The following is a 60,948-nucleotide window of genomic DNA, read 5'->3' as shown; positions in this document are numbered from 1 at the left end:
CCCCTTATCTCCCTACCTCATTATCATTTATGCTGAGGGTCTTAGCCTATGTTAGCTCAGGAGGAATCTAGGGGAAGAATCCATGGAGCGGTAGTTTGTAGAGGCGCTCGGTCTATTAACCATCTTTTCTTCGCTGACGATTATTTCCTCTTCTTTCGAGCCTTAGTGGATAAAATGAATGTTGTCAAGAATGTCATGGTTGAGTATGAACAGTTGTCGGGCCAAAAAGTAAATGTTCAGAAATCAAACATTACTTTTAGTCCTAATGTGAGTTGGAGGACAAAGTGACATCATTTTGGTCATGGGAGTGGAGGAGGTTAGCAACAGTGGGAAGTATTTAGGCCTTCCTTCCTTGGTAGGAAGAAATAAATCGGCGATTTTGGGTTCACCAAAGAGAGAGTGTGGAATAAGGTGAGCGGTTGGAACTCAAAAAATTTATATCTAGAGGGGGGAAAGGAAGTTCTGATCAAAACGGTAGCACAATCAATGCCCAATTACGTTATGAACGTCTTTTTAATTCCTTTACGGCTTTGTGAGGAATTAGAGAGGATGCTTAACTCGTTTTAGTTGGATAGAGATCAAGAAAAAAAAAGGTATTTGTTGGGCGAGATGAGATAGACTTTGCTTGCCTAAGAAATTCGGAGGAATGGGGTTTAAGAAAATTCGAGAGTTCAATATTACCATGTTAGCTCGTCAAGCTTAGCGTCTTACTAATGTTGAAGAAAATTTGATGGTTTGATGCTTAAAGTGGTTAAAGATAAATACTTTCCCAATACAAGTTTTCTTGAAGCTAAATTGGATTCTAACCCAAGCTATGTTTGGCAGAGCATATTTGAAACTCAGGCGTGATGATTAAAGGCTCTTGAGTGAGGATCAGAAATGGCAATAAAACTACTGTTTGGGGTAGTCCTTGGGTTATTGGAGAAGAGAGCGGACTCGTTACTACGCTTATGCCAGAGAGTCTTCAAAGAGCAAAAGTGAGCAGCCTGATGGTGACTGATGGGCGAGAATGAGATGTGGGGCTTGTGAATGATGTGTTTAATAACAGGGACGCTGAAAATATTTTAGGTATTCCAATCAGTAGTAGAGGCGTCGATGACGGTTGGCTATGGAAGTATGAACCTAAAGGGGTGTTTTCAGTCAAGAGTTATTATAGAGTAGCTTGTGGAGAAGAAAGCTACCAGCTTGATATTATTTAGAACAAAATCTAGGAACTATCCATCCCACTTCACGTCGGAAACTTTATGCGGCGACTTTGCAAAGGTTTTTTTTCCAACAACGGAAACATTCGCTAGTCGGAATGTCTTTGTGCTCGACCAATGCTCAGTTTGCGCATCAGTTATTGATAATGCTAATCACCTGTTGTATTTCTGCCCTTTGGCAGCTGCTTGTTAGAACATGGTTGTAATAACCTAAATTTTTGAGGTATTACGTGAAGTGCCAAGAGGCATAATCATAGAGATTAAGAACGAGAATATCAGATTAAGATTGGATAATAAGGACTTAGACTGAAGCGGGTCTATTGGAATTATCGTAAAATAATAATTTTAATTGAAAATTATTATTCGAGCAATTGGATTTAATCGGGACTAAAGGGAATAAAATAAAATAAGTTGGAAAGTCCGAGCTAATAATTTTCACGCCAAGATCTGTGAAATATGTTTTAGAAATTATGGAAAACGTTTCATAACTTTCGGACATTGTTTAGTTAAGCATGTCAGTTAATAGAGAAGTTGAGTTAAAATGCAAATTAGCCACTTTAAGGACTAAAGTGGACTTTTAAGACTAAAGTGGACTTTTAACCATAAACTTCTGAAGGAAGTTTTGTTTTAATCTATTTTCTTAAGGTAAGAAAATAATATCAATAAAGTGGCTATCGATAGTCATTGAAATGAAATATTGGACGAAAAAGTGCAAGTTAGCTCAAAATGGAAATTTGAGCATTTTTGGCCAAAATTGCTAAAATAAATTATTGGAGAGTGAAATAATAAGATATTGGTCTAATATTATTTATTTTTAAATAAATAATATGAAATTAATCGGACCTAAGAGATTTAGTATTCGACGGACTAAATTGGACGAAAGAAAAGTTAGTAATCGAAGTGTAAGGAGGTGGCAAAGTTAAGGATTAAAAGTGGACTTTTTACCCAATTATTATTATCTTTTATGAATGAATAATCATTCGTTTAAAGATAATTTGCATCTAAGGAAAGAGCAAACTCGTAACCCCTTTCTCCCAAATCCTCCAAACTTCAAATCTTCATATCTTTTTCGTTTCTCAACGAAATTGAGCGATTCTTACGGACACAAAACGAAGAAACGATTATCTACAAATATATGACTTCAATTTGAGGTAATAAAATCAAAATATGGTCGAGGCTTAAGCTGTGAATTTCGGGATTTTTAGGTTTAATGAAGTTCGTGTTTAATTGATGTTGTTAGGTGTTTATAAGCTTGAATTGGAGCAAATTGATGGTGAATTTTGAAAGCTAAACTTTGGTGATGTAAGATACCAATCAAGGTGAGCATGCTCTGTTTTTGGATTGATTTTTAATTGATACTATTGAATAGGTTTTGTTGAGTGAATTGGATAAGAAATGAACTTAGGATTTGATTGCTTGATGTTGATGATATGTTGTTATTGATGATTAATGAATGAAATTTGAAAGTAAAGTGTATTAGGGTTTTGACCATGAAGCTAAGATAGGGATAGGTGATCCAAATGATGATTAAAGACTTGGTTTTGAGTTATTAGAACTGAATTGTAATTGAAATTGATTGATGGAATTTATTTGGAAAATGCATAAATCATTCGGTCTAGGTGTGAGTTTCATGAATAAGTGAATTTGATAATGTTGAAGTCTTGAATTATATATGATTAGGATGTGTTTAGGGGCTGGATTATGTTGATTTTGAAGTATGATGTCGATAGGTTAGTCCCGACGCGTAATAGTTTCAAACCGAAAACGTAAACGAAGTTGACAATATTGTAGAATATTGTGCTGTAAAACAGCGATATTGCAAGGGCAATATCTCGAGCTGTATAAGTCCAAATCAAGTTCCGTTTGTTGATACGGAAACTTTAGGATGTTAACTATAATTTTCTAAGTTTAAGCTTTTCTGAATTGGACTCTAAGATGGTCATCTGTGGCAGAACATTTTTGTGTGTAGTCTGAACTGTTGTTCTGGACAGCTCGAGGTATTAACTTCCGAGCTTGTTTTCGACACCTTCGGGTGCGTTTCATGGTCCGATACCTAAATGAAAGTTGTAGGCGGCGTTCTAAACTTTAAGAATGTCGATTTCGTTTAGGGATCGGACTATTTTAGATAAGCATTTTTAATGACCGAAGTAGGTTGATCGAACTAATTTTAGATGCGTAATCGTAATTAGATTTGTTGTTAATTCGTAGCGTTATCGAATTTGCGTAGACTCGAAAAAGCGACTATCGATAAGACTCGAGGCAAACGGATCGAGATTTCTTCGTATTTATTTGAAAAATTTGGATAGCAAGTGGTGAGTACACTTTAATTACTCGTCAATATTCATAAAACCACGTATTTTTAGTACGAAAGGCTCTATGAATATTTTTATATTTGAATATATTATATGTATGTTTGAAAGTCTGGTATGTTATTTGCTTTGCAAACGATTATCTTTCGTATTGTGTTATTTGATAATAACATAAGAAAATGGAAATAATATATATACTTAAATACCGGGGGAAGGGTAAAGCAATATAATATAAATCGAATATTGAATAATATACAAGTATCGGATCAATAAGGAAATATAATACATTTTGATATGTACTATCAAACATAATAAATACCCATACGTTCATGTGTTATAGATGTACGCTTGTAGATTGTAACGTCCATGCCATGGTCCATAAAGGATCAATACAACAGAACGAAAAATACAAAATCAACTAATAAACGTAAAATGAGAATTGTACTATTGTACACCCAATAATAAGAACTGATATACAAGGTTGAACTCGGTAGAATTATCTCGGAACCTGTATCTCATCCATTCTCGATGATAGTCCTTAGGACTCGTACGAAATAAAAAGTAAGTATAATACATCGAGAATCAATACGAAAAAAGATCGAGACACAATATGAACAAACTTTCCTATTAGACGACAATAGGAATTATATGAATCGACAGTTAAGTTCAAAAGACCTGCAGGATGCAGAGTCCGAATACAGACACGAGGTTAAACTCGGTTGAATTATCTCGGGACCCGTGTCTAAGGAGTTAACTCGGTTGAATTATCTCGGGACTCCTATCAAACGATCGTTTGGGATTGAGAAATGGTACTAGTTAACTCGGTTGAATTATCTCCGGACTGTACCATATGGTTGTGGTTAACTCAGACGAACTATCTCGGGACCTAACCATAAGGATCAAGTCGCAAGAGACTTGTCAATGATTTTACTCAACTTAGAATCATGAAGATATAAACTAAGATTTCAGATTCGGTCGGAAACTAATGCAACAAAATGAGAAAAAAAAAATCAAAACTATAATAAGAAATCAAAAATGTCAATACGTTTAAACTATAGGTTTATGAAATAAACAAAGAGTTATGAAGGAAAGTAAAGAAGGTATGCAATATGATATTAAAAGAGTATTTTCTATATATAAAATGGCTTTTCAACGGTTTTAACCTTTTATGTGATATTGCGTGTAATTTGGTGAACTCACTCAGTTTTATACTGACCCCGTTGCTCCTCCCATTTTTCAGGGATAGCATGATATGATTGGAGAGTCAAGCTTCCGAAGTTTTAATTCTCGGAAGTCATTTGCATAAGAAGTGAAAGAAGGTTTTCATTCTAGCGGTCCGCAGTAGTGTAGATGTTTTTGTCTATGTATATGTATAACACATTTTCACTATGATGTTTTTGTAAAATGGGGTCACATGTATTTTGATATATGAAATATGATTTGATTTGCGAAAAATTTACACAGGTTTTTAGTCTTGCTATGAGTTTTCGGAGCTACCACTCCCATTCCCTAGCGTCGGTCACGACTCATAAATTTGGGTCGTGACAATGGTGAAGGTCCCGCAGCTTGAGGTAGATGGAACGATGAAAGACTGGACTTCAAGGTGGTTGGCTTCGTCGGGGGATGATGATAAGAGTTTGATTGCCCTTATCTGTTGGAATTTGTGGCAGAACATGAACAATGTGGTTTGGGAGAAAAAGCTGGGTACTGTAGATAGTATTTTGTTTGGAACCAATTTGCAATTATCAGTTTGGAAAATAGCTCATTCTCCGGTGGCCCAGATGCGTCAGGTTGGTCAGCTGGATGGTGATGGTAGAATCAGATGGGCTCCTCCGAGAAATGGTTGGTTAAAAGCTAATGTAGATGCAGCAATTTTTCCCGGAGGGGATGGGTATTGCATTGGCATTATTGTGAGGGATGAGATGGGCTCAATAGTTCAGGCAAGAAATGTCAGGTTTCATGGTAATATTTCGCCTCGATTGGCGGAGGCAATAGGCATCAGACGAGTGTTGAGTTAGTTGAAGGATTGCCACCATCTCATGATCAAGTCGAATGCAAAGAAAATCGTATTGAAGATTAGGAATCCAAATTTTTCGGATATGGATCCTATTGTTGGCAATTGTGTGGAGCTAGCAAAGCAGTCTAGTAACGTTATTTTTTTGTTCGTAATGCGATCTGTGAATCAGACAGTTCATGTTCTTGCGCAAAATGTCCGCCATTTCAGGTCATTAAGAGTGGTTATGTCACTTCCCTAAATTTCTCACAAATATAACTGCTTTGCAATTTAAATAAAGTTCATATTTAATCTTCAAAAAAAGAAGTACCAATGGCAGAGCCACTTATGATCGGGTCTGCCCGTCAGCCAAGATCGGAGTCGGTCGAAGACGTAAATTTAAGGAATTTTTTTCGATTTTGAATTCCACTATGTTTGGTATATATGAAGAAACGGCCGATTAGAGTTTTCTCTGTTATAATTCACTTCTCCTAATAAATTTTCTGGCTACGCCACCGAAAAGTACCAAGTAAAAATAATTAAAAAAACACATCTCAATATAATAATAAATTTATTTTTTATTTATTGTGAATATAATTCATCTTTTTGTTAAAACTATTATGTAAAATTAATGTTTTTTAATTATTGTATCTTTATATATATGTTACATTGATACTTGTTAAAACTAAATAAATTTAAAATAAGTTATTTGATAATAATTATAGAATAAAAGTATTATTTTTAAAGTTAAAATTAAAATTTAAATGAAACTGAATATGAGAGTTAGGAGAGAAATATAAAGTTGAAAAATAAGTAATAGAAATGATAGACGGGGCATGTATTTTTTTTATCAAAGATAATTATGTATAAATATATAATCAAAAGAATGACCATTCTCTGAATGTAATGTCATTTGCACAAAAACCAATATCAGATGTAGATTTAACGACTACTATACGAGCCATCTAACTATATATTTATTTAACAAATTTGAACAAGATAAAAAGAACAATTTTTTTAAACGAACGGTTGTAAATATAATCAATTTAAATTAAAATCAGAAAAGCACATACCGTTGACATCTTCTAAAATATTTTAACCATCACCTGTTCATTTTCTAAAACCAAAAATTTTCTAGTATGACAATGAATGCTGGTGGTAGAGTTGTCCAACCAAATGGTGGGAGAGTTGCTCAATATCCAATTAACCATTTGTTTTTTTGTTTTTTAACATATATTTCTACGACAGGAATCTCTCAAGTACTTTATACTTTTAGCATTTGTTTTATTTATTTCAAAAAAAAAAAAACAAATGGTGAAAATATGGAGTACTTGAGAGATTCCTCTCGTAGAAATATATGTCCAAAAATAAGAAACAAAAACAAAAAAAAAATTAGAAAATGATAATTTTAAATTAAATATTAATTATGACATTTATAATGATTTGTACTCATCCATAATGGGGAAACGAGAATGAAAGATGTTTAGAGAATAATATATAGTAATGAGATAAAATGCATGAAACAAAAAAAAAATCGAAGTTAATCATAAACAAAAACATATGACCTTTATAAGAAAAAAAAAAACAATTACCTTGCTCAATATCCAATTAACTGAAGCTAATTCATCATAATAATTAGGGTTAGTCCCAATAAAATATCAAATTTTTACAGATTTTGTCAGTTATAATCAAACCTTTAAAAATCGTATATTTTAGTAAATTTTTGGAATATTTAAAACCTTTTCTAACCATTCGTGAATAAAACCGAAAAAGTTGTCATTCATGAATGTGATAAAATAACCGATTTTGAATGATATAAGATATTTGAAACCTATTGTAGTGAAATCAATCATAATCGGCTAATTTAACTTATCCACGAATAGGAAATTTTTTGGTTTTATTCATGAATGGCTAGAAAAGGTCTAAAATATCACAAAATTAGCTAAATTAGACGATTTTTAAAGGTTTGGTTATAACTGACAAAATTCGTAAAGGTATTTTATTGAAATTAACCCTAATAATTATGTTTACTATATATTGGTTTGAAAAACAAAAAGATAAACAATTGATAAATTTATAAAATATTTATCTAAAGAAACTTGAAAACTCAAAAGCTAATTATTTGCATGGTTTATGACTGTTTTAAAGGAAAAAACAGCGCAAATTTAAAAGGAAAAATTGAATAAATATACACACCATTTTCTTGTGGTATTTTAAACAAATTTAGAATTTTATTCAAAAAAATTTAGTTGATCAGATATTCAAGAGGCAATAAAATTAGGAAAATAGAATCCTTAAATTGAGAAAACGCATGCATTTTAAAACTAAAATAGTTATGGATCCCATTTTTAAATATATAATCAAAATGTATTATTGAATGCATAAAATATATAGCATTACTAGATATAAATATGATGAAAAATAATTATTTAAAAAACTGAAAAAGCAGGAATCACATAGTGTAAAAGGAAAAAACATCAAAATTGTTACATAAACTCAAGGTATATTTATTAAACATAGAAAAATGAAACTACATGGATCTTTGTTTAACCAAAGAAATTCACTCATTTTATGGTTAAACCAAATGCATATGATCTGAATCACAAAATATAAGATAAAGGAAAAAAAATACCAGCCTTCGCAGTTCCATAGGAGTGGTATCAAGGGAAAATGACCCTAGTCTTTATGGTTTCTACAAATTATCCCATATTTGACAAGACAAATAATTTAAACTTGTAAATTGCCACCTCTTAGTCAATATCATTATGGAGTGCAGATGCAACAAAAATTGGCAGCGGTTTTTGTAATTTTTTAGGAAGAGATGATAGAATGGGGCAATTGACTGAAATCCGCAAACTGATCTGTTTTTCATTGCAACCGGTGCAAAAACCGCTGCGACCACTAACAATCCTCGCTGTAAATACAAACCGATGCCACCACTGATTGTTGAAGACGACATCATCGACAGAGATTGAAGAAAGCAAAATTTTCCGGTGAAAAAACCGTCGCATTCTTTGTTTGAACGTGAATGCCTTTAAGATGCATTTGATCAACTCAAAATGAGAAAGTGGAACCATTCTTGACAGGTACTTCATAACTCTAAAATCATGAGACTTAGGGGGTATTTGGTTCAGTTTTTTGGTGAAACTTTTAACTTTTACTCTTTAAAAAGTTCTAATGAAGCGCTTGGTGAGATTTTTTAAGGGTTTTTTTGAAGTTTTTTAAACTTTCAACAGCTGTTGTTGGAAAAGCTCTATTTTGGAGTTTTTTGCCAATAGATGATAACTATTTCAATATTTTAATTATTTAGACAAAATTATCCTTACTAAAATATATCATTTTTTTAATATATAAAATTATTTAAATTATTTTTAAATACTCTAATTATTTTTAAATTGTATAGAATTATTTTATTTATATTAAAATTATATAGAATTATTTTATTTATATTAAAACTATAATTTATTTATTTTTAAAATAAATCATAATTTATAAAAAAACTATGTAAATAAATTTAAATTAAAGTTACTTCTTAAATAAATATATTTATTAAATATTGTAGAATATAATATATTTATAATTTAATAACAATAAAAAATATACCCTTTACGGTCATTTTATATATAAACAAAACCAACCAATCAAATCTCACTAAACACGTGTGATCTATCAACTATCAGCTATCAGCCAACAATTATCAGCTATAAGAAACAGTTGAATCAGACACACACTTAGTTACATTTTGTTGCATTGGATTGAATTAACCAATTGTATTATATATGGACTTAAGTAGCAATTTGTCCCCTTAACTTATAAGCAATGGGCAATTAGCACATAAATTAACTTTGTGGGCATATTAGTCATGAACTTGCTAATTATGAGCAATTTGCCCTATTTTGGCAATTCCCCTCCCCCCCCCCCCCCCCCCCCCTCAACTTGTAAACTAATTATTCTCTAAATTGGCAATTTATCCCCTCAACTTGTAAGCTAATTTGTGAAAATGGGGGTAATTGTTCATAATCAGCAAGTTCATGATTAATTTGTCCACAAAATTAATTTATATGTTAATTGCTCATTACTTATAAATTGAGGGGGCAAAATCTCCACTTAATTCATTATACATGGTACATTAGCCTTTCTTAAAGAATTTGGAGCGAGAACATAAAAGAGTTAGAGCTTGAAAATCCGACCCTAAGAAAAAACCCTAAAGTCTCACTCGCTTTTGCAAAACAGATCTTCCGCTGCCATCGCTTGCTCTCCAACAATTGCATGTTTTCTTCTTGTTCCACATCTTGGTCTCTTTTGACATCTTTTTAAATAATTAATTTAACAATTATGATAGATTAACTTCTTTGTATTATTTGTTAGTTTCTTTTAACAAAACTGTAGTATTTTTTTAAAAATAATTTTTTATTTATATCTTTTCTATGATTAATGCCTTACGTTCTTTTTCTTTATTGTGACGTTTAGAACATACAGTTACATGAGAAAAAATATCAATCAGAAGAAAATATAAATCGGAGCAAAATCTAAAGAAATTTTAAATACTAACACCTTACCAGTTCATATCAATATTCTAGTTCAAGTTTTATACTTGAAATTTTAGAACTTTGCTAAGAATTATGACTTAATTTAATATTATTATAGCTCAACTCTTATATTTAAAATTTCACAGCTTCGTTAAAATTTAAGAATTCTGATTTTAGCTTGATATTGTCTAATTTTAGACAAATTATGCTTTTTGAGCCTTTAACCTTCAAGAGGAAGGTGGAAGCAAGCGTATGGGAAAGGAATTTAGTAGACGATGGCGTAACATTCAGTGAGTTTTGATTGCAAATATATTCTACTTTGTCCATGTTTTTTTCTTTTAGTATATTTGTTTATATGCCATTGTTTGAATTCTATTTTTTATGTTGATTTTTTGATGAAATGCTCAGCCCCTTATCAGATGAAGTACATGTTCGAATGTGCCGAGTCTCGAACAACCTTTGATGAATATGCTCAAAACTTGTACTTGGATGTTGATACTAAGAGGGCTGCTCTAAGAGCTTCTGCATCTGTTGTCAGTATTGTATCTTATTTAGGTAGTTATTTATAATTATTATGTTCGTTTGTCATATCTTTGTTTCATTGATTGTTTACTTGTTTTATTTTTCTGTTTTTAATTTTTCTGTTATGTTCGCCGTTTGATCTTAATCTTAATCGTTTATGTTACTATTATTAATATCAAATTATACTACCTCGTCCCTTAGGTGAGAAGGAATTAAATCAAACTTCTGGAACTATTATTGAAAGTTATGATAACTGTGGTGTTATATTGACCTCTGCCAATTTAGTCAGGTGTCCCACTAATCGGGGTTCTAGAGAAGATAATGTTAAGGTCAGGAGTTTATCTGCAAATACATTCATTGTATCAATGTTTAAATCACATATTTTTAGTGAAGTCATTTCAAATTTGTTTCGTGAATTACAAGTTATAAATAATTTTTGTAGGTTATCGTGTACCTTTCTGAGAGTGAATCATTTGAGGGTAAGATAATGGCATGCGATTTCCATTACAATCTAGTTGCTATAAAGATTCAGTCCGACACTCCATTGCGAGCTGCATGTTTGGCAAATTTGGATGATTCTTTTATAACGGATCCGAGTTCACTCCTCGCTCATAAACATAAGTCGTTTGAGCTTCGTCCTCATTCAACTTCATATAATCTTATTCCTGGGGTTGCAGTGATTGCTCTTGGCCGCTTTTTCTCTAAGAGATTTAATCTCATGGCAGCTCCCGGTATATTCAGGTTAACACAATTATTTAGCTTTATTTTTAGCTTGATTCTATTTCGACCAATTACACTTAAATGACACTTGTTTGCTATTAGGTCCTATAGTGTAAAACATACACCTTACTGATAATTTTTATTTTTATGTATGCTCTATTTAAGGCTTGGCGATTGCAAATATGGCTGTGAAGAGCTTTTCAGTACAACTTGCAAAATTACAAGAGTAATTTTCTTTTATCCTTTTTGCGTGCGTTTTCAAATAATTGTTTATTCTAGCAACATCGAAGTATGTTTTTAATTAATGGTGGTCACATTTGTTGGAATATGATATGGCCTTGATAATTCTTGGAAATTACCTAATACATAATGAATGAAATATTGATGCTTTTTTTTAGTGTGGTATTGGTGGCCCACTTATCAACCAGTATGGAGAAGTTATTGGAATCTGTTTCTATGATTGGTCTTATACTCCATTTTTGCCAATCAATATAGCTTCCATATGGTGGGATCATTACAAAAAATATGGGTATGCTCTAAATTTCTCACAAATATATGCTTTTTCATCACATTTTATTGACATCACTACTATTTTGTACTAGAGAATAAGTCGTCTTTAGCAATGAATTTATTATATAGCTTTTATTTGTCATTGACCTACCTCGCATTACTATTTACTTTGATCATTGTTCCTTTTTATTGTTAGTGTATTGTTAAAATTACATTCTCAATTATTCCCAAGACTCGATAACCATCATAATCTTAAAACATTAACCTGTAACTAGGTGTCTTATGAGTATTATTACTCCCTTCGTAAGTTGATAGGCAATATTTCTACTTTTCTTTTTTCACATCATAGGTAGCCATTTGCTATTTAAATGATTAATCGTCATTTTTATCCTCATTATTTATATATCATTACATTGAAGTAAACAAAAAATAGTAGAGGACAAAAAATTAGTACTGCATTAAATGAGAGCAAGTATGTTTTGTTTATTTGTTAGATTAAGCTGGATCTTGGGTTAATAGGCAGACCAAACACAACTAAACTTTTGAATTTTTTAATTTTGGTGTAAACAATTATAAATCCTTAATTGCATAAATAAAATTAATTTTTTTATTTCATTATTGTTATTCTGCATTATTTTTGCTCCAATGTTTGAATGAATAAATTTTCTGTTTCCATTTGAAGTGATGAATAGATAACTTTGGATGGTAGTCATGTCTTTTGCGAACAAAATGATTCATCCTTTGTTATAGGGAACCACGTCGACCTAAGCTTGGCATGAAAGTGGCTAATCTTCACACAACTGATCTTGGTATTTTAGAAAATTTCTGTCAAATGTTCCCAAACATTTTCAGAGGTATTATTGTTGAGAAGGTATGCACTCTATTCTTTTACCATCTTATAGATCATCATGATATTTACTATCATTTGTCTCTTTTCTTTTTTATATATATATATCTTTAAAAGGTGGAAGAAATATTGTTTACATATATACTATTGGTTTTCTTCTTGTATATCAAATTGTTTGTATTATTTAGATTAATGATCTGAATTGTCAAATAGGTTCTACTAGGGTCTTCTGCTCATTCTGCTGGAATACGACCCGAAGATGTTATTGTTCAATTTGATGGAACAAATGTTCAAAGTTTCTTTGAGGTATATTAATGTTCTTGTTACTGCTATAAATAGGGTTGTTCGTCCATTTTGATGGAGGCTTTAAAAAAAAAATGAAAACGACTTAAAAAAAGACGATGCTTGTCATCTTTTCATAATTTTAAATGTTTAGGTACTGTACTGTAGGAGTGAAGCTACTATGAAGATTTGCTCTTATATTATTATCACTTTTAATTCACATTAGTACTGCTAATTAAAAAATTTATTCCACATCAGCACTGTTAAGTGTTTCACCTAAGAATTTTTCTTGTAGAGGTGCTAATTTTTTAAGAGCTGATTGGGTTATATTAGTTGAAATTCATTAGGATCATTTTTCAGATCTTTTTAAATCATTTTAGTTATTAATTTTTTATTAAATTAATTAAGATATTATAAAATACTACTAATCAAGACATTACTATTAGTTACTATTAATTAATAATTATTAATAGTTAAACTCTTATGACAAGTTTTGAATAGTTATGTTAAGTTTTTGTAGTTTTATCTCTTCTGATTTTTGATGTCAAGTTAAGCGGTATATAAAGATTTTTAACCGATGGGCCTACCATATTATCATTTTTAAAAAATGACATGATAAAAACACATGTTTGTTAATTTTTAGCTGGTTCAAACACCAAATTGATATACATATTTGTTCAAACATCAAATTGCCATTTTGAACAAGTTCACACACTAAATTTATAATAATCCTTTTATTCATTGCTATCTTTCTAATAGTTGATTTATTTTGACATTATTAAAATAAAGCATTTGAATCTAATTTAAGTTCAGAATAAATAATAAATGCATTGTAAAGATTGTTTATCTGAAAAGGAGATAGTTATTGTTATGAGTAACATAAATAATTAGGTTTGTTGGTAACTAATCAAATTTTTTTAATTTACAAGTAGCATTTTAGGTTTTTTTTTCCTAAGGAAACAGGTCGTCTAATTTTTATTAATTACAGAATGGTCCCGAAATTTTTCTTCTGAGTTTTTGAGAGTTCTGTTAACTGGGAGATGCCATGTTCTTAAGGTTTTCATGCATACATCAGCTGGTGGACCATTAATTAAATTAGAGTTTGCATTACTTGATGCCAAAATATTGCAATCTATTTTGATTTTAACATGAATGTGTTAAACTTACTTTAATGAAAATGGGCTATCAAGAAAGCACTTTTTGTTTTCTCATTTTTTTGTTAGAATTCTGTTCCTCTTTCTTGTGTTGGGAAATTGTGTTTGGTTTAATACATTGTTTTTTGAAATTGGTATTAGTTATTTGAAAAAATGTGGAGTAAAGTTGGCGACATTGTCGAGGTGGTTGTGATTAGAGCAAACACTGATGATCCTTTGCATCTGATGATGCGCGTGGATGAGGCAACTGAAGTTTACGAGTATATTTTTTGGGCTTAATGGCGTAAAAAATCATAAACTTTAGCGTGTTTTGTAAATTTAACATAAACTTTCAATTTTGGCAAATTAATACACAAACTTTTGACTTTTTGCAATTTTAGCACCGATCAATTTTCCTTCAAAAAAAATAGAGAAAAATGCTGATGCGGACGCCGGAATAGTGGTTATTCCGGTGTACACATCAGCATTTTTTTCACGAAAAATTGATCGGTGCTAAAATTGCCAAAAATCAAAAGTTTATGTATTAAATCGCCAAAATTGAAAGTTTATGTTAAATTTGCAAAACACGCTAAAGTTTGTGATTTTTTACGCAATTAAGCCTATTTTTTGTCACCTCTTTTTGAACATGCTATTGAATATCTATCTAACTAAAAATGTTTAGTATAGTATTTTGTTTTCATCTTTTTTTTCTTCGATAATCTCCTTTCAATCTGCGGCGTTAATATTTTTTGTTTTTTATGATAGTTGGCCACTTTTTGAATCCGAACTATGAATGTCGGAGGAAAGATGCTGATTTTGAAAGTCAACCCATCGAAGGTAAGTGGTCTATATTAGGTGTTCGTTATTGAAATATTTGAATTATGTATGTTGTTCTTTAACATGTTGACATGATTTTGTGATGTTGAAAATTCTGTTTGTTTATTAGGGTTAATTTTACCCATATTTTAATTGTTTAAACTTAGAGAGGATTTGTAAATTTTTTGCTTTTCTTTGACCTTTTTTTTTTAAGAAAAAAAATTGTAGTTATTGCTAGTTTTCTTTAACTTTGTAGGGTACTTTGTTCGATTGCTCTTGCTTCAGCAGATAAATCTGGATTTAGGGGATCATTTTGGTAGAGAACAATTGTGTATAGTTAATTATTTCGATTCTCATGGCTTTTGGTGGCTTTATGTTTTGACTTCATTTTGGTAGAGAACAATTGTGTAATCATGAGCAGTTCTTTAACATAATTATTAAATGTGTTTTAATCTAATTTTATGACATTACTAGAAGACTACCATCTTTTCATTTACACAATCTCAGAAAGCTGTACCATCTTTTCAATTACATTTATATTTTATAGGTATATTAACACTTCTGTTTTATTATAATTTTATTAACATTTAAAACACCCTGACTGTATTTAAATTAGAAAAAAAAATTAATTTATTCTGTGACATTTATTTATTTCATATATATTTGGGGTAGAAATATAATTTTTTTTCCGATTTAATATATAGTTTAATCCTTGAACTTGTGTTTAACCATCTAATCTTTAAATTTAGAATTAAAATTTGACAAGAAAAAGAGTAGGATTAAAATTAAATTCATTTTAACTTGAGAGTGTCAAATTCATAATTTACATTATTTATTGTAAAATGAATGGTGTAGGTTAATTTAATTAAAATAGTTTTTTTTTATCTACATCATTTATTTGATAATGAATGTTGTAGATTCATTGAACTTGATCCCTAAAATTGAAATGAACTTGAGAGAATTCAATCTCTAAATTTAATATTTTACCTATCGAATTTCTGAATTTGTTAAACAATCTAATTTGACCCTTAAATTTGATAAATATGTAAACATTGAACCCTTCTGTGTCCACTTGACACTTGAAACATTTTAGAAGAATTTGTGTACTGAGGGGTCTAATGTTTACGTATTTATCAAATTCAGGGGTCAAATTAAATTAATTAACAAGTTGAGAGATTCAGTAGGTGAGACGTTAACTTTAGGGGTTATATGAGTAAAAGAATACAACTTCAGGGATCAAACTATATATTCAACCATTTTTTTTCTTAACTTTGCATTAGATTAGAAATATAATTCTGTTCTTCTTCAGATCCTTAGACATCACATAAATGAGCAGAATAAATTTCATCATTGACTCTGGAACTCAAATGCATCAGATAAAAAAATTGTTCAAAAATATTCAAATACGGAAATTGCATAAAATTGGAAAACATGATACATTGTTTAGGAGAACAGATCTCCGAATTCTCCAAACACGGGCGAGGTCGTCACTTCTATCGCGTCAAGGAACTACAATGGTCTTGTAGTCGATTAGGTTTTGAATTTTATGCTGGAGAGTGATGCAATGATCTATGTGATGACCTTCGATCTGATGTAGTTTGCAGTATTGTGTTTGCGATAAAACCCATGCTACTCAGGTAAAAACATCAACTTGATAGAAACGTGATGTATTTTTTTTAACTTTTCTGTGTTGATGTAAAATTTATAATTATTTTTTTATTTTAGATAAATATATAAATTTCCCTTTTTTTATATGATTATAATGATATTTTCATTTTATTGTTTTTTTAACCGAATCAGATGGATTTTAAAAAAAAAATCAAGATAAATATATAAATTTCCCTTTTTTATATGATTATAATGATATTTTCATTTTATTTTTCTTCTAACCGAATCAGATGGAATTTTTTTTAAAAAAAAATTGATTTGTGGTTTTTATTTTTTTGTTTGTGGTTTTAAATTTTAAAAATGAAAATTAACTGAATTGACAAATTTTGTTGTTTTAATTTCTTTGTTATATCAGTTTTAAGCGAGTCGCCGAAAATTTCAATAATAATAACAATTGATTTTTGGTTATATTTGATTTTGATTTTATGACCGGTTCGATTTTGATTTGTTTTTTTTTACGATTAGACCAGTTCAATTTTAAATTTTGAAAATCGAAATTAATTGAACCAGCTTAAATTTAAAAAAGGAAAAAAGTTTTCTGTTCGGTTTTTTGGTATGAAAGTAAAAACATAGAGTTGGAAAAAACATGAAGTGTTTCTTTAATTTTTCGATGTTAAGGTAAAAAAATGTAAATATCATTTTTTAAAAATAGCAAATTTTCCTTTATTTCATGTCATCCTTCAGGCTAATAATCATCGACGGTCCTCGACCTTTACCCTTAGTTTCTGTAAACCCTCTAAACTTTCAAAAGCTTCCCTAAACCCCCCAACCTTTGTGGCGGCGCCATTCACGGTCCTTATGGACGATAATATCCCTACAAAAAAATTTGGCGGCTGGCGGCGCAAAAAAAATAAAAAAAAATTGACGGCGCCACATCATCATAGGTCCAAAAATATTCAAAAACCCCAAAACACCCTTAATTTAACCAAATCAAAATCAAACCAAAACACCCTAGTCTAATCTAACCAAACCCAAAACAGCCTAATCAGACCATATGGCCAACAACCGCCGCCGGTCCGGCCACCACCTCCGGCCGCCACCTCGGCCGCCACCTCCGGTCACCACCGTCTGTTCTGATCTGTTCTTAGAACAGATCTGGAAATCATGACTAAGTTTAAACTATCAATTGAATCAAAAAAACTAAATGATCGGTCATAACTTGAAGGTCTGTATATTTTTCTCTTCTTGCATCTTCTTATAATAATTGTTTTTCTTGTCTGAACTGAATCTTCTTTTTGTTGGTTCAAGGAATGGTGTCAAGTTCATCGCCAAAACTTGAGGATTTTTTAGGTGGTGCAACAATGGAAACACATCATTATGGCAGCCATGAAAGAGAGACAATGGCTTTAAGTTTAGACAGTATGTATTATCATCACCAAAACACAGAGCAAGAAGCTTCAAGGCAACATTCTTTTCAACTTCATGATGAACCTTACAGGCACCAAGATCAGCATTTCTCAGTTCAAAACCATCCATATTATGCAGCACTATCATGCCATGGAATGTACCAAACCTCGTTAGATGAGACCACAGCTAAAAATACCCAACTCTCTGACTGTGATTCAGGAATTCCTCAAATGGGCGTTGATGATGGGATTACTGGTTTGAAAAACTGGGTCTCTCGACATTATTCCACACCTCCTACTCATAATGCATTTGAGCAGCAGATTTCTAACAGTATGGCTGATAACAATAATAATGGAGCAGCAGCTTCTGGGTCTACTGGTACTGTAGGTTATGGTGATTTACAGTCACTTAGCTTGTCAATGAGAAGACCGATCTGTTCTTAGAACAGATCTGTAGATCTGTTCTAAGAACAGATCTGTTGATCTGTTCTAAGAACAGATCTGGGTTTTCAGATCTGTTCTTAGAACAGATGGTCGCCGGAGATGACGACCGGCGACTGTACCGGCGGCGGGTGGATGGTGGTTTGGTTAGTTTGGTTCATTTTTTTTGGTTTGGTTGGATCGAATATGATTGAGTTTTGGTTTGATTAGCTTATTTTAGGGGTATTTTGGGGCTTTCATTTTTTTTTTAAAATTTATGACATGTCAGATGACGTGGCGCCGCCAGCCGCCAATTTTTTTTTTTTTTTGTAAGGGTGTTTTCGTCCATAAGGACCGTGAATGGCGCCGCCACAAAGGTTGGGGGGTTTAGGGAAGCTTTTGAAAGTTTAGGGGGTTTACGGAAGCTAAGGGTAAAGGTCGAGGACCGTCGATGATTATTAGCCCATCCTTCATGGAACTCGATCCTTTGATAGAATCTCAGATGTTGAATTAGCCGAAGTTTAGCAAAATCTACTTTGAATCGGATATCCAACGGGCTATTAATTGCTTATCTCAATCGGCGAAAGCGACGGACTACAAATAGTTAGAAGACCTTGGATTGATAGGCCACCAATTTGATGAAGTGAAGTATGGTTATGTCTACCATTCCGGCAATGATTCAGCTCATTGGCTAGCTAAGTGGAGCTTGCAACATTGTACTTATTTTGTTTATAATAGAGTTATCAAAGCTAGTTTCAGTAGTACTCCCACACAGAAATTGATAGAAAAACTGAAATTACCAGTCAGCAGGTTTTCAAAAGTATGGTTACAAGATAAATAATAAAGCCACCAAAAACTGTGGGAATCATGAATTGCAACCCTATGCAAAACTATTTACTACCAAAAATGATTCTCAAAAGTTAAGTTAAATTGCTTTTGTGGGGATTATCGAATTGCAACCCTATACGGACTATTTAACAAAAATGATTCCCAGACTCAAAAATTGCTGGACCATGACAGGCCGAACACAATATCCTACAGAACAAAGTGAAAGAGGTTATAGTACCAAAGCAAACTAATAATTATTAAAAAAAACACAATTTATAAAATGGCAGTAAATTAACTGTCCGATGTAAATATTAGTTTAACGATAGTAACACACATGCAATGCAAGATTAAACCAAATTAGAGAACATATCATGTCCGCAAAAATCATGCGGCGACTCACAGGGATGCATGCTTACCTTTGACAGGCCGACCCCCAAAATTAGCAGTAGTCCATCATTCATTGTGCATCTCGCCAAAGCGGCCAACTAATGTAAAAACCATTTTGTACAAGAATTAAAACATAAATCATCGATGAGAAATAAATAAAACGATGAAACAAATACTATCCTAGAGCTAAACAAACACGGTTCTGATATACATAAACTATCACAGGCTTAATAGAAAAGAGATGGTTCTGATGTACATAAATTATTACCGGCTTAAAGAGATACATACCTATACAATCTATCTGCTGTGACCTCATCCACCTTCATTTTAAGAAGCAAAGGACCATCATTACCTGCTCTAATGACCACCAGCTCCACATGGTCCCCGACCTTGCTCCACATACTTTCAAATAACTGGTACCAATTTTAATAACCAGATATCAAACCAACAGTTAATTCTTTGTTGCATATCATAAATACCAAAATACAAGGTCCAAAAGGGTTTATTTACTTTATGCCGACAATCTACTTAGTGGTATATATTCAAAATGGAAGGATAACTAAATACTTAACTAGCTATATCAGAGAAATAAAAAGAAATGCACAGTAGTTGAGAAAATGTGTCAATAAAATCATTTTCTAGCTTCAACATAAAATGTCTAACAGGGAACATAAAGATCAGTGCTTCAGAAACAAGCACATGCATGCTAGATGTCGAGATATAAAAGCAAATGTTATTTTCCAAGGACAAGAAAGAGGAACATAACAGTAAGAGAAAAGGTAATTCAGCTGTCAGAAAGATAGGATCAGAAAAACATGATGACATGTGCATAAAAGAACATCTACGTTGTGAATCAGTGCAACACTTGTGCCAATTCTTCAAAGAATCACAAGTATGACTGTTCAAAACCTTCAGCGAAATAGAATAGAGATAGAGAACCTTTAGCGTTTTTTTCTTTCCCGCGTATTTAAGATTCTAAGGAATTACTAATTACAGCAACAAGAACGATAATATACCTCCAAAAAACTTTGAACGGTTTTCCCATCAAATTGAACGATAACATCATCTTGTCTTATTCCAACAGAATCAGCAGAAGAGCCTTGTAAAACCTATTTGACGGTTCGGATCACTAATCCAATTACTACAAACATTTTAATTGAAAAGGACAACAAAAATAAATTCCAAAATAGTAGATATAGATGTTACTCGCAATGTATGCAAACAAAATAGAACTGACATTTACTTTATTCACCAATTGACCCGATATCATGGTCAACATGTCTATGCAAAGAGGGCAAGGTGCTCGTGTACATCAATGAGCTTCAAATTAAGAAGCTCGTGAATTAAACACTTGAAGCTACATATACTCATTTTCTCCAAGAACACCAAACGGCTTAATACATCATTTGACCCCTAAACTATACCATTTTATTCTCTGCAACCTCTAAACTAATTTCGTATTATTTTGGACCTCTTAACTCTTTTTTTTGTTCTATTTAACCCCTCATTCGGAATGTGCACACCACACGCGATGACGTGGATAAAATTGCTGACATGGCGTTGCTGAAATGGGGTTAAATAGAATAAAAAAAATAGTTAAGAGGTCCAATGGAACACTATAATAGTTTAGAGATCATAGAAATAAAAGGGTAAGGTTTAGGGGTCAAAAAATATATTAAGCCTAAATATTTTTTTAATTTAAAATAAAAAGTGATGTACTTTACATATTACCTGAAAAAATCATTTAAGGCTTTAAAAATCATGAAATTTAGCGTGTTTTTCAATTTTAACACAAATTTTAAAAATTCAGAATTGATTTAAAAAGTTTGAAATTGCAAAAAATTAAAAGCTGGTGTATTAAAATTTTTAAAATTGGAAATTTGTGAAACACACTAAAAATTATAATTTTTTAAAAAATTTAGTCTTTTTTTAATATTATCACAGTATCATAAATTTATATATTTTATAATATCGTTAAAAACAGACAAACTTCACTAATCATTATTGAAATGTAAACAAATATTTACATGTACGAGAAGTTATATTATGTAACTAGTACGGAACCCTCGCGTTGCTTCGGGTGAAACATTTTTTTTTATTTAAAGACAACTTGGACATTATAATAATTAGTTATGCAGTTTTCGAATAACAAAAACACAAATATTTTTAATAAAACTATTACAATTGCAATTAAAATTTGTAACATTCTGCTGATGCAAATGTTTAACTCGCATTGTTTTCATTACAATATTAAAAAGTACTTCAAACTAAATGCTACTTTCAAAAGAAATTCATCATCAGTAAATTAAAAAGATTGACAGATTCCATAAAATATTGCAAAAAGAAGTCGACTACAATTGAAAAACTGTCAAAGTTACAAAGAAATTGGACTCGTAGTGTATTTCTTACTAATTCTTGAACTTTTAAATAGATGAAATTGCGCCATTATAAAAGCCAAACTCGATTCTCGTTTCTTTCTGTCTCTAAATTTTAAAGAGATAATGTTTTTGTTCTAATCACTTGTAACTCAGCAAATGGTTTAGGCAAATGAAATGAAATTTGTAATAAAAAAAGAAATTAATAAATCTCCTAATTATGTAGTAAAAAAATAAAAATGCGTTATTAATTCTCATATTTATAATCCGTAATTAGTAAATATTGCAAGAGCTAATAAAGGTAGAACCAAAAATACAAAATAACCTAAAAAGAAATAAAATTCTTTTAATGACAGATTAAACATACTAATGAATAATAAAATTATAATTATAATAATTAAAACTAAAATTGATTTCATTTTGAATTTTTTTAAAGACTATAATTTTTTTATAAAAAAAATGAAAAAAATTGTGCAGTGGAAACAAATAATAAAACATATAGCCGTTTTATGATCGTTATATAGCCGTTTATTATTTTAAATTTTGTCAGTTTGTTAGATAAAAAAACAGTGAAGTTAATTGTAGAAAATCAAAATATAAATATTATTTATTTTATTCTAATAAAAAAATTATTAAAAAATGACTTAAATTAATAAGTGAAATAATCAGTAATTTATTATGTGAAAAATACAAAAATTATTTTTTAAAATAATGTCATCTGCCAAGATAATTTTTAGTGTATTATTTTAGTGTAAAATTTACTTCCACCTAATATCTAGTGATGAAAATAATATAGGAGCAAAATATTTTATATAAATCGTTATAAGAGCTTTGATTATTAAACATAATTAAATATTTTAATTTGAATAAAAATATTTAACCAACAATGTAAATTAAACCTAGCAAGAGAACATTTTTAGCAAAAAAATAACAGTCTTTTTCTAACATTTATATGGAAAGGCAATTATGAAAAAACTCAAATTTAATAACTATATTTAAAACCAAATTAGAAAGATTTTGAAAAAAGAAAAAAGAAAATTGAGGCCAATTTTATACAAATCCAAACCTAATAATCAATATTATTTTATAAATATTACGCTCAAAAAATATTTTTTATAATAACCATACACTGTTTAATATTCAAAAGACACACTCAAACATAACTTAAAACATTTATTTTTAAATATATTTAATTTTAATTTTTATCTAGTAATTTATTAGTTCTATTTAATATAAAATTTGATAATATATTGTTCCTGCATCTATATTGATGAGTATTATGTAGTATGATGTTATTTATCATTTTTTTTATTTTCTTTTATGTTATAAGATGAGTTTCTCACCTAACTGACAGTCCATGACGTTTTGAGTGACATTGCTTTACCACAGCGTTAAATTATTGCATGGTGGCAGTTTGTAAAATAGTAATGAAGTAAAAGTCCTTTAAGGACTAAATGACTTGCAAATTAACTTTAAAATCTAATATCTTCCTATTCACAGCAATAAAATAGTGAAGGACTAAAGGGGTACTATAGATCTTAGTGGCTGTTTGGTAAATAGAAAAGCAAAGACAATAATTATATAAAGACAAACTTGTAAAAAATCGTAAATTTATATTGGTTTTTTAGAAATTAAGTATCAAGGAGGTGGGCATTTATATGATAAATAGCTGGAAATTACTAAAAGGCCAACATAAATATAAAGTAAGAAGAGAAATTAAAAGGACTTAAAAGGGAAGTGAAATTACTGTACAATGTACAGTGTTTTTCACTTCTCTTTTATATGTTTTATATAGATTATTTGACTAAATTTCAATATTTTTTTATTTTTCTAGAAGATTAAATGGATAAAAATTGAATAATTGTATTTTCGAAAAAGTTAAATGGGTAAAAATTAAAAGTTTGAAGGTGCAATAGGAAAATAAAATAAGTTCAGAGGTCAAATAGAACAAAATAGTGTAGTTAAGAGGTTTAATAGAACAATTTATGCATTTTAATTATCCTTCACGCGCTTCAAAGCGTTTGAAAACACGCGCTTTTGCCACGTAGGAGGAAAAAGGTCAAATCGGCAAAAAAGTTGCAGTTGACGGGTTAAATAGAACAAAAAATAAAGTTAAGATGTCCAATAAAATATCAAATTAGTTTAAGAGTCTCAGAGAATAAAAGTGTATAGTTTAGAGGTCAAATAATGTATTAAGCCAACACCAAACTGTAAAACTGCAGTTTCTTAGATAAGTGCATGGGAAATTAACTTCCTAATAATGTTCAATTATATGGAAGCTCTCAATAAGGTGAAACAACCTAATAAGGTATTCAACTTAAACTATGATGGGCAAGGTATGATGCAGTTGAGCACTTTGCTGGTTTGAAAACAATCTCGGAATAGTTGAGACGGTACATTTTCAAGTTATTGTAGCTAATTCTAAGTATCCAAATTAGTGATGAGCTATCATTCACATTTAGAGGAAAAAGAGCTAGAAGCAAGATTCACTGCATTAACATAAAAAAGGCATGGAAAAGTGTCAACAGTGAAGCACAAAGTTTTGTTGGCAGTGAATTACTAAGTTTTATGACTCTTTCATTTTTATGTCTTCTCCGGTCTTCTACCTTTTAAGAAACTTATTTAAAACATCCTCAAAAAAAAGAAACTTATTTAAAACTCTAAAAACACGTGGTTCCAATAAGATACTCTTTTTCATGCAATAAATCTATCTTCCAAATTCTAGAGATTTGAGATAAATAAAGGGCAACTAATACCACCGGGAAAACTAATATGCTTAATGGAAAAAGGGAAGAAAACAGAGAGCGTACCTCCTCAACAATAACACCTTTGAAAATATTCGGGAACTTTTTAATGAATTTTTCCAAAAAACCTAGGTCAGCTACATAAAGATTAGCCACTCCCATGCCAAGCCAAGGTCGACGTGGTTCCCTATAACATAAGATGAATCATTATAACCTGAAAACTCTGCAATTATTACCATTCATTATTTCTTAGCTGAATTAGCTACAGAGTACTTAGTCTTCCTTTATCATCTACCCAATTACAAATTACAAGTTGAATAGATTATTATTTTAGATATTTATTAAAGGCCCGCCTAAGAAGCAAGGCGAGCTGCCAGTGCAAGCACCTCTCTCACCAAATAATAGAAATGATTTAGTGTGTAATTTTTGTAAGAAATTTACTAAAAAGAAAGGGCTTGAATTGGAACTACTAGGTATGTGAATATGAACAAGAATCCAAGGCATACAGGGCCTAAATTACAGGACCAACTCAAACTAACAAACCATGTTGTGTTTGCTTGTCATACACAAAATGCCCATTGCTTGGCTTGCACCTGTTCCATCTATTCGAAACCCATGATAATATTATTGCACATTAATTACTACTTAATAGTTCAATTTGTACCTTATTCCAGGACTAGCTTTTGACAATCTAACAAAAGATTGAGAACTTCATTGCAATGACTCGTTGTTGGTATCAGCAAAAATACTCCTAAGTCTCCCGAACTTACAGTAATAAACTGACTTGTCCCAATAACAATTTAAACATAAGAAAGCAAATATTTTACACAAAAAAGGTGGTAAAGATGAGTTACAATTGTATGCAATTGGTTAAGTGTATTTAAGATCAAAAAGGGGAAGGACGCCACTAGACATTTTCAAGACAAATGAACAGCCACAGCATGATTTCAAGACATGATTAACTTCCCATAAAATTTGTTAATTTCAAGTGCATTTACATTAAGAATCCAATATTAGCTCTCTAAAGTCTTAAACCCTATGAATAATATACAATTCATAGTAAGGCACTCAGTTACGAGTTAACATTATAAATTTTGACGACTACCATTTGTAGAAAGTTAGCTAGGAATGCAATTTTGACAATGCGCTGAAAGTGACAGCAAAAAAGAAAATGGTAAAATAATAATGAGATGGAGGCCAATAACAAAAGAAAGTGGAAAATACATTAAATACTATGTTAGTAGGATCTAAAGTATGATGTGAGACAAATAATTCCACCATAACATCAACAAATACACCCACAAAATACTTACATTAGCAAGATTTAGAACATACCCGTATTTTTTGAAATGGTCCCACCATATGGAAGCTATTTTAATTGGCAAAAATGGAGTGTACAACTGGTGATAGAAACAAATTCCAATGACATCTCCATTGATATTGATAACCGGGCCACCAATGCCACACTACACCCATAGAAAAAAATGCTTAATTTATCATTCATTTATTTTCTATCGAGTAGTTCTCATAAAACATCAATGTCACATCATATTAGAGCATACATGATCAGCATTTATCAATAAATAAAATTGATGTTTTTTAATAGAATGAAATCTGCAGGCGAAAGAATCCATAAAGAAAAAGTGACCAACTCAAAAACACCAAAAATGAAGAATAAGCAAACGGGTAGAGAGATAATTACTTTGGAAATTTTGCTGGTTGCCCTTAAAAGCTCTTTACAGTCATATCGGCAGGCATTGAGACTTAAAACAGCAGCAGTTAAATTAAAAAGAAAAGAAGTGAGAAATTATATGTATAATTATTAGCTCGTATACATTATAGAATCTAATAACAAAGTGATGCTTCTAGAAAGTGTAAATGATCAAAATCTGAATTAAGTAAAAGTAAAATGAAGAATTTAGCTAACCTGAATTCACCAGGTGCAGCCATGAGCTTAAAAGGCTTAGCAGAAGAGCGGGCAAGAGCAATTACTGCATTTCCAGGAATAAGATTATATGACTCTATATGCTGAAATGGAGTGCAAAGACAGCTTGGATCAATTGTTAAAGAATCATCCAACAACGCCAAAGATGCAACTTCTAATGGAGTATCACACAATATTTTTAGAGCAGCTAAGTTGTAATGATAATCCCATGCTATTAATTTAGCATCAATTGACGTATGCTCTGATAGGTGCACAACAACCTACAAAAGAATTGTTCAAAGCTCTCAATTTAACAAAACAAACATCAGCTTGAAATAAGTTAAGCTGTATAAATAAGTTACAGACCGTAATCTCATCTACTATAAAATCTTGAATGTTGTGACACTTAACGAGATTGAGAGAGGTCAGTATAATACCACAATTATCATTACATTCAATGATAATTCCAGAGCTATGACATAACTCATTCTCACCTGAGAATGAAATGGAATAATTAAAAAAAGAAAAACCAATTCGAACAATTAGTAAATACTAAATACTCAATGAAGCAAAGTAAGCAAAGAACAAATATACCCAAATAAGATGTAATACTGACAACAGATGCAGAAGCTTTCAAAGCCGCCATCTTTGTATCAATGTCCAAGGCTGAGCATTTTTATCAATAAAACAACATGAAAATAAATTTAGAAAATATATTTAAACAATTACAAAGTACAAAATTCAAAAGAAAACTCACGGTAAAACATGCCATCTCTCTCTACATCCCTTTCCCATTCGGAAGAATCTGTAGCCTTCCTCTTTCGTCCCAAAAACATAATTTACCTACAAAATATCAAGTTAAGAGTGATTTAAAAGTTTTTGTTTTATTTTCTTGTAAAATTTCAAACACAAAATTACACCTGAGAGAAAGAACACAGCACCAAGAAGCAGCTGCCACGGCGGAATATAACAGCGGAGGCGGCAACGGGCGGTTAGGCACAGTACTAGCAGGGACGCGAGGCAGAGGCAGAGGCAGAGGCAGAGGCAGCGGCAGTGGCGGGGAACTGAGTCTATTTTGTTTGTGTTTTCGCTTTTTATTGCAAATAAAAGGACGACGCCACAGAGGTTTTTATTTAAGGTTTATGAAAATTCGACACATTTCAAAATTGATTATTGTTTCTTCAATTAGATTTTTAATTTTAAAAGAGGAAGTTTTGGAGATTAACTTGTTTGATGTTATAAATTTAACGATAACTAATGAATACTTAATTTAACATAATAGTAAAGCAAATATTTGAGAGGATTTTACTACTTATATTTCACTTGTGAATTTTACATGGAATAGAACCAGAGACAGATCCAAGGTAGGGCCAGCCAGTGTCTGGGCCCTACCTCAAATCCTTTTCAACAAAATTACCCTAGGGAAAAATTAAAATATTTATAATAATGTCCTATTTTATAACTTAAAAAATTTAAAAGTTTTAGTATATTAATTTGGCTTAATCACAAAAAATAGTAAATATTTGCAAGTTTTATCAGTTATATTCAGCCTTTAAAAATCGGCCTATTTAGCTTTTAGCATATTTGGTATCTTTTATAGACATTCTTTTGAATCCAACTGATTGTTTTGCCGATATATCGGCCACAACTAACCGAATGAGTGGCATGGCACTTCTCATCCGACTAAACCACATAATAACCAATATTTTGACAAAAGATTAGTTTGATTCAAAAATGGCTACATAAAAGTAATAAATATGCTGAAACTGGCTAAATGGGCCCATTTTAAAGATTTAGATATAACTGACAAAACTCGTAAAAACTTGATACTTTTTGTTAATTAAGTCTTATAGTATAAAATTTTATTTTTTTTCATTATATTGTGCCCAGTCTCAAATTAAGGTCTGGCTTCGTCACTGAATGGAATCTATTTATAGGCAATTTCACCCACTAATTAATGCATTTACATGCATGTCAAATATGGAGGGTTGAAATATTTTCATCTAATTAGATAGGTAACTTTGAATTTGTCATCCATAATATTTCACACACTATTCATAACACTCCCCCTTGGATGACAAAATGTTTATTCTAAATTACGCTATGTCGTACTGCCTCATTAAACACCTCACTAAAGAAAAATCCAATGGGATAAAAACTTTAGTTAGGGAATGCAATGCGTAATTTCTCCCCTCATTGCAACATAGATAATCCTTCATGTATTTCGCAGATGGCGCATTCCAATATTATGAACATGTTTTCTAAATATTGTTGTAGGAACTGCCTTCGTGAAGAGATCAGATGAATTGTTATTTGATTGAACATACTGGAGTCAATTTCTTGATTCTTTATGAGTTCTTGAGTGTATGAAAATAATCTTGGAGGTATATGTTTGGTTCTGTCACTCTTGACGTATCCTTCCTTGATTTGTGCTATACATGCAGCATTATCTTCATATAGAACAGTTGGACTTTTATGGACTGGAAGACCACAAGATTCTTGAATGTGTTGTGTTATTGATCTGAGCCACACACATTCCCTACTTGCTTCATGTAATGCAATAAGTTCAGCATGATTTGAGGAAGTGGCTACAATTGTTTATTTCTGTAACCGCTAAGAAATTGCAGTACCCCCACTTGTAAATACATATCCAGTTTGAGATTTAACCTTATGAGGATCAGACAAATAACCTGCATCTGCATAACCAATCAATTCTAGATTTGGATCGTTAGAATAAAATAAACCAAGATCAGTGCTTCCACGAAGATAACAGAATATATGTTTGATTCCATTCCAATGTCTCTTTGTGGGAGCTGAACTGAATCTTGCTAATAAATTGACAGAAAAGGATATGTCAGGACGAGTGCAATAAGCGAGATACATAAGTGCTCCGATTGCACTGAGATATGGTACTTCATGACCAAGAATATCTTCATCTTCTCCACCAGGACAAAATGGATCAGTTTCAACATTCAGTGATCGATTAACCATAGGAGTACTTAAAGGATTTGCTTAATCCATACCAAAACGTTTTAAGATCTTTTCTATATAATTTGACCGATGCACTAATACGCCATTGTGCATATGTTCAATTTGTAAACCAAGACAATATTTGGTTCCAAGATCTTTCATTTCAAATTTTTCCTTTAAGTACACACTTGCTTCATTGATCTCACTGACTGTTCCAATAATATTTAAATCGTCAATATAGACAGCTATAATCACAAATCCGGATGTTGTTTTCTTAATAAAAAACACATGGGCAAATAAGGTTATTCACATAGCCTTTATTTATCAAATAATCGCTTAAACGATTATACCACATGCGCCCTGAAAATAAAGTCGCTCATGAATCAAAGACACGCCAGGCACTTGGGTTTTCTATTTAATGCTTCAGGCATTTTAAATCCTTCAGGGACCTTAATATAAGTATCGCTATCTAGCGATCCATACAAGTATGATGTTACAACATCCATGAGACGCATTTCTAATTTCTTAGAAACTGCAAGACTGATCAAATAGCGAAATGTAATTGCATCCATGACAGGAGAATATGTTTCATCATAATCAATTCCAGGTCTTTCAGAAAAGCCTTGAGCAACAAGTCTAGCTTTATATCTTGTGATTTCATTTTTCTCATTTCGTTTTCGTATAAAGACCCATTTGTAACCTACCGGGTTCACATCTTTAGGTGTGAGGACAACAGGTCCAAACACACTTCTCTTGTTAAGAGAATCTAATTCACCTTGCATAGCGTCTTTCCATTTATCCCAATCATGTCTATTTTGACATTCAATAACCGATCTCGGCTCGGGATCCTCATTTCCATTTATGATATCATATGCAATAGCATAAGAGAAAATATCATCAATATTTTCCATTGTGACTCGATTCCACACAATCTTTGTATTATTGTAATTAATTGAGATTTCTTCGTTATTCTCATTTGTGTCCTCTTTTGGGGTACTGCCTTGATTAATTACATTCATATCCTCTTCTGGGGCATTGTCTTGGTTAACCTCATTCATTTCCTCTTCTGGAGTATTTTCTTTATCTTGTGTTTCTTCAGGAACACCTTTCTCTTTGCTAGCATGATCAAGATTTTCTGCTCCTTTTCTTTTCCGAGGATTTTTATTTTTTGAACCGATCGGTCTTCCACGCTTCTGGCGTGTCTTTGATTCATGAGCGACTTTATTTTCAGAATTCTCTTTTGGAATCTCAACTCTAACAGGGGCATTAACTGCTGGTATATACGATTTAGTCACTCTTTTTGTATCTGTAAATGCATCAGGTAATTGATTTGCAACAGCTTGCAAATGCACAATCTTTTGAACTTCTGTTTCACATTGTTTTGTGCAAGGATCAAGATGCAATAATGAAGGTTCACACCATGCAATATTTTTATCTGATTGTTTATTTTCTCCCCCTAATGGTGGAAACTCTTCTTCATTAAAATGACAATCGACGAAACGTGCTGTAAAAACATCACCTGTTAAAGGTTCAAGATACCTAATGGATGTGGACACATAACCAACGTATATTCCCAATCTTCTTTGAGGACCCATTTTTGTGCGTTGTGGTGGTGCAATTGGCACGTATACAGCACAACCAAAAATCCTAAGATGGGCAATATTTGGTTCTTGACCAAATGCTAATTGTAATGGGGAGTATTTATGATATGCACTAGGTCTAACACGAATTAATGATGCAACATGTAATATAGCATGTCCTCATATATAGATAGGTAGCTTAGTTCTCATCATTAATGGTCTAGCAATAAGCTGAAGGCGCTTAATTAGAGATTCAGCTAAACCATTTTGTGTATGTACGTGTGCAACAGGATGCTTAACTGTGATTCCAACAGACATGCAATAATCATTGAATGTTTGAGATGTGAATTCACCAGCATTATCAAGTCTTACCCTTTTAATTGTGTAATCAGGGAATTGAACACGCAATTTAATAATTTGAGCAAGAAATCTTGCAAATGCAACATTGCGAGTTGATAATAAACAAACATGTGACCATCTGCTGGATGCGTCAATCAATACCATAAAATATCTGAATGGTCCACATGGTGGATGAATTAGGCCACATATATCACCTTGAAATTCTTTCAAGAAATAAAGGTGATTCATTTTCAATTTTAGCCGGTGAAGATCTCACAATTAATTTTCCTATAGAACAAGTTGTACATGACATATTACTTACTCGGGGAATTTTCTCACCTTTCAGTGGATGTCCTTGTGCACTGTCAATTATTCTCCGCATCATTATTGATCCTGGATGACCCAATCTTTCATGCTATAATTTTAGTATTGAAGCATCGCAATACTTTTTCTTTTCAGCCATATGTGACTCGGCCACATTTATATATGTATAATATAAACCAGAAGAAAATGTGGGTAATTTTTCAATTACATGTTTCTTACCTGAAACATTTGTTGTAATATGAAGATATTCCATATTATCATCATTTTCTGTCTCAATATGAAATTTATTCAGACGAATATCTTTAAAATTTAACAAGTTTCTTTGAGACTTGGGAGAAAATAATGCTTCATTAATGGTAAGTATAGTTCCCCTTTGTAATAGAATAGTAGCTCTTTCGGAGCCTTCAATTAATTTTACCTTACCAGATATTGTACTGACATTTGTCTGACATCTTTTAAGATGTGAAAAATATTTTTGGTGTTTGAGTATAGTGTGGGTTGTCGCACTATCCACAAGACATATGTCTTCATTTCTGAACTTGGACGAAACAACATGCTGAGAATTATCCATATGCTTCTTAATTCAAACAAAGAAAAATTCATCATAAGAAATTATAGAATAACACAACAATACATAAGTAAATAATAAAAACATTACAATACATGATGGATTAGTTTTCATTATTATTATTCTCAAGAAAATCAGAAACATCTAAATGTGTCATGTCTATAAAGTCATTATGCATCAGACTGTGGTCAAAATCATCATCAGAAACAAAATTTGTTTCTATATACTTTCTTTTTTCCTTGAGGGAAGCTTGGTAAAACTCAACAAGATGTTTGGGCGTACGACAGGTACGCGACCAATGTCCAGCCATGCCACATCGATAACATTTACTATCGACATTTTTCACTTGATGTTTGTATTGTCCACTGTTTCTGTTTTCTTGTTTCTCCTCCTTCTTATACCACTTCTGGTGGTGATTCTTATGCTTAAAGGAGTTATTACAACCGACATGGTTGTAATTATTTCCACCTCGACCATAACCATGACCACGACCACGACCACGACCACGAGGAGATCTATATGCGCTCGCATTTACTTCAAGAAATGGAGCAGAACCAGTGGGTCGTGCCGCATGATTTTTCATTAACAGCTCGTTATTCCGCTCAGCCACTAGAAGGCAAGAAATCAGCTCTGAATATTTCTTAAAGCCTTTCTCACACTGCTGCTGGAGTACCACATTAGATGCATGAAAAGTGGAGAATATTTTTTCTAATAAATCTTCATCAGTAATTGTTTCTTCACACAATTTTAGCTTTGAGTTTATTTGGAATATTGCATAATTGTATTCACTAACACTTTTAAAATCCTGCAATCTTAAATGCATCTAGTCATAACGAGCTTTTGGAAGATTTACAGTCTTCTGATGGTCGAAGCGTTCTTTTAAACTATTCCAGAGAACAAGTGGATTATCTTCACTGAGATATTCATTTTTTAATCCTTCATCAAGATGATGGCGAAGGAAGATCACTGCTTTTGCACGATCTTGAGTAGAGGCATTATTCCTCTCTTTAATAGTGTCCTCATGACCAGAGGTTTGCAGATGTATTTTTGCATCTAGTATCCATGACATATAATTTTTTCCAGATACATCATCAAGTGCTGTAAATTCAAATTTTGTAAGGTTTGACATGATTAAACTATCACGTGAAAAATAAATATAATTAGAACTAATATTTATTTATGCGATAAAAGCATAGAAATAATAATCATTTATTTTCAAGATTAAGCACATAAATACAACCATCATATTTTTGGCTTATAAATATGCATAATCAACAATTATTGTAGCAACTAATAAAGGTAGAACAATAAATACAAAAATACCTAAATATAAATAAATTCTTCCCACGGAAGATTAAATATACCAATGAGTAATAAACTAAGTAACATAATAATAAAAATCCAAAATAGCTTCATTTTTGAATTTTTGAAGATTAAGAGATGAAAAATTGTGTAGTGAAAATAAATAGTAAAGTGAGTATATATAGAGAGAAATATAGCCGTTTTATTATCGTTATATAGCCGTTTGTTACCGTTATGTAGCCGTTAGATTATTTTATATTTTATTAAAATTATTTAGATGAAGACAACAATGAATTAAATTAATTATGGTATAAAAATATTTATATTTGTATTAATAGTGTCAACTAAATAAAATCGTTTATAGCAGGGGGATTACCACTCAAGCATCAACGATTAAAATTAAATTACCAAAGAGTTATTTATAGGAGGCTTAGCCTTCCATATAAAAATTAATAACATAAACATAAACATTTAATATTAAGTAAATTAAATTTATAGGAGGCTTAGCCTTCCATATAAAAATTAATAACATAAATATAAACATATTAATTTAATATTAAGTAAATGAAATTTGTAGGAGGTATCACCTTCCATTACTTAAATAATTAGATAAGCATTAAGTTTAGAGATTTACCTTTGAGATACTTTATCGAATCTTTTTGGATAAGGGAATCGTAAACTAATAGAACGATCGTGCTGATAACGTGTTATAAATTTAACGATAATAATTAGTAACTAATGAATACTTAGAATAACACAATAATAGAGCAAATATTTGAGAGGATTTTACTACTTTTGTAAGTATATTTCACTTGTGAATTTTACATGGAATGGAACCTATTTATAGGAAATTTCACCCACCATATATTTACATGCATGTCAAATATGGAGGGTTGAAATAGTTTCACCTAATTAGATAGCTAACTTTGAATTTGTCATCCATAATATTTCACACACTATTCATAACATTTGAAACTTTATTACCTTGTAATAGTTTTTGGATTTTATGATATACCGCTTTTTTTTCTAGGTACCGCCCCTTTAATTACCTTTTTACTCTTTTAACCAAAACATAAAAACTTGTTCTCTCAACCTTATTCGAATTCTGAAACTGTAATAACGGATAACGCTTTCAATTCGTCGGAAAACGGGTACCAAGAATCCAAAACGAGTATCATAGCGTTTTCCGAGGTAATTTTGTTTATCATTTTTTCGTTAATTTTTTAATTTTTTTTGAAAAAAAATTGGACCAACGGGATCCGGAGGCATTGGTCCAGTAGGGGGACAGTTCCTGGAAACGTCCCTCCAATGGGGAGACGCTTTCCGGAAACATCTCCCCACTGGCGGCGACAGTGACCGAAAACGTCGCTGCCCATAATTTTTTTTAATTAATTATTTCATATTTATTGTTTAATTACTTATTAATATTAATACAAATGTTAATATTAGTTATTTACATGAGAGATCGGACTATAGCATTACCAACTGTGACATATTATATTGAGCGGACATAATTGGTACATAAAGAGAAGTTTATTTCATGCTGGACGCACAAATTACTACATTTTGTAAACACCACTACATGTAGAGTGGAGAGTGCACATGCTCGGATAAAGTAGGGGCTCAACTCATGCACCGGTGTACTTGATACAGTTTGGACGAAGGTGGACAAGATTATAGAGTCACAGATGACTGATATTCGGTAAATTATTGTTATCATTAATAATACTAATAATAAAAATAATATTGTTATTATCATTAATATAAATGTTATGTACATTGGCAGGTACACACTTAAACAGTCAAGACGGAATATAGACGTCCAACGTCAAAGTTTATTATTCAACTACGTGTCGTGCAAAGTGTCTCATTACTGTCTGAATTTAATCTGGGAGGAAATGCTACTGCGTATGAAAGATTTGAGTACCGATGTTCATGATCGGTGTGGTTGTGTGCTAAGAACAACACATCATATTCCGTGTGCATGTGAGCTGGAGAGAAATGATAGATTCAGGTACCACGCAACATATTTTGTATACTAATCATAAATATTAATGTTGTTATTAAAATTTAATATAATTGTGATGTATTATTGTAAGGTACCCCGATCAGTCTGAAAGTTCCACTCATTTTGGAAAACACTTGTTATTAGTTATGGGTGGACATATCCAAACAGGCCGATTCTTCTGTTGAGTCAAATGATCACTAATATTTTCAAGGGATTGTTGGGGAGGTGATGACTCAGGATCGCTGTGGTGCGCAATATATCTCTTATGATCCGCGATCGACTGCATATAACTGAGCTAACGCAAAATCATGCCAGGCATGTATGGCTCTAAGATGTCCTTATACTGTATCCAACTCATGTATGCAGTCTTTTGAACGGTGATAGCAGGATCGACACCACAAGGCAGCCACAACACATGTTCAAAATACAGTAAGTAACAGAAAATTAGTAGAACACCAACTAAGTAATTAAATTAATCAAATTAAATTTACGTACCTCGTGTGCAGTTAGCTGGTCTACACGGACATGTAATGCTTGAAGCCGGCTACCGCGTTCTCTGCAACAGATATGCTCCAACTGCAAGCTTGAGGAGTTTCGGAACCGATAATCAACCGCTCTCGCTGGGGTCGGAAGCATGGGAAGTACTCATATATCCATGCCTGAAGCAGTGGCAGGCATTCAGAAAAACCATGACAACCTCACCTAGAAGCCACTCCTAGCTGACGATATAGGTAGGCTAATGTAGTCGAGCCCCACGAGTAAGAAGGCGCATATGTCAATCCATCCCTCACCTCCCAAAGACATGCTGGTCTAATCCGGTGGCCACTTCTATTGTCACGACCCGAAATTTTGAGCGGAGACTGGCGCTAGGAAATGGGAATGGTTGTTCCAAAACCCGTAGCAAGCCTTTCAAAACATATACAAAACCATACATAAATTTTTTGCAAATATTATCTTTTCAAAACGTACGTATACAAAAATGGTTTCATTGTAAACCATGCACAGTTTGACGTATACATGTCTGTTCAAAACCCAAAACATACATATAGGAACTTGGGCCTTTCTGTGCAATATCATACAATCTAGCACAGCCCGTTCCATCACAAAAACAAAAAAGTAAAGCGGAAGCCAAACAAAGCAAACAGTGTAAAACGAAAGTCAAAACCGTTTTACATATCAGAGCGCACACAAAACATATGAGCACTGCTTGACAAACGTACACAAACTAGGACCTGACTATACTGCAGCACTACTGATCTCGTACATACTTCAGACTTCTAAAACAAGAATAGAAGTCTGGCTTGCCAAATTAGACAAGTGCACTAAACACTGTTGGGGGGGTCAGTCGAAACTGAGTGAGTTATACGTTACATACCCTACTATCAAAATAGCATCGCAGTTTAAAATCATTTTCAGCAAACAAATCATTTCGTATACATATACTTTCAAACAATTCAAATAGGCAATTCGAGCAAGTCTTAATCTTAAACTTATACCGCTCTAGGTAATTGCCTAGTCTTAAGAGAGGTATTGGTTTTCCAAATCCATCACAAATTCTGGGATAATAGATCCTCCCAGTCAAACACAAATTCTGGGATAATGGTTCCTCCCAGTCCAAAACACAAATTATGGGATAATAGATCCTCCCAGTCAAACACAAATTATGGGATAACAATTCCTCACAGTCAAACACAAATTCTCGAGATACTTCCATCGAGTTGCTCGAGCATACGAAGAGCTCCCATGGTCAGTTAGTTGGGTTCGTTCTATTTTTGTTGTCTATACTTGACTCGACTCTGTGATCACATCTATAATTCAAAACACATGCACATTCACAATATGGATATACAAAGCGATATAAACAATACAATACAAGCCAGTACAACTAATCCAATTCAAACAATCCAATCCAAATCAATACAAAACAATATGTATACCAAACAACCAATCCAAGCTAATACAAAACATCCAAACAATTCAATCCCAAAACAATCCGAACAATTTAATCCGAACAAACCAATCCAAAGCAATTTCATTCAAACATTTATGTGATGCATTTGAATAATATTCATATAGTATATAACATACATTTAATAGGATAATGCGAGTAAGTAAAATATACTCACACCTTGTTTATCCAATCTTTACTCATAATAGCGTAAGCTCCCTGAGCTTCTTGTCCGCTAATAGGTCGACTTGTCGTACCTATCACAAATATCCAATAGATATCGAGTTAAGAATCTAACTCGATAAGAATATAGACTCGAGGACAACCAAACACACAACTTATCACATCATCGCGTCTAACCCCGACACGTTCTATTTTCGTGTTGATATGTGATTTATACATATTTTATGTTGATTAGGTTTATTATTTTTAACCCTAAGTTCATAATGTTATTTTACTTATAATCAAATAATTTTACTTATGTTTGTATTATGTTTTGTCGAATATTCGCCCTCGTAATCGCTTACGATTGCTAGCTGTAAAATAGTCTGACCTCTAAACGAAACCGACATTCTTAAAGTTCAGAATGTTCTCTTTGACTTTCGTTTAGGTCTCAGACTCAGCTTAGCACCCGCAGGTATCGAAAACTAGCCCATAAGTTACTAGTTTGGGCTGTCCATAAACTGTAGGGCAGTTTACACCATACATGCTTTGCTTCATATGAACACTTTAGAGTCCAAACTCGCAGAAACTCAAACCTAGACTTATTTCGATAACACGCTTAAGTCTCCTTACCAATAAACGGAACTTAATCGGAACTGTATAGCTCGAGATATTACCCTCGCAATGCCCCTGTTCTGCAGAGCACAAATTCCAGCAACATACATTAAACATCATAATCAAACTTAATCAATTTAAACTCATCACAATCAGCTCTAGCGTCATCTAAACCATGTTAAATTCATATCTAGACACCATGATCATACTCCTATGGCCGAACCTCACTCAATCATCTCATACCAAATATCTTCATTAAAACAATCATAAACCTATAGCTAACATCATTTTCAACCTTAAGCTCATGAACCATGCCAATCCAAAAGCCAAACAATTCATCCAAATCAAACTCATAATTTCATAAATTCACTTACCATTGATGACCCTCATAGCCGAACATCCTTAGCCTTCTAATCATCATCAATTTCCTTCACACAAGCTTAAGATCACATAAATATATCATCATCATAAAAATCTCCAAATCACTTCAAAAACCGAACTGAATACCAGTAAACCCTAACTAGAAACACTCCACTTTACCTTGAATTGAATCTCTAATCTAGTATAGGGTCCTTTCCTCGTTCCATGGCCGCAGGAATCGCTTAATTCCGTTGAGAATCGAAGAAGTTATGAGTATTGGAAGTTTGGGTATGAAATTTCCATAGAGAAGGAAGATACGAGATTTTTGCTTCTCTTCTCTTCTTTCTTATGCTATATTAATGATAGAAGATAGACAACAGGCTGAAATGGCCTCTCGCTTATGCCTTATCTTCTCATTTAATAAGTTAACAATCCAATTTAACTTACTTGCCATTCCGACGTACTTAATTATCAAAATGACTTCGGAAAATCTTTTTCCAACAAGTCCTTACTTATTCCTAATAATAATAATTTCTCTTTTAAATCATTATTATTCCTTGACATATCAATAATTAGATCTTGTCACCAAAAATTATAAACGTATTAGTTCGTCCAAAAGTCTCTGAAAAGTCCCAGACTTTACTTATATCTTAACAGATCATGATCGTGCGTCAATAGTTCCATCCCCCAGACAAATCTGATTGAGCACCTAGACCGTAGCCTCAGATCTCTTCCTTTGAAAATTTAAGCAGTCGCTTAGATTTTAGGATGTTTTCTTCACCATACAATTTATCGCAATAGATAACAATTACAATTCCGTATAAATCATAAATTTAATTTTCTATAAAACCGACAACGGTGATCAAATAGTCCAATTACTGCCCAATAGGTAAGCGTGTTTCATCGAATCAACACCAGATCGTATTTTATTGTTCTTTTCAAAACTATAATACTTATAACCGATATTTAAAATAATTCATGATAATAATAACTTATATTAAAATAATAATATTTTTATTATTTTAATATTTGCAAGTAAAAATGTAAATTCACAAACTGTCGTCCGCTAAAAATTCGATGTGTCATTATTCCGTTGGCTCCCCAGTTTATTTCACTCGGTATGTTCCACCCGGTAGTTTGACTTTCCATCATATCTATATTTCGAAAGTCTTGTTATATCGAAATCACGGGGAAGAATCTTAAATTTAGAATTGACCTCTAAACTTACACAAACAATTATGATATCATATCGCACACACATAACCCGACAATAAACATCGACTTTTTTACTTGTCCAAGGTCAAATACCTATTTCTTAACTTATCATAAATCGCGTTTTATTGGTCAATCTATTTATCTTAACCTATATGCACATCCCTCTCATTCTCAACTTTTCGAGAATTACGGACCAACTCCCTTTTTGGGCCCGATTCTTGAAACTTATTAAAATCTTAAAGATTATTCTTAATTATATTTTTAACATTCCTTTTAAAATAATTATTTTTCTTTTAACTCATAACTAATTTTCTTAGTTAAAATTACAAAGTAACCAAATTACTCTTTTACCCTTTTACGTAAAATCCCAATTAATTACCGATATAATTAATAATTTTTTAATTATTAAATTTGGGTCTCAGTAGATATTCGGAGTCCCATTTCTTAAATTCCCTATTAACTATTTTATTTTTATTTAGGTTGATTCGATCATTAGACTAATTAAATTCTATTTTTTTAACATATGCAGCATCCGTCTACAAATTTTAAACCTTTACCCATAATTTTACTTAATTAACTAAGTCCACTTAATTACTTAACTTATTTTATCAAATTAACTTATTAATTTAATTTTTTTATTTTAATTACTTACTAAATTTACTAATTAATTAAATATTAACTTTACTTATTAATCTAATCTTTTAAGCTTGGGCTACTAAAATCCTGAACCCAAAGTCAAACTCTGTCAAACCTTTTATTTGACTTATCAAACCTTTTATTTGACTTAACTAAGCCCAAAACAAATTAGCCCAGATTTGTAATAAACTCATTTCTTTTATGGGTTTTTTTTCATAAATCTCCCAAAAATGTTATAGTGTTGTATTTTTTCCTGAACATTTTGATTCTGGTAAAAATCTCTAAGAAAAAAAGAAAAAAATTCAAAAATCTCCCATAACCCAAAATAAAAGAAAATGAGACAATATTGTCCTTATTATTTGTCAATATCTTATTGGTCTATATTTAAGTTAATAAAATGTTGACACGTGACAAATATGGATTTGGTTAGACATACTAAGCAACCACAACCGACCACCGGTCGATTCTGGTCCGACCGTTCGGTCAACGCCGGCTGACGGCGGCGGTCAACGGCAGTCAACCCCCGGTCAAAGGCGACACCCGGTCAATGGCGGTCAACTATAGTTGTGAGATTTTAAAAGAATTAATAAAACACAATTTTGCTCTTGGTGGGATACGAACCCATGATCTCTTACTCTTTTTCCATGTGCCTAACCACCAAGGCAAGACATGCTTGTTGTGTTTATTTACTCTTTAATATATATACATGTACTCTTTAATAATATATAAAAAATTATATAAACTAAATATAAATCTACTAAAATGGTTGATTATAAATAATATATTAAAACACTAATAAGATATTACGCTTGTCAAAATTTAAATTAATTTATTCTAATTAAATATGTATATTAAATATTAATTTAAAGTAAACTAAGTTAAAATAGATTTATAAATTAATGTATTAAAAACGCAATCAACTTAATATCAACTCGACATAAACTCAAAACAGATTATATAAGTTAATTGAGTTGATATTAAGTTAATTTTCAAAATTATAATAATTTATTAAAAAAATTACTTTGAATTGACATGTAATTTACATTGAGTTTACATTGAGTCGACATTAGGTTGACATTGAGTCAACGTTCAGTTATTAAGTTTGCATTTAGTTGATATTAATTTACATTTCAAAATTAAAATAATTTACTAAAAAATTACTTCGGATTGACATTAGGTTTCATTGAGTTGACATTGAGTCGACATTAGGTTTATATAGAGTTGACATAGAGTCAACATTAGGTTTACATTAAGTTGACGTTGAGTTATTAAGTTTACATTGAGTTGATATTAATTTACATTTAAAAATTAAAATAATTTACTAAACAATTACTTCAGATTGACATTAGGTTTACATTGAGTTGACAGTGAGCCGACGTTGAGTAGATATTGAATTTACATTGAGCTGATATTAAGTTAATTTTTAAAAATTATACTTACTAAAATATTTACTTCGAATTGACATTTATTTACATTAAGTTTATATTGACTTGACATTAGGTTTAGTTTGAATTGATATTGGGTCGTCATTGAGTTGATATTGAGTTGACAATAAATTTACACAAATCACTAAAAAACTTAAATAATTTACTTTCAATCTACTATAGTTTATTTTTGAAAGTATAAATTATAGAAAAATAATTTTATTATAATAATAAAAAATAATATTTTTTAATTTATAATTATTTATCAAAACATTTACTTTGAGTTAACATTCAGTGAACATTAAATTGATATTGAATTTGAGTTCACATTAAGTTTAGTATGAGTTTATATTGAGTTAACACTGAGTTAATATTAAATTTATATTCAGTTCACTTATTTTAAATTTATTTTCGGTTTATTCTATTTTAATAAAACCTTAAATAATTTACTTTCAAATTACTATTAGTTTATTTGTCATATTATAAATTATTTTTAATAGTGTAAATAATGAAGCTGACATTAAGTTATCATTGAATTAACATTAAGTCGTCATTGACTTTATATTGAGTTTTCGCACACCACAGAGGTCCTACTGCCACATATCCGACCACGCCCACCAAACCATTATATTTTTCAATTTTATAAAGTGTGATATTTTTACTAGTCTTACTCATGTATTAAGAAATGGTGTAAAATATAAATATATGTATATTTTATTTTTTTATTGTATAAATATTTAATAAAAAAATTTAATTAGACTAATTTAATATTAAACTTATAATTAATTTAATTTAAGTTGCTATTTAATTTGCATTATAAATTAATCTCATTCTAATAAGTTGACTTAAATTTATAATAAGATATATATATATATATATATATATATATATATATATATATATATATATATATATATATTATAGAGTAAATATTTACAATAATCAGCCTTTGCCTTAATAGCAAAGTACAATCTCTCTCTTATAAGAAGTTAAGGGTTCAAGTCCCCTCAACCACAAAATGATGTTTTATTTAATTTTTAATTATCTAACCAATATTGGTCCACCATTAAAAATGGTTCGAATACAAACCACTGTTGGTCCGACCAGTATTGGTCCAACTGACGGTAGTACGGCAGTTGACCGGCGGTGGTCCGGCTAACAATGGTCTGACCAGTGGTGGTTCGATTAGAAGTGGCCCGATTTATGTAAAATGGGGAGAAATTATTAGGTGTAATGGAAACACAATAGGTAAAATTAAACCTGTTCATGGGCCGGACTTAGGCGGGCTCGCGTCGGACTTAGGCGGGCTTGACTTTTTTAAAGGCAAGCCCAAGCCCGCCCAAACCCGGTTCGGGCTTTAAATATGCTACCCAAATCCGGCCCTAATACACTATTTTTACGGGTTCGGGCCGGGCTTGGGCGGGCTTACGTTGATTTTGTACGATATCCCGAGCCCGTCCATAAAAAAGCGGGCTTTTTGCGGGCTCGGTCCCGAGCCGCGCTTGGGACCAAATATTGGTGTCTAATCCCGGGCCTGGGCGGGCGGGCCGGATACCCAAGCACATGAACAGGTCTAGGTAAAATACACCATAGGGATAAAATAGTAATCAGAGCTATTAAAAGATAGAGATGAAAAGAATCTTTTAAATTGAGGGATTTTTGCAAAAAAAAAAAAAAAAAAGTTGGGTGATTTATACAATGTTTTGAGTTTTTGGGCGATTTGGTGTAATTTTTTCTTCTTTTAATTAGCCGACAGACACTCTAGACTTATTTTATATTTTAGCCCATAACCAAAATAACTCTAATAAAAAATATATCTATAAATTATTAAAGAGTTTTGTCTTACCCAAATAACCAATTTTTCCAAATTTTTTATTTTTATACCGTTTCCACTTTTATATCTCTAAACTACAGGACACGGAAGAAATCCTTTCTTTTATACGGTACTATATATACTCCTCTCTCAAACAAAACCTCATAATTTTAATTATATTTTCTCTTTCATATTTCTCTCTCCTCTCTCTCTCAATTCATCTTTCACACAATTTTTTCTTCTTTTCTATTATCAGCTTTTGACCTCCACTCCAATAGATCGATATCTTCATATCTATTCTTCGCACTACGTTTTCGCCGCTCCATCTTTATCTCGCCGTCGAAGTAATTTTTTCCGCTCGTTGGCATTGTCGTCGTTTTCTATTTTGATTTCATCAGATCTAAAGTTCATCGTTTCTCTTTTTCTTCTTCTTCGTTTCAGATCTGCAGATTTGTTTTATTACTTTTTTATATAACTGTAATATCCCGTATTTTTTAAATTATTTTTTAACTTTATTATAAATTTTTGAATTATTTTATTTTTAAATTTTAATTTTAAATTTTTCATTTCCGTCAAATCTTAAGTAATTTATTATATTTATGGGTTAATTCCTAAAAAAATCACGAACTTTACACGAAGTTTCATTTTAATCATGACCTTTAAAAGTTGCCATTTAAAGGCACGAACTTTCATTTTGTTTCAAATCTATCATTTCAGTGTATTTTTGTTGACTAAATTCTTCAATAAACCATTAATGAAAGACCCAAATTATAAATCGACATTAAATCTTATTATCTTTTAGTTAGAGTATATAGGATTAGGAATTTTTGGTTCGATAAAATACACCGGATTTTATTTTGGCGATAGATTTGAAACAAAATGAAAGTTCGTGCCTTTAAATGACAACTTTAAAAGTTCATGATTAAAATGAAACTTCGTGTAAAGTTCGTGATTTTTTTAGGAATTAACCCTTATTATTATTATTATTATTATATTTTACTTAATTTTATTTGAGTCGTTCGTAGTTCGTTCGGGCTCGATTTGTATTATTATTTTTTAAAAAAAAGGAAAAAAAAGAAAAAGGAAAAGAAAAGGAGAATATGTATAAATGGTTGGACAATCCATGCATTTCCATGCATTCCCTCATTTCATTCATTAAATTAACGTAATATGGCCCATTGGTTTTGATAATATAAAAGCCCACACTTTTATGTTATATGAATAAGCTATATTCATATTGTATGAAAAATTTGCTGCATATGAATCCTTCCTTCAGCCTTCTGTATAAACATAACGTGATGTTACACGTTTCTCTTTTCTAACCTAATTTCCCATCGTTCTAAACAAACCCTAGCCGTCTTTCCCTTCCAATTTCGCTGAGAGATCGCTAGCCGTAATCCCTTCCGAAGTTGACTGAAAATTTCGGTAAGTTCTTTTTCATAGTTTCAGTTTTTGGTTTTGAACGGCATTCCGTATTTTTGATCGTTCTATCTCGTTTCTAGATCGAAATTGATTCCGTTTGATCCCGGAGATTCTAGACTCGTATATCTACGTTTCCCTATCTCGGTTTTGCAAAACGGTACGTAATCAATCCCGTTTCAATCGCCGCAAGTTCATCGTTTTGAGTTTTTTATTCATTGTTCTTGATGTTCATGTTACTGCCGATGGTCCCTTTTCTTTTTGACGATGATTTTGCTTGTTTAGGGTGTTTAATCTCTTGGGTTGTTAGTAGTTTAAGCTTTCTTTGAGTATCGATCCATCGTTTTGATAATTGTTCCATCGATTCCAGTCAATAGCTCGTTATATATCAATCATGTTTTCATGCTACTGTGTTGTGGTTTATGAATTTGTTTGATGTTGATTTGTGTTGATAGCTTAAGATCTTGGTAAGTTCTTATTAGGTTATTAATGAATTGGGTTCTTAGGTTATAAAAAAATTGTTTCTGCAACTTGATAAGAGTATGTGTATGGCGGGTTTTCTTTTGTTTTAAAAGGGAGAAGATGGTGAAAAGGCTTATTTGATCATTCAATTGTTTTGCCTAAATCAAATGAATTCCTTAAGTTAATTTCTTTTGGTTTCGATAATAACTTGATTTAAATTAGAAAATTTATATACGTAATTGTTATAACTTAAATTAATATAATTACTGGGGTAATTATAGGTAATTTTTATTGAAATGTCTATACTGGCTAAATTGCAATTTAGCCCTAAAAGTTTCTAAAGCTATTCTTTTTAGCAAAGTTATAATTCTTGGACTTCTAATTTGATTTTCTAATTAATAAATTAAGAGTGGGAAATTAATTTGATTTTATAATTGACTAAAGTACCATTTAGTCCTTAGTTGGCTAAAGTACAGTTTAGTCCCTATTTGGCTAAAGTACAGTTTAGTCCCTAAACTTTCATAGACTTAAAATATTTAAGTTTTGATTGTAACTTGGGTTACTTGAATTATAAGATATTAAATTCTATTTTAATATAGATAATTATTTATCAAGTATCTAAATTTTAAACTCGGGTTTATAAATTTAATAAAGTTTTGGTTTGGGTTATACTGTGGTCGCCCAACAAGTGGGAAGAAACTTGGTAGTTTGTAATAACTCGGCTGACTCACTAATATGGATTTTATCACGGATTTATTTAAATTATTTTATGTACCATTTTTAATATGTTTATTTGATTTGTACCTTATAACTTGGGTTATATTTTGAATGCATTTAATTTAAGTGTTTATTAAATGTGACTTGGTTTTGTGTTGTGCTGGTCCTATGTGGTGTCTAGTACTCTTTAGAGTTAGGGTCTGATTTTAATTATAATTTTAATATTTTATTTAGACCCGTCGACTGTTCGTACTTCAGAGGCGAACCAGAGTTAGATTGCTTGTCAGGATCACGTGGATTTAGCAAGCAGTGAGTTTATATCTCTATTTACCTCTTTATTAAGCAAATGTATTATTTTGTATATGTATATGTATAAACAGCTTTTGAACTGTTTTTCGGCATTGTGGATTTGATTTGGAACGTGCTACTCGATGGGCATCATCGGGACTGCGTGCGCACCGGTAATGATTATGGTATTGAGGTAGGTTTGAGATACGTCTCACCTTAGTGAGGGCACCGGTGGAAGATACGTCTCCTGGGCTCACTATTTATTAAGTGATAGTCGGGGATCGGTTATTGAGATACGTCTCACCGACACGACAATGGATTTAGAATTGTGGTTTAGGGTTTCATTGATAATCCATAATGAAAATGTTTTATTAAACGTTTTTAAAGGTTTTTAACTTAATAAATGTAAATGGTTATATAAACTCTACTCAGTAAATCTGACCCCGTTGTTTTCCCAAATTTTCCAGGTTTATGATTTGAGCTTTGGTCGATCTCCGTTTCTTCATTCTCGGGGGTTTTTATTTTATTTTCAGAATAAAAGAGTCGAACTGTTTTAAACTCTTAGACCGCAGTAGTAGTATCAGTTATTCATGTCTTAGTCTTTATTTCATATTTTAGACTATTGTTTGTTGGATTGGTCCAACTATTATTTTATCAGCTTTGGCATGATTACAGTGTTTATGGAATTATATATATATTACCATGCTGATAGACATTATTTTCAGATAAGTATACTTTGAATATATGTTGCTTATTGTACTGCTAGACTAGGCTGAAGTCTCGGTTGCCCCCGAGCATGTGGTTTTCTGCAGGTACATTGTTTTAAATGATATAAGTTGGTTATCCGCAAGGCTAGCTACGGGTTTTGGTACAACCATACCCATACCCTAGCGCCGGTCACGATTCATGAAAATGGGTCGTGACAAACTTGGTATCAGAGCTTTGGTTTCAAACCAAGGCCTTTTAAATGTTAAGTGTTTATTGTTTGGCATGTTAAGTGGTTAATTTACCCTAGGAACTACTGCGGAATTAGGATTCGAGTCTTGTCTTTGAAACGTCATCTTTTATTTTCAAAACTTTCTGCCTACACCTATAGGAATGTCGTGAGTCAATTATGTCTGTTAATTGTTGTATTGCTTGATATATTGTTATTTTCACTTGGGTGAATAATTTTTTTTTTATCGTTGTTGATTTCTCGGGAAATCTTAATTGGTGCTTGTTCTATTTCATGCTTGGGTATGAAATTTGCTGTGTTAATTAAAAATTTTCTTGTTTCATTCTTAGGAATGAATACTCGTACTCGTGCTGCGGCTCAGCGAAATGCTGATGTTGATGATGCAATCTCTATGGAGGTGGATCAGAATGAACCAGAGGTTCATGCTGGTAGAGGACTAGCAGGCAGAGGCCCAGCTGGTCGGGGTCGAGCTGGTCGAGGTCGTGGTGGCCGAGGCCAAGCTGGCAGAGGTAGAGGCAGAGGCGTAGGACGCGGTGCTGCCGGGGGTGCTCAAGCACCAGGTGCGGCACAACCTGAGTTGGACGATTTCGACTTCAACACGTTTTTGGGTGGAGTCGCTGCGTTACAACTCAACCAGGTTCAACTGCAAGCGGGACAGGTCGCTTTGCAGGATCAGTATGCGGTTTTGGGTCAGATTGCTCAGCAACAGCAACCACAGGCTGGTGGTGCAGTAGTTGGTGGTATTGGAACCACTGACAGGGATCTGGTATTGGCTTACATGAGGTTGAAGCCAACAGAGTTTGACGGTTCTGGAGACGCGCTGGATTTTCTCGAGGAGGTCGAGCAGAATGCTCGGCGACTACAGGCTACGGAGCGTCAGACCGTCGTTCTAGTAGAGATGTCAATGAAGGGTTCAGCTGGGGACTGGTTTCGTAGCTCTATTCATGCTGACATGGCTACCATATCTTGGGCTCAGTTTGTGGCAAGATTCAGAGCTTTCTTCTTGCCATTTTCAGTGACAGAGGGTCACAGAGACAGGTTGCTTTCACTCATTATGGATGATAGGTCAGTATCTGAGTACACGACAGAGTTCGTGAGGTTGGGTCGGTTCGCGCCGGACTTGCAGACAGATCAGGAAAGGGTGAACAACAGATACGTAAAAGGTTTAGGGCGCGATTTTGTGAGTTTGCTGACCGAGACACGCAGAGATTTTACAGACGTAGTAGACAGTGCTCGGCGTATGGAGAGCTCGTTGTTGCAGTTTGGGGATATTTCTGGTCCTTCTCAGACCAAGAAGTCTTCTGCCCCTGGACAGCAGAGTGGTGGTGGTAGCTACCAATCGGCACCTTCTCAGTACAAGAACAAGAAGAGGGGTGTCAAGAAGAGTTATCAGCCGTACACCTACAGTTCAAGCAACAGCTGTAGCAGCCGCAGTTTTGGGCGTGGTAACAGCGGAGGTGCTAGTTTTCCTTTCTGCCAGAACTGCAGACGTCGACATCCAGGCGAGTGTCGTTTAGCACCAGGGGGTTGTTTTACTTGTGGCCAGCCGGGTCACTTCGCCAGAGAGTGTCAGGCATCTGGGCAGCAGATGTCGGCAGCTAGCGTTGCTCAGCCATCCTATCAGAGTCAGAGACCAGCGTTCTCTGCACCAGCAGGGTTTTCTCAACCTGCTGCTTCTTTTGGTGGCCAGCGGGGCCGAGGTTCTGGAGGGCGTGGTTTTGGAGGCCGTGGCAACGGTGGTAGAGGTTCTAGCAGCTATGGTACCGGGCAGAGCTCTCAGCAGCAGAGTCAGAGTCAGGCCAGAGTTTTCGCCTTGACTCCTCAGGATGCTCATGCATCTAACGCAGTGGTGCAAGGTACTCTTCATATTTCTTTCGTAGATGCTCTTGTTTTATTTGATGCGGGTGCAACCCATTCTTTTGTGTCTACGTGTTTTGCTGCTAAGTTGAGTGCAACACCAACAAATCTGTGTGAACCTTTATCTGTTTCTACTCCCTTGTCTGACTGTGTGGTGGTGGACGTTGTGTATCCATCGTGTTCCATGGTTATCCATGGAAGAGACTTACGTGCTGATTTAGTTGTTTTGGATGTACTTTCTTTTGACGTGATTTTGGGGATGGATTGGCTGGCACGCCATTATGCTTCGATCGACTGTCGAGGGAAGTCGGTTGAGTTTTGGATTCCAGGCGATCTACCCTTTTCTTTTCAAGGAAAGAAGGCAGAGACACCGAAGAATCTGATTTCTGCGATCAAGGCAAAGAGGATGATGAGTAAGGGTTGTCAAGCTTTCTTAGCTGTGTTTTGAGACATGGATGCCGAGGTGGGCAGTATGAACACTGTCCCTATAGTGAATGAGTTCACTGATGTTTTTCCAGAGGAGTTTCCTGGATTACCACCTGATCGGGATATCGAGTTCTGCATTGACGTTGTTCCTGGAACTGGTCCTATTTCGATACCGCCGTATCGGATGGCTCCTGCTGAGCTGAAGGAGTTAAAGGAGCAGTTACAAGAACTGTTGGACAGTGGCTTCATCAGATCGAGTACTTCTCCGTGGGGTGCTCCAGTTCTGTTTGTCAAGAAGAAAGATGGTTCCTTTCGGCTTTGTATCGACTACAGGCAGTTGAATAAGGCTACCATCAAGAACATATACCCTCTTCCTCGCATCGACGACTTGTTTGATCAGTTGCAAGGTGCGAAGTGCTTTTCCAAGATTGACTTGAGATTCGGGTATCATCAACTTCGGATTCGGGATGTCGATGTGCCTAAGACTTCTTTCAGAACGCGTTATGGGCATTTCGAGTTTCTGGTCATGTCGTTTGGGTTGACTAACGCACCAGCAGCGTTTATGGACATGATGAATCGGGTTTTCAAGCCGTTTTTGGATCAGTTTGTTATCGTCTTCATTGATGACATCCTGATTTATTCTCGGAGTGAGGAGGAGCATGCTTATCACTTGGGGACTATATTACAGACCTTGCGAGAGCATTAGTTGTATGCTAAGTTCTCAAAGTGCGAGTTTTGGCTGGAACAAGTTACCTTCTTAGGGCACGTGGTGTCGAAGGATGGGATCAAGGTTGATCCGAAGAAGATTGAGGCGGTCATGGATTGGCAGAGGCCGAGGTCAGTTACCGAGATCATGAGTTTTCTTGGGTTAGCTGGCTACTACCGTCGGTTCGTGCAGGATTTCTCTCGAATATCTGCACCTTTGACTAAGCTGACACAGAAGGGTGTTAAGTTTGAGTGGACCGACAAGTGTGAGGCAAGTTTCGAGAAGCTGAAGGAGATTCTGACTACAGCTCCTGTTTTGGCGTTGCCTTCTGGCATAGAGGGTTTTACTGTGTACTGCGATGCTTCTCGGATTGGCTTAGGTTGCGTGTTGATGCAACATGGACAGGTGATCGCCTATGCTTCTCGTCAGCTGAAGAAGCATGAGGTGAATTACCCTACACATGACTTGGAGTTAGCTGCTGTGGTTTTTGCTCTGAAGATCTGGAGGCACTACTTGTACGGTGCGACTTGCGAGATCTTCACTGATCACAAGAGTCTGAAGTACATTTTTGATCAGCGTGAGTTGAATCTGAGACAGAGGAGGTGGCTAGAGTTGCTGAAAGACTACGACTGTACTATTCAGTACCATCCTAGTAAGGCTAATGTGGTAGCCGATGCGTTGAGTCGCAAGTCTTCGGGCAGTTTGGCCCATATTTCTGAGGTTGGACGTAGACCCATGGTTAGAGAGTGGAATGGTTTGATAGCTTCGGGCTACGGTTTTCAGGTTTCCCTGAACGGGAGTTTGTTGGCACATCTGCAAGTGCAGCCGGTTTTGATTGATAGGATTAAAGCTTTACAAGCTGAGGATCCACAATTGAAACGGATTATGGACGAGATCCATCTGGATGGGAATTCCGAGTTTGTTTTTGTTGACGGAATTCTCAAGTTTGGTTCGAGACTGTGCGTTCCGGATTCAGATGGTTTGAGAGACCAGATTCTGGAGGAAGCGCATAGATCAGCTTACAGTGTTCATCCGGGATCTACCAAGATGTATCATGACCTCAAGGGTACGTATTGGTGGAGCAGAATGAAGAAGGATGTTGCAGAGTACGTTTCCAAGTGTCTGACTTGCCAGCAGGTGAAGCTGGAACATCAGAGACCTTTTGGCTATCTACAGCCACTACCTATTCCAGAGTGGAAGTGGGAGCGGATTGCCATGGACTTTGTTGTTGGTTTACCACGTACTCGACAGGGGTACGATTCCATCTGGGTGATAGTTGACCGCATGACTAAGTCAGCTCATTTCCTTCCGATCAAGGTTTCGTATCCTGCTTCGAAGTTGGCTCAGTTGTACATCGACAGGATTGTCAGTTTGCATGGTGTACCGGTTTCGATTATTTCTGACAGAGGTTCTGTTTTCACTTCGAGGTTCTGGAAAGTGTTACAGGAGTCCTTGGGTTCTCGATTGGACTTCAGTACAGCTTTTCATCCTCAGACTGACGGTCAGTCTGAGAGGACTATTCAGACATTGGAGGATATGCTCAGGATGTGCATTCTTGATTTTCAGGGTACCTGGGATACTCATTTGCCATTGATTGAGTTTTCCTACAACAACAGCTACCATGCGAGCATTGAGATGGCACCTTATGAGGCTTTGTACGGACGCAAGTGTCGATCTCCTATCTGCTGGGAAGAGGTCGGCGAGAGGAAGTTGTCTGGTGCTGAGATTATTAAGATTACCTCAGAGAAGGTACCGTTGATCAAACGGAGGTTGGAGACTGCTTTTAGTCGGCATAAGAGTTATGCTGATCCGAAGAGAAAAGACATCGAGTTTCAGGTGGGAGACTTTGTGTTTCTTCGGGTTTCGCTTATGAAAGGCGTGGTTCGTTTTGGTGTCAAGGGAAAGTTGGCACCGAGGTACGTTGGTCCTTATGATATTTCAGAGAGAATTGGAGCTGTGGCTTATCGTCTGGTTCTACCGCCAGGCATGTCGTTAGTGCATCCTGTTTTTCATGTTTCTATGCTGAGGAAGTGCATCACAGATCCTTCCCATGTGATTGTGCCCCAGAGCGTTGAGATTGACCAGGAGCTGTCCTATGAGGAACAGCCAGTCAAAATTGTCGATACGCAAGTGCGTAGGTTACGGAATAAGGAGATTCTGATGGTCAAAGTTCTGTGGCGGAATCATTCTGTCGAGGAGTGCACTTGGGAGACGGAGTCCGATATGAGGAAACGTTATCCTTTCCTCTTTCCTTGAGGTACGTGTATCTTTGATTATGCGGTATCGTTGTTGGATTTTGTGTGCCTTACGTGTTGTTGTGCTTTGAGTTTTTTATTTCTAAATTCGAGGACGAATTTTTAATAAGTTGGGGAGAATGTAATATCCCGTATTTTTTAAATTATTTTTTAACTTTATTATAAATTTTTGAATTATTTTATTTTTAAATTTTAATTTTAAATTTTTCATTTCCGTCAAATCTTAAGTAATTTATTATTATTATTATTATTATTATATTTTACTTAATTTTATTTGAGTCGTTCGTAGTTCGTTCGGGCTCGATTTGTATTATTATTTTTTTTTAAAAAGGAAAAAAAAGAAAAAGGAAAAGAAAAGGAGAATATGTATAAATCGTTGGACAATCCATGCATTTCCATGCATTCCCTCATTTCATTCATTAAATTAACGTAATATGGCCCATTGGTTTTGATAATATAAAAGCCCACACTTTTATGTTATATGAATAAGCTATATTCATATTGTATGAAAAATTTGCTGCATATGAATCCTTCCTTCAGCCTTCTGTATAAACATAACGTGATGTTACACGTTTCTCTTTTCTAACCTAATTTCCCATCGTTCTAAACAAACCCTAGCCGTCTTTCCCTTCCAATTTCGCTGAGAGATCGCTAGCCGTAATCCCTTCCGAAGTTGACTGAAAATTTCGGTAAGTTCTTTTTCATAGTTTCAGTTTTTGGTTTTGAACGGCATTCCGTATTTTTGATCGTTCTATCTCGTTTCTAGATCGAAATTGATTCCGTTTGATCCCGGAGATTCTAGACTCGTATATCTACGTTTCCCTATCTCGGTTTTGCAAAACGGTACGTAATCAATCCCGTTTCAATCGCCGCAAGTTCATCGTTTTGAGTTTTTTATTCATTGTTCTTGATGTTCATGTTACTGCCGATGGTCCCTTTTCTTTTTGACGATGATTTTGCTTGTTTAGGGTGTTTAATCTCTTGGGTTGTTAGTAGTTTAAGCTTTCTTTGAGTATCGATCCATCGTTTTGATAATTGTTCCATCGATTCCAGTCAATAGCTCGTTATATATCAATCATGTTTTCATGCTACTGTGTTGTGGTTTATGAATTTGTTTGATGTTGATTTGTGTTGATAGCTTAAGATCTTGGTAAGTTCTTATTAGGTTATTAATGAATTGGGTTCTTAGGTTATAAAAAAATTGTTTCTGCAACTTGATAAGAGTATGTGTATGGCGGGTTTTCTTTTGTTTTAAAAGGGAGAAGATGGTGAAAAGGCTTATTTGATCATTCAATTGTTTTGCCTAAATCAAATGAATTCCTTAAGTTAATTTCTTTTGGTTTCGATAATAACTTGATTTAAATTAGAAAATTTATATACGTAATTGTTATAACTTAAATTAATATAATTACTGGGGTAATTATAGGTAATTTTTATTGAAATGTCTATATTGGCTAAATTGCAATTTAGCCCTAAAAGTTTCTAAAGCTATTCTTTTTAGCAAAGTTATAATTCTTGGACTTCTAATTTGATTTTCTAATTAATAAATTAAGAGTGGGAAATTAATTTGATTTTATAATTGACTAAAGTACCATTTAGTCCTTAGTTGGCTAAAGTACAGTTTAGTCCCTATTTGGCTAAAGTACAGTTTAGTCCCTAAACTTTCATAGACTTAAAATATTTAAGTTTTGATTGTAACTTGGGTTACTTGAATTATAAGATATTAAATTCTATTTTAATATAGATAATTATTTATCAAGTATCTAAATTATAAACTCGGGTTTATAAATTTAATAAAGTTTTGGTTTGGGTTATACTGTGGTCGCCCAACAAGTGGGAAGAAGCTTGGTAGTTTGTAATAACTCGGCTGACTCACTAATATGGATTTTATCACGGATTTATTTAAATTATTTTATGTACCATTTTTAATATGTTTATTTGATTTGTACCTTATAACTTGGGTTATATTTTGAATGCATTTAATTTAAGTGTTTATTAAATGTGACTTGGTTTTGTGTTGTGCTGGTCCTATGTGGTGTCTAGTACTCATTAGAGTTAGGGTCTGATTTTAATTATAATTTTAATATTTTATTTAGACCCGTCGACTGTTCGTACTTCAGAGGCGAACCAGAGTTAGATTGCTTGTCAGGATCACGTGGATTTAGCAAGCAGTGAGTTTATATCTCTATTTACCTCTTTATTAAGCAAATGTATTATTTTGTATATGTATATGTATAAACAGCTTTTGAACTGTTTTTCGGCATTGTGGATTTGATTTGGAACGTGCTACTCGATGGGCATCATCGGGACTGCGTGCGCACCGGTAATGATTATGAGATACGTCTCACCTTAGTGAGGGCACCGGTGGAAGATACGTCTCCTGGGCTCACTATTTATTAAGTGATAGTCGGGGATCGGTTATTGAGATACGTCTCACCGACACGACAATGGATTTAGAATTGTGGTTTAGGGTTTCATTGATAATCCATAATGAAAATGTTTTATTAAACGTTTTTAAAGGTTTTTAACTTAATAAATGTAAATGGTTATATAAACTCTACTCAGTAAATCTGACCCCGTTGTTTTCCCAAATTTTCCAGGTTTATGATTTGAGCTTTGGTCGATCTCCGTTTCTTCATTCTCGGGGGTTTTTATTTTATTTTCAGAATAAAAGAGTCGAACTGTTTTAAACTCTTAGACCGCAGTAGTAGTATCAGTTATTCATGTCTTAGTCTTTATTTCATATTTTATACTATTGTTTGTTGGATTGGTCCAACTATTATTTTATCAGCTTTGGCATGATTACAGTGTTTATGGAATTATATATATATTACCATGCTGATAGACATTATTTTCAGATAAGTATACTTTGAATATATGTTGCTTATTGTACTGCTAGACTAGGCTGAAGTCTCGGTTGCCCCCGAGCATGTGGTTTTCTGCAGGTACATTGTTTTAAATGATATAAGTTGGTTATCCGCAAGGCTAGCTACGGGTTTTGGTACAACCATACCCATACCCTAGCGCCGGTCACGATTCATGAAAATGGATCGTGACAATAACAGTAATTTTTCATCTTTAAACACGTATACAGATTATCTTTTCATGCTATATAAAATTTAGGGTTTATATTTGCAGTTTTATGGAATAAAAATTTGTTATTTCGACATTTTTACAGTGTCTGGTTGTATATCTGCATTTTTTTATTTCGCAGCACGATTTTTTGATGATTGTTGATTGATCAATTATTGCAATGTTATAGCGTTATTGATTTTATGTTGATTATATGTTGGTATTGTGTTGATAATCAGTTGATATTTTCTTGATCTTAACATCGACAAATAAGATAATATTGTTCGTGAAATAAACTAAAAGAATAAAAATTAAGCTGAGACTAGATAATGATATGTTAGCATTGAGGAAGAAGACAAATCATCATGTTAAATTATTGTAATGTTTTGTGTTGATCTTCGCTTGATATTTTGTTGATTTTAGCATTAGTGAAAAAGAGAATAATGATGTTGAATTATTGTAATGTTACAATGTTGATCTTGTGTTGATATTATGTTGATATTTATTTGATTTAGTATAAACGAAAAAGACCACAATGTAAATGAAATAAATAAAAATTAAATTGAAATAATGATGAAAAAAATAAAAAATGGTGTAAAAAAAGTTTAAAAATTTAAATTAGTTAGTTTATTAAATATTGTTAATATTTTGATGATTTTGTTTTGATATTAAAACTGACGAAAGATGTCAACCGTTAAAAAAAGTCAAAATTCCTAAAAAACAATGTTGAAAAATGAAAATTATTATAGAAAATAAAGTTTTTTTAAAAGTAGTATAAAAAAGTTATTATGGAATGTAAAGGTTTAGAAGAGGCAGTAAAAAAGTAAACGTTTGTGAAAAACAGTATTTCATATAAAAAGCTCAACATTAAATTACGTTTTACAATTTCCAAGTCCTAGATACCAATTCCACTTTATCTTTAAATTGATAAATAATTATCCCGACAGAACCTTAAAGTCTATAATTATTTATTTTAATTACTCTAATTTCTATTTTCCCACTTTTAGTCCACTTATTTATTTTTATCTTTTATTTTAAAATCCGATTAAAGTCCGTTTTATAAATCGGGTATTGAGAAACATAACATCCGACCCTCCGACTTTGGGACCCTCTCTGCCCCGGCAAGCCCATGGGTTGGGATTAGGCCCACCGATCCACGACTCAATAGAACAGAGTACACGGTGCTTTGTTGTAATAATCTGTACTTTCAAAACTACCAAATAAGTTGCTAAGAGTCATATGTTCAAGAAATAAAAAATAGATCAAATCGGTCTATTAAAATTATCGATAAATAATAATTTAAGCAAAAATCATTATTCAATAAATTGAAATTTTGCGGGACTAAAAAAAATATGGTAATTCCAGAACTACTAAATTTTACGATAAGGTTCGTAAAATAAAAAGTTGGAGCTAAGAATAAATATTTTTAATTAATGGACCCGGATAAATAAATAATGTGGAAAAGTCCATTATTTAACAAGGAATAAAAATTGTCAAGGTTCCATTTAAATACGAAAATGATTTGTATTAGAACGAAAAAATTAAAGGTATAAGGATTAAGGTTTAAGAGGTGACAAATTTAAGCACCAAAATGGATAATTTTTCCCCTCCATCTATTTATTTCTTTTCTCTAGCAAAAGATTGGAAATAAAATAAAAAAAATAATCTCTAGCTCTCCATGAAACCCCATAATCGAACCTCCTTCCTTCAAGCCAAACTTATGATTCCTTCAACCAAACTTGATGAAATTGGAGGCAAAATGATCATGTAGTAAATGTTATCAAGGTAAGCCCAACAATTGTTAAGCTCCATGGTTAGTTTTAATGTTATGATAATAAGAAAAGTTAGGATTAGTAAGATATATGATGATTAATTGCTTATATTTGACGTTGTGAGGTTATACTAAGGATTTTGAGCTTGAATCTTGGAGGATTCATGGAAGGCTTTATTCGACTATGGGGTTACCACATCACCCAAGGAATAAACTAATTGGGAATTGATTGAAATTTGTTGAGCATATAATAAGTATAAACTGTTATAAAACATGTTAAGCAGTCAAGTTTGAGCTAAGTTTTGGAGGTGTTATACTCAATATATATGGCTGGAAATAGGTTGCATAGCAAGTCGGGATGTTGGTATGTGATGTGGCAGTGGAGGTTCTGCCGGTGAGCAGAACAAGTCTTCTCAGGTGAGCATAACATGGCTGCTCACTAGAGCAGCAACTGCACTGTTTCTGGGTTGTTTTTGTCCGGAAACGGGACAGTCCAAGGGATTGTTTTTTACAGTCCCCCAGCCGGTTATCGGTATGTCAGATTTAGTTCGGTCTGTCATGAAAGTTGTAGACGGGGTGTTTGTCAATAAGGATGTATAATTTGTTTGGTCATTGGATTGTGTTAAGCATGTCGTTTTATAGCTCAAAGTCGACTAGTTAGTCATTTTGAAAAAGTGTTTTTTTTTTCCAGAAAATTATACATTATTGTGATGGCTGTTTTGAGAGTTAAAACGAACCTTGAATCGCAATAATTTTTACTCGGCAATAATCGGGTAGTTAAACAACATTGCATTGATTAATTTAGGATAAATTAATCATGATATTGCTAAGTCGGATTGAAAGTTGTCGCAGGTCAAAGTCGAATGAAAAATAAGAAAGTTAGAAAACTGTTTTTAACTTAATTAAGGAGTCAACTTTGAAAAATCATTACGTATTATTGAGACATCGAAACTAGTCGAAGTCTTGATGGAAATTCTAGATATGATTTTGAAGTATAAGAATATCAAATTTGTTTTGGAGCAGGGTTGTTTTACAAGTACTATTTTGAGGTCCAAATAGCAGCCCTTAGAGGACTATTATAGCTGTTTTAAAAATCAGCTTTAGGGAACCAACTACCAAGTAATTTTCCAACACCTTTGAGTGCTAGTTTTAGTCCGAGACTAAGCGAAAGTTGTAGATGACATTACGAATAGTAAGAATGTCGGTTTTGTTTAAGTGTCGGACTATTTTAAGTACGCGTTTTAATAGCCAAAGTAGGCTAGAAAAGTAGTTTTTCGACAAGTTAATTATAAATAGAAATGTAATTAATTTGTCGTATTACCGAATTTATGTAGACACGACGAGCTGACTACCAACGAGGCTCGGAGATGTATGGATCGAGATATCGAAATACTTAATTGAAGTCCTTGGATAGGAGGTGGTGGGTACACTTTAATTACTCGTCGATATTCATAAAGCCTAGTATTTTAATATACGAAAGGCTAGATGAATATATTATATGATTGAAAAGTAGTACGTATGTACATTTTGAAAACGATTATTTATTATGTTATGTTATTTTGTTAAATATCATAATTATATGAAGAGAACGTATATATATATATATATATATATATATATGCTTACATACCGGGAATGGGTAAAGCAATATACTATGAATCAACATCGAATAATATACAAGTACCTGACAATATGAATAAGGAAGTATAGTAGATTCTGATATGTACACGGTGGAACTATCCCGGGACTATAACAGATGGTTGTGGTTAACTCGGTTGAACTATCTCGGGACCAAACTATCAGGATCACGTTACCAGCAACATATCAGAAGTTCGGCTCGACAAGAATCCACTACAAAGGTACAAACTAGGATCTCAATTGAAAACCTAAAGAGCTAAACAAGAAAAGTATGACATCAAAACCATAATAAGAAATAAAAGAGGTCAAATATGTAGGTGACATAAACTATAAGCTTATGAAATAAACAAAGAATTATGAAGGAAAGTAAAGAGTATACACAATATGAATTGAGAAGAGTATTTTCTATATATATAATGGTTGTACATGGTTTTAACCCTTTATGTGATACTTGTAAATTGGTGAACTCACTCAATTTTATACTGACCCCGTTGCTCCCCCCATTTTTCAAGGATAGTATGATATGATTTGGAGAGTCAAGCTTCTGAAGTTCTAATTCTCGGAAGTGATTTGTACAAGAAGAAAACGAAGGTTTTTATTCTAGCAGTCCGCAGTAGTCTGATAGGAGTAAAATACTCCTATTTACTCGAGTCGTTTCACTACGTTTTTATGCTATTTACCGTGCATTTTGAGGTGTTTGTGTGCCTTATTATGTGTTTGAGCTTTTCAGGGCATTGAAGTGTTTTGGAGCGTTTTTGGCCAAAGAAAGTGAAAGAATCGACAAAGAATACAAGGAGCGAAGTCTTATCGAAAAAGCCATGATTGAAGCCTGTCTCGATCGGGACAGACACTTATGGAAGTCTCCCGATCGAGACAAGAGAGGAATTTCAGGCAGTAGCTTTTGGAGAAGCTTGTCTCGATCGAGACACATTCCTTTAATGAATGTCTCGATCGAGACAAGGGTTAAACATTGGGCTCAGATTTCGAATTTTGAAGACATAAGACTTGAGGCCCACTTCCTTATTTGGCCAAACACTCATGTAATAGGTTGTTTTTTATTCCCTTTTTGGAGACTATATAAACACTTTTATCTCTATTTTTAGGGTATGTCTCATTAGTGTAGGAGACATCAATTTTAGTGTAGTTGTAATTCCTTTTGCTCTCACTTTTATGTGGGAATCTTTATTGTTCTTGGTGTTCTTCATAAAGAATTTCCAGATTTTGGGTTTTACACCCACTTTAATGCAAGCTTTTATTATTGAATCTTCATTATCTTGTTTATGTTAGTGCTCTACAACCTACTTAAGGTAATCTTTCTTACTTTTAATATGTTTATTGAATATTGTTTAGTGATTAATGTTAGAGTAGTTATGGTTTGCTAAACCCCTTGTTTGGGGGTTGCTTATGATAATTGTGTGATGATTAGTTGATTAGGGGTGGTTTGTAATTAGGGTTTGATGTGATTTTTGTGCTTATTGACCTAGGTTGGATTGATCTCATAATCTATGGTTTTTGGACTAATTGCTTAGGCGAGGGTCACTTAATTAGTCAGATTTAGAAATC

At 33.0% G+C, this 60,948-nt stretch overlaps 4 protein-coding genes and 2 long non-coding RNA genes across 8 annotated transcripts; 4 read left to right on the top strand and 2 right to left on the bottom strand.

Annotated features, from left to right (window-relative positions):
• The first annotated feature begins 5,058 nt into the window (after positions 1-5,058).
• Positions 5,059-5,529, top strand: LOC126687530 (uncharacterized). The gene has a single exon (XM_050382090.1). It carries the CDS (start codon positions 5,059-5,061, stop codon positions 5,527-5,529), a length of 471 nt encoding a protein of 156 aa, XP_050238047.1.
• A 4,682-nt stretch (positions 5,530-10,211) lies between these two features.
• LOC126687528 (putative protease Do-like 14) lies at positions 10,212-15,320 on the top strand. Its single transcript, XM_056106117.1, has 11 exons — positions 10,212-10,323; positions 10,442-10,588; positions 10,757-10,884; positions 10,998-11,296; positions 11,441-11,501; positions 11,674-11,804; positions 12,536-12,656; positions 12,846-12,938; positions 14,210-14,328; positions 14,813-14,884; positions 15,120-15,320. The coding sequence occupies exons 1-10, from the start codon at positions 10,239-10,241 to the stop codon at positions 14,838-14,840; spliced, it is 1,212 nt and encodes a 403-aa protein (XP_055962092.1). The 5' UTR covers positions 10,212-10,238; the 3' UTR covers positions 14,841-14,884; positions 15,120-15,320.
• A 3,755-nt stretch (positions 15,321-19,075) lies between these two features.
• Positions 19,076-27,677, bottom strand: LOC126653809 (putative protease Do-like 14). Of its 3 annotated transcripts, XM_050347748.2 has the most exons (12): positions 27,476-27,669; positions 27,313-27,398; positions 27,150-27,221; positions 26,922-27,049; positions 26,559-26,836; positions 26,334-26,394; positions 25,967-26,097; positions 24,698-24,818; positions 20,529-20,621; positions 19,801-19,925; positions 19,542-19,610; positions 19,076-19,332 (listed from the first exon to the last, which is right to left on the bottom strand). In XM_050347748.2, the coding sequence occupies exons 2-11, from the start codon at positions 27,389-27,391 to the stop codon at positions 19,583-19,585; spliced, it is 1,116 nt and encodes a 371-aa protein (XP_050203705.1). In that variant the 5' UTR covers positions 27,392-27,398; positions 27,476-27,669; the 3' UTR covers positions 19,076-19,332; positions 19,542-19,582. The 3 variants fall into 3 exon arrangements, with proteins under 3 accessions (XP_050203705.1, XP_050203707.1, XP_050203706.1); XM_050347749.2 differs by lacking the exon at positions 19,076-19,332 and having other exon boundaries at positions 19,400-19,610; positions 27,497-27,669; XM_050347750.2 differs by lacking the exons at positions 19,076-19,332; positions 20,529-20,621 and having other exon boundaries at positions 19,397-19,610; positions 27,476-27,677.
• A 4,762-nt stretch (positions 27,678-32,439) lies between these two features.
• On the bottom strand, positions 32,440-33,465 carry LOC126687527 (uncharacterized). The gene is made up of 2 exons (XM_050382088.1): positions 33,190-33,465; positions 32,440-33,141 (listed from the first exon to the last, which is right to left on the bottom strand). The coding sequence occupies exons 1-2, from the start codon at positions 33,463-33,465 to the stop codon at positions 32,440-32,442; spliced, it is 978 nt and encodes a 325-aa protein (XP_050238045.1).
• Positions 33,466-45,301: 11,836 nt separating this feature from the next.
• On the top strand, positions 45,302-47,755 carry LOC126686030 (uncharacterized). The gene is made up of 3 exons (XR_007643775.2): positions 45,302-45,398; positions 46,652-46,726; positions 47,173-47,755. It is a non-coding gene; the product is annotated as an uncharacterized LOC126686030 (long non-coding RNA).
• A 5,895-nt stretch (positions 47,756-53,650) lies between these two features.
• LOC126686032 (uncharacterized) lies at positions 53,651-55,611 on the top strand. The gene is made up of 3 exons (XR_007643776.2): positions 53,651-53,747; positions 55,001-55,075; positions 55,505-55,611. It is a non-coding gene; the product is annotated as an uncharacterized LOC126686032 (long non-coding RNA).
• Positions 55,612-60,948: the final 5,337 nt, after the last annotated feature.

The sequence above is a fragment of the Mercurialis annua genome, linkage group LG6, assembly GCF_937616625.2.
Source record: "Mercurialis annua linkage group LG6, ddMerAnnu1.2, whole genome shotgun sequence".
In the NCBI taxonomy this organism is placed as follows: domain Eukaryota; kingdom Viridiplantae; phylum Streptophyta; class Magnoliopsida; order Malpighiales; family Euphorbiaceae; genus Mercurialis; species Mercurialis annua.
This window is presented reverse-complemented; position numbering and strand designations above follow the sequence as displayed.

Bases quoted from the DNA above. Each gene is read 5' to 3' on its own strand.
- LOC126687530 (XM_050382090.1), top strand. From the start codon at position 5,059: ATGGTGAAGGTCCCGCAGCTTGAGGTAGATGGAACGATGAAAGACTGG.
- LOC126687528 (XM_056106117.1), top strand. From the start codon at position 10,239: ATGCTTTTTGAGCCTTTAACCTTCAAGAGGAAGGTGGAAGCAAGCGTA. The intron at 11,297-11,440 runs GTTAACACAATT...GCTCTATTTAAG, and splicing joins GCAGCTCCCGGTATATTCAG to GCTTGGCGATTGCAAATATG. The intron at 12,939-14,209 runs GTATATTAATGT...AATTGGTATTAG, and splicing joins ATGTTCAAAGTTTCTTTGAG to TTATTTGAAAAAATGTGGAG.
- LOC126653809 (XM_050347748.2), bottom strand. From the start codon at position 27,391: ATGTTTTTGGGACGAAAGAGGAAGGCTACAGATTCTTCCGAATGGGAA. The intron at 26,098-26,333 runs GTAATTATCTCT...CTATGGGTGTAG, and splicing joins CAACCAGCAAAATTTCCAAA to TGTGGCATTGGTGGCCCGGT. The intron at 19,926-20,528 runs GTATATTATCGT...AATTGGTACCAG, and splicing joins CCGTTCAAAGTTTTTTGGAG to TTATTTGAAAGTATGTGGAG.
- LOC126687527 (XM_050382088.1), bottom strand. From the start codon at position 33,465: ATGTCAAACCTTACAAAATTTGAATTTACAGCACTTGATGATGTATCT. The intron at 33,142-33,189 runs GTAAATCTTCCA...TTAAGATTGCAG, and splicing joins GCTTCGACCATCAGAAGACT to GATTTTAAAAGTGTTAGTGA.